This window comes from Galendromus occidentalis, unplaced genomic scaffold (assembly GCF_000255335.2).
Source record: "Galendromus occidentalis unplaced genomic scaffold, Mocc_1.1 scf7180000077464, whole genome shotgun sequence".
Taxonomy (NCBI): Eukaryota; Metazoa; Arthropoda; class Arachnida; order Mesostigmata; family Phytoseiidae; genus Galendromus; species Galendromus occidentalis.
Genome location: NW_003805452.1, coordinates 546 through 69,277, shown reverse-complemented (window position 1 = coordinate 69,277; position 68,732 = coordinate 546). Strand labels below are relative to the sequence as shown.

Here is a 68,732-nt window from a genome sequence, read left to right as displayed (position 1 = left end):
GTCTCAGTCTCGTGGTGAAGAGTCTCCAAGCAGGCAGGAAGTCTGACAGTGAGAAGAAAAATCCCCCAGCCACGAGACACTCTGAACGAGACAGTCTCGAAACAACGACGGCTGATATTCGGAGAAAAAGTTAGAATCTCCCGAAACCTTTTCGGCGACGGCGATGGACTTCGGAACGAGGCCAAACAGGCCGCAATATTTCCGGGGAATTTTCGCCGTTAGATTTCTTGAGTCGGAAGAAGGCGGGCGAATTCCCGATCTTCAAGGAAAGCACTTCGAGACCTGAGACGGAAATACATGGATCTCCGCCAAGAGGGAATTCGCTCCCCATTCCGTTCCGCGACGACATTTATACGCCTTGCCTCTTCGCTAGAGCCTCAGCGTCAGAAGGCTCGTTTCGTGGGCAATGTTTCATGTGGTATCTATGCTGACGGGTGGCCACTGAATCAACAGAGCCTTACAGGGCAAGGATGAATAGAGGCTCCCGTGGAACAAAGCAAGCTTCGCAGCGGAACATTTCGATCTTTCCCCGCTACACTGCGAAGACAGCAGCTTCCCGTGGGGCCCTTCGATCTCCTCCTTCTCCTCCTCGAGCGCTCTCCGATCCCCATGACCCAGCTTCACTCAAACTTACCCTATTCCTCACCGTGTCGGGGCAAGCCATATACTCTACCCAACCCGACCCAATCCACCCCAGCCCCAGAAGAGCCACCCTAGTTTCTACTTTATTCTTGGCCTCGTCGACCTCGGGGCTTGAGCCATAGGATGTACACTGACAACGGACGCGATGTCGTTCCTGATCGCCAAGGGAGCTATTCCGCAGCTCTCCGCTATTTCACACCGAAGAATACTGACGACCGCCGTAAGCGGACTAAGTTTCGCCGAAACCTCTTGTGGAATGAATATCTGCAGAACGCATCTCCACTCACAATTTTCAGAGAAATCGCAGCGAAAAACGCCGAGCCCAGCGAGGGATTCGGGCGAAGAATAACAGAAGCGATTTCGAAAACCTCCACGGAATCAGTGCCCGGCTCGTGGGTCATTTCTCCGCATTCATGACGAGCTCGATCAACGCGGGATGAAGCTGTAGTCGAGGAAAAGCTCACCTGTCATTCAAGACCTGGACGGGAATGATGGAATGGATGGGAAGAAAGAGCGAGATCCAGCAAAACATCTCATCCATCAACGCTATTGGGGACTGGAGCAGCTCCGGAGGTGCATTATAAGGCTGACATCTCGAGTTCCCTTGTATTTAGGCATCGGAATCCGAATCTTAGGGAGGAACAATTCAACTCAACTTTCTCTACTGGGGAACGGTGTTCCTGATCGGAATCGCGCGCGAGGGTACGCTCCCGAGAAGCATTGAAATCTTTCCTCAAAATCGGGCAAGGATCCGGGTAGAAAGTTTTGCATCCCTTGTTAGAGGCTTCAAGTCGAAAAATGCGACCGACGACAAGAATAGCCCCCACGCGAGGAGGTCTACTGCGGGCGACAGCGTTTGCTGCTATCGGCGGCACAAGGAGCGAATCTCGAAATAGGGAACCGCAGTTAGGATGTTCGCACTAACAACTTCCGCCTTGGGAAATAGTAGGAAAATCGAGACTCACGGATAGAGCCATAAGGCCTACAGCTAGCTAGCGAGCCTTCAAAATCTAGGTCCTCGCACTCACGGGCATTCCACGAAATTCCGTTACATTGTTTTCATGCCGGGAGCATAGACCGCCGAGCGCTTAGCGGAGAGTTCCGATGAGATGGAATTCTTTAGCTCCGAAAGTCGCCGTCAGGACGGGGACTCGCCTCCGTCGGACCGCAGACTGCAAAGAGAGCGTTTTATTGAAATTCTTCGGTCTGTCCCGTCGGGCTGAGCTCCCATATGGCAACACCCCGATCTGTTGTAGACTCTTCGTAGAAACGAATTTTCTCCTCTGTCGACATTCGCGATGCAGCAACGACATCTTCTGTCTTCGAGAGAAATGCACGACCGCCTCCATGCGCACACTCCCGTGGAATTCGATATGCGTCATCGGAAACGAAACGTGGTCCTGAATGCCACGCGAGTCACCGAACCCGAGCACGGCGCGAAGGTTCCTCGCCGCAAGGGCGTCGCATCGAGCCCCGAAGCTTCGATCAAAAGCATCAGACTAAATGTTGGATCACAGATAAAATATCCGTCGGGGCTCCCAGGCGGAGGGCTCTGCTTGAAATCACGACACACGTGAGCATCGGCCTGATGATCCTCAGGGATGGATCGAAGCAATCGGGAATAGTTTAAATATCCCGCCGAGGAGTCGGAATGAATCCATCGAACCGACGGACATCCTCTCGCGATTGGAATGCGTTCCTCATTCTCAGGAATTAGATTCTTTCCGTTCGGATAGATTCTCCGATCTGCAGCCTTCCGCGGTCCGGGTCAGTCTCCATCGGTGCTTCACATACCCTCCCCCCCGCTTCAGCCCGACATTCCACCCGATACGGCCCACGGGGCAGTCGGATTTCTATCGATTCCTACAATGGATGGAAGTGGTGATTTTGGCAACACTGAATGAGGCCATCGCATTCGGGCCGAACCCGACTGCCCGTAATAGTTGACAATGTCCGAGAGGAAAGTCTGCGGAAGAAAGGGCGGCAAGTCAACATCAGAAATGCTCGAAAGATCGCAACGAACGTCGCAATACCCGTTTCCGTAGACCTCCTGGCCAGCGGACCGTATCACGTCAGCGGTGAGTACAGACTGCAGATGATGCTCCGATCATGACTCGACGGCCGGTGATACGCATGGATCGAGGTGTTCCTTTCTTGTTGGGCTATCGGAGGATAGATGCACTGAAGGGCTCGTCGTTGGCGGTGGCGTGTTTAGTATGAGTTCCGGCGAGAGGCGTCTGGGAGAGATCAGGTGCGTATACCTAAAATGAGCCCTAATTCCTCGTTTCCTCGACCCACCCCACCCCACACGGTGCCGAACAGCCGATGCGATCCTTGGGAAGCCAGAAGCGCCGTCCGTTCAGCTGGTCGAAAGCTGGCCTCCCCCGGCTTCGGAGAAAACATTTCCTTTTTCCCGATGCTGTCAGAGAGCAGGTTGAGACCGCATTCTTAGCTGGTCGAGCCCCGGCTGCCTAATGCTCCGCCGTCAGACTTCGGAAAGGTACACTCATTGACTCATTCGAGCATGGGAGCTGCCTCCGTAGACTGCACGAGGCGAACTGGCGATAAATACGTTCATCGTATCGCGCAAGTGCTGGACTAAAGACTCCAGCTCCGAGCTAAGCGATCTGATCGAGTGGAGCCGTAAGAAAAGCAGGCATTCCTCCGGGGAGAGAATGATGACGCCCCGAAAGGGCTTTATGAGAATCACGGAAGGGTTGAGAACGACTGCGCGGAGGATCGGGAGAAAATAGCGCCATTCCGACAAGCCGGAAACACTCGTGTGGGGTGAGTGATTGTGTGAGTGACAGAAAGAGGTATAAGAGTAGAAAATCATCCTGTTGCTCTAAGCGCTGGTTGGAGGGGTAGTCCCGCGGATAGCTGCTGGGCTGAGCCCCGAGGTCTTCGGACTCTAATCCTTCTCTCGACGAGAAGGCTTCAACTGAATTCCCTCCAGGATCTGAGTCCGAAATGGATTTTCTCCCGAGTCAGCTCGAGAAAAATGACGCTTCCGCGGGGATGAAATTAACTCTACGCGTAGAATGTCGGCGACCGCAGGGAAGAATCGCTACACCGGGATTATTCCGAATAGAATGGGCACACGGAAAGGCTTGGGAAGAATCCGTAGCATCGGCAGGAATTTTCCACTGGGAGAGACGATGAATAGCAGTATCGGTGCCCAGCATCCAAAACGGCGAGTGAGACTGCTGCTGGTGCGATGCTTCCAGTCTAGCGCTCGCTTGCGAGTAATAATAGTCGATGGAGGCGCCGACAGCTCAACTAGTTAGTTCGTTCCTACGTGCAAGGAGAGGAAGTCAATTTGCATCGGATAATTGGGTACAAGAGTGTGTCTTACTCTAGGGCGAATTAGTGGACGACCTGAAATAGCAGAGTTCAATCCTCGAGCGGATCCGACCCGGCTCCACCACCAATCGATTTTATATGTTATTTTCATATATTTGACATCGACATGAGATTCATCCGTATATCGGGACTCATCGACCTATTTGTTCACGGTCGCTCACGACGCTATCTTCCGCTTCGCGATAAGCGAAGAAGAAACCTCGGAGAAGAATGAAAGTCATGGAGACAAGGGAATGGACGTCGAGACGTATCGAGCGTGATCAGCATCATGATTCATTCAAACCCGGGAAAAGTATCCCGAAGGAATCTCAATGATCCGTTCAGTCAATGTTTTGGGGGAGTACGTTGATCGAACTCCTCCGCCCACTTTGTCTGTGACCTCCATGGACTCAGGTCATTAGGGAACTATTCTGTTCTCCGCCTTCATGGGTAATGAGCTGTGGACCCCAGGACCCTATTTCTCGGGTGTCCCATTCATGCTGGTCATTCAGCTCGGATAGACAAGACAAGAGCGAGCAAAGGATTGCCGTGACTACCTTGAATGCTGAGAGCTGGCGAAATACTTTACAGAGCAAGCGGCTATTGCTCGTGTTTGATTTCGAGTTACAGGCTCGCGGGCTCGGACCGTGGATCGAGCAAGTAATGGTCGGTCGAGATTTCTCCAATTCAAGACTTGGGGGATCCGCAGGTAAATTCAATACCGCCACTCTCGTCATCGAGTCCGATCATGCGGTGCTACCCTGCGGATCTTTCTCGCCGAAAGCGATCAATCCAATCGTCTCCGTACCTTCCGGTCAGTGAAGTATGGCGGGGTCGGAACTGATTGCCCTCACATTTATAACAAGTCGCAACAGGCTCCAAGATCGTGATCCGCAGGGCGGCCCGCCGGCAGACCGGGCCGTCGGCCAGTTGAGCAGTCAACGAAGCGGCCAACCACACCCTATTTTCCCCGGACTCGAATCTGAAGACGATGGATCAACAGCTACGCCGATTCCTGGGCGAACTTGCCCGCAAACACGGGTCAAAACATCTCGTCATCGATATTAGCGGATCCCATTCGTTATCCTGGAGAACCTCGTACACCTCGACGAGAAGCGAAATTCCGCGGGGCGAAAGACGGTGTAGCCTCGTTACAACGGAAGCGCCGGCACCAGCAGAAACGATTCGTTGAATCGAATGTTCGCTGCAGCAAACTTGTAAAGTTATTAGGTCTACGGGAAACAGACCAAAACACATATTAGACGAGGATCGTACGTTTTAGCGGGAATTCCTTCCAACGCGGTTCGCTGTGGAGGAGCCGTATATACTGTATAGATCGGAATGGAGATTGCGGGGGGTTTTAGCGTCCCGATACAGATATTTCCTCTTGCTCCTGAAGAAAGATGCGGCGTTGCATTCCTAGGCCCCTCGGGTGGAACGAATGTCGAGACCAGGAGTCCACTCGGAGAAACCGGCGACGGGAGGGAAACAATTTTGAGCCTCGGCTGCTAAACGGGAAAAACGGCGACGTTATTGACACACTGTCGCACGCTGCTAGTTCCGTTTTAGTCGTGATGTATGACCGGACGACGTGCCGAGCCTCCGGTGAAACGTGTCGAACCGAGTCACACCGATGCTGGCAGGCCTGGCTGCGAGGAGCCGTCAGCTGCTCTCGACCGAATTTTCGGCTTTCTGTGTCGAGAGGAGTAACCTCGCGGAGAGGTTCGCAGCGAAAATGAACTCTGAGCAAAGACGTTTCGCCGACCATGGATCCGAAGCGGACTGTCTTCGTTTGACGGGCTGGATCAGTTAAGACATCAACTGTGAATGACGGGGAGTTCGATTTCGATTTTTCTCCCCTCGTATCCTCCTCATCTTTTCAGACGCACCCCGAGCTCCTTCACCCCGCCAAAACGGAGCGCGAACGTCTCCGAATCGGTAGACAACTTCTTTCATACACGTCTACCCATTGAACACTGAAAGCACGGCTAATCGATGAACATGGCCATTGTTGGAAGCAGGAAGATGTGAGCCACCCGTTGAGGGGGCACTCAAAACCTTTTTCTCGGCCTGCTGTGGCGGTCCTGACGGAAACCTCAATAGATATAGGGGCTTGACGAGACGTAAAAAAACGTTCTCCTCGTCCATTGAGGAGGAACTCTCACTCCCGAGAGCGATAGTCTGGCTTGTTGTCAAGTTTCCGTAAATGAAGAAGAACCGGGGCACATAAAACGGAATCATGAAAACTCTATAAAAAGTTTTGGTCTTCCAATCGGGCTCTACGTACGACAGAATAAGGACAGCATGGGGAAGCGGAGAGAAACAGGGTTAGATGCTCGATCGCCGACCGGTCGGCCGATCGAAGGAGATCGAGATTTGGTGGCCTCCTATTCATTCTCCCTCTTCTTTGTGCCCCGTAGCACTGGGTGGCCACAGCAGACGCAGAGTCCCGGAGGCAGATAAGAACGCAGGTGGGGTGGTCTTGCCATCGTTGGTAGCGACGACGGCGCGGCGGTCTCCGGCGGAGGGAACTTAGCAAAGCCCTTGTAAAACTTTTGCAACATTGAACATCCTCCCGGACGGAGTCTGTTCGATCGTAAAATGAGCTGGAGCTGGAGTAGTAGGGAAAGATGCGCACCCTTCTGAAGTATTTACCCGTAAGAAATCGCCAAACATCATTCATTCACATTCCGAAAACTTTTCGACTCAAGGATACGCGAACGCTGGAAGGAGACTTCGCACGATGGGGAGGTGCCGCGGGGAAAGGGTGGGATGGGAGGCCGGTTCGATGCATGGGAAAATCTGCCTGCGTCTGCTGTTCGGCGGGGGGTGGGGGCTATGAAGGAGAAACTGAACGCCATCCCCATGTAAGAGTGCAAATCCCTACCATATTTCACGGGCTGCCCTCTCCTCGTCGTGGCTTCGCTCGGGGAGCTGCGTATGCTTGTAGCAGGAGATCTCATAGTGACCACTGGAAAACGGCGAGTAAAAACATACGGTCAGTCGCGGACACTCTTTATTCCCTGCAGCAGAATTGAGATGACCAGATCTCTCTCTCTCCCATGTCCGTGCTCGCCGTTCGCCTCCGAGTCGTCACCGATGCGGTATCTCACATCACCACCATCTCTCAGAGCTCCACAGATCCGAACGCAGCGAACGCGCCAGCCAGCCAGCCAGCCAAGACTGATGCGGTGCTCGCGTCGAGTAGAGAAAAAGCGTGCAGAATTCTCTTCGTCATCCTCTGGAATTTTATTCTCATGTACGACCTATTATTGGTTCCGTGGCAGAACTCAGAGATGGAAAGTGCAATTGCAATTTTCAATAATCTCCGTTTTGTAGCAATAGCTCGCCCGCATCCTCCTACACCACCATCGTCGCCATAATCATCCGTCTTATTGTAACCATCATTGATGTCGTCATCATTAATATCATCAGTTTTATTGTGATCATTATCAAACCAAAGCCTATGGAAGGTTTCGTCATCAACACAGAACATCAACCATACAATCAGGTTCTCGCGATTCGTAAATACATTTTCAATAGTAGCAGTAATAACCATAATGACAATGTTGATAGTGGTATCATCATTGAATTTTTCATGATAACATCGTCGGTAGCCCATTTTGCTCCAGATCGAGGACTGAGGATGGACACTGGGCTGTGAGGAGATCAATGGCTCCACAGCTGTGCGAAGGGCCGATCAACGGAAATCCCGTCCACAGCTCTAAGAGTGAAGGTTGAGCTTCACGCCGACTCCAGCCCTTCGAATATTTCATCGATCGGAACGACAACGCGTCGAACCGGAACAACATCTACCGATTGCCGAATCCACACACTTCTCATCGATTTTCATAGCCAACAATTGTTTCTGAGTATTATAATCATCAACGAGCTCATAAGATCGTGTTCCCTCCGATCATCTATTCAAGGTCGCCGTGTTTCGAGCTGTCTGACGTAACTGTTGGCTCCCGTACGTTGTCGTCAAAATAACATCGGCTCTCCTTACATTTGGTATCGGTAGCAACAGCATACGTAGTAAGTAATAGTTATAGTAATAGTGTTATCAGTTATAGTAATAGTAGTAGTGGTAGTAAGAGTATTAGCGATAGTAATAGAAGTGGTAGAAGTAATAGTAGTAATAGTAGTAGCGGTATCGGTAGGTAGTATCGTTTCCGGTAACAGCAGTATCGTTATCAGCTCTAGGAGTATCATTGATAGATCTACCGGTAGAAGAAGCACCGGTGGTGAGTATACCGCGAATCGAACTCCGAATGAAAACTTGAATGCCTCGTTTTCTCTGGTTTTCTGCATACGGCCGCAGTATTGAGAGCTCAGATGCATGAAGACATATTTTCAAAATCAATCTGAGATTATTCGATCGGGGGAGAAACTTACGATCGACCCACTCGGAGGCCTAACAGGTTTTTGTTCGACTCTTCCGTCCTTCCAAAATACACAATGATTCAGCCATTTGCTCATTTCGAAGGGGTTTCGTTGCAAAAACGCAAGCGTCCGCGAGACGCTTCCCTTTACAGACCGACATTCGAGAAGGATAATACTATAGCTGATAGATACTTCAACAGTAGGGTATGTACGAAGAAAAGACTTCGAGTAGCTCTAGGGCGGAGTGGTTTTCAGGATTGTTTCTGGTTTTTCTCCTTTTTTTAAACTTGTAACTTTGACTTTGAACAAGAGGCCATTCGCAACGAATCGAAAAGCTTCGAAAGGCAGGCGACGTCGGAACGTTTCCAACTTGAGGACTCATCGTTAGTTATATGAAATAGGTGAAGATCCGTGAGAGCTTGGAGCGTCCTCGATCTCAACATCGTTGAATTTCGTGGAGGATGATCCGATGGATAATACAATTGGACAATTCAGACATTCAGGGTAGTGATCCACGTCTCTTTAAACTCACGGAATTTCCCGTTTGTCTCCCCTCTAGTCTCCCCCGTGGTAAATTTTCCGCTACAAATTGGGTTTAGTTCCTGTCTTGAGATCATTCGACCTATCAATTTTCATAGAAGAACTCGGAAAGATCCGATAGGGACCCCCTCATAAAGATGAACATGTGTCCGTCACTTCATATCTTTCGCTGAACTCAACCGTTTCTCACGTTCGGGGTATGTTGTTCTGTGTTTGATGTTGAGTGTTCTATATTTATATCCTATGGTCCTTACAGGACTACGATGAATGTAGAGGAACCCGAGTCCTCTTCGATCGGGGAGAACACAAACACTTTCTCTGATTCCGCGTAATCCCATCGGTCTGAGTTCCGATAGAGGTCATGATGCAAATGCAACGATCTCGAGAAGCACATTCGAGCGAACTCTAAGGATGCTTGTTCTCTCCGCAGAATTACGATTTTCCGGAGGTGTGACAACGCGAGAAATTCTTCGACTTGCAGCTGACTTCGATCAAAGGAAACTTCCCAACTCCCTCCGAATAGCTCCAAAGAGATGTTTGACCATCAGACAACTCACGGAATGATGCCTCGAGAGCGAGTTGACTCCCACTTTACGAGAACAGAAAAAAACTGTGAAAGACAAGTTCGTAGGGAAGCATCGAAGTCAGGGTGGCTCATGTCACGTCATCGGCCCGCACTCTCCCGAAAAAATCCATGAGGGCGATGCAATCATTCAGGGAATCGATTCTTTCCGCGGCAACGTTTCCCGGGAAGTTTCGCATTCGCTGAGGGTCTCGAGCGAGTCGAATTCATCCATCTCCGAATAGGAGGAATCCCTCCCGGGGAAGTATCTTCAGAGGCTTACGCAGAGTATGCACTTGATTTGGGTTCTGGTGATGCAAGTTACACAAATGAGTGGATAATGACTGTGTTCGAGATACAACGCATTCGCGAATGAATGATTTCACTCGTAGATCTGAATGTCGGTATCCGCGCTATTCGACGTCGCGGAATGATGTGTATCATTATTCAGTAGAGAGCCTAAGTTGATCGTTCTGTATCGACGTAATACCGTTACTTAGTTACAAGTAGAGCTACCTATCATGGGAAATGATAACGCTCAATGGTATACAGGCTAATATCAAGTAATTTCCAAACAGACACATGGATGACGTGAAGATAGTTGATGAGCGTCTCTCCTCCGACGACAGCTCAGCGGCCTCATTGGGGCTGCACCATCAGGTGCTTTCCCGAGCCTCCATTCTCTTCCACTTCTACATGTATTTAGGTCTTATAGGAGTTTCCCAACAACGACTTCTCAAAAGTTCTCTCAAGATCTTGCTCGCTCGCGCTCCATTCCTTCCATTCAACTCGTATTCGATCAAAGATTTGTTTCCATTTTTCGCTCCCACTACCATCCGTCGGGGTTCCGGCATGTAAGTATTTAGGTATGTGTGTAAGAGCTAAGTAGAAGGCTCGGTCTCTCGTATTCTTTGTCTACATATATCCAGAGCTATGATCTTTTCCGACATCTTCTCGTAGGCTATCACAGACTGGCAGCTCTCCGGGCTGCTTGAAATATCGGTTGGTGGTCGGTCGCTTTACATTCAAGAGTCGAGACATTCATCTCATCGTTCCTTCCCATTCTTCCTTGGATGATATCTCACCATCCACCTAGCTGGGTGGAGACCGCCAACATCCGGTCTCGATTCCCAGAGAGTCTGCACTCATGCATTCCGTGGTTCTTTCCGATTGGTTTCCCAGACATAACTCGATTCGTTCTCTTAGTTTCCTCTTCAATCAGTTATCACGAATCTCACTCATTCATCCGGCCTCGGTCGATCCGAGTGCTCCCTTCGTGCAGATAGGGAACGATATCCGTGACCGACCAGCCGACCGACCGCCGACCCCTCTTATCTTACACTTGGTTCGCGATGGACGACCTTGATACGAGACTTTGTCGAATGTAGTTAACGTCTATCGTCCGCTGGTAGTCACTGACTGCTTACTGAGTGACTTACGAACAGAATCAACCACCAACCCATCCACCTACCCCCATTCAACCACCCGTATATCGACTTTCCTTCCGGCGCGTCGCTCAGGTCAGAGCTCGACTGGCTCCGTCGTCATGGTTCCGCGCGCGGCGGTTGAAGATTCCCTAAATTTCTTTATTGAGTCGCGGAGATCAGCAGAGAATCCACGGATAACCTTCTCAAGCCCAGACACGGAGCGTGCTGTCCCAACTTGCCGTACACAGAGCTGTGCCGTCGGGAGAGACTTGGAGACAGGTCACTCGGTTTTCGTGGCCGTACAGAATGCCCAGACGAGTGCCCTTCAAGGTATCCCAGATGTTGACCGTGTAGTCATTATAACCAGCGAAGAGCAAGCGGCCTGCGATCAGAGAAGACGTTGAGCAATATGCCTCGAACCGAAATTTCAGCGGGGGCTGAATACTTTTCTCATATATTTCGTGCTCGAATATTTCCCCCAGCTCGAGGGCCTCACTCACCACTAACGCTGAAATCGACCGAGTTTACCCCGAAGATTATGCTTCTCTTCGTGTAGACGGAGACTTCTCTGTCAGCTCGGAGGTCGAACAGCCGACACTGCGACGGGATAGATACTTTGAATTATTTATGACATGGCTACAACAAGGGGGACTACGGCTACATAATGTCCGCAGCCCGTTGACACTGATCGAATTTCTATGTGATCAACGGTCACTATCGACCGGCTAGCCTCGATTGCAGCATTGTCGCTGAGAGTTTTAGATAAAGATAATGCTCACAGTCGCGTCGTCTGATCCAGTCGCGATCGCGTCTCCGCTCGGGTAGAATTTCACCGTGTTGATATCGGCTTCGTGTCCTTCGAACGTTTGGACGCATTGACCGCTCCTCATGTCCCATATGAGAGCTTGTCGGTCGCAGCCCTGGAGTCAGAAGTTTAGAGCCTCACACCATTTGAATCGTATAGACAAGGGATCGGACATCCGGATTCTGGGATAATCAGCGAGCTGTTCAGCATTTTCGTGTCTCTTTTCGAAAAACTCACAGCCGAGACGAATGTGTTTCCCATCTCGGTCGGGGAGAGGTCAATCGACATGACGTCGCCTGAATGGCCGTGGAAGCTTTGCATGAGCTGAGAGCATTCCACGTCCCATAATGCGCACGTGCTGTCCCCGCTCCCGGTCAAGATCTGAAACATGAAGGACATTCCTCACTATCACCTCCGGAAGCTCGGAGCCGCTCTGGCGCCAGTCTACATGTCGAAACGGTATCCTGGGCTCTCAACTCTGAAGGTTCGACAGGGAACGAAAGCGAGAAATGTTGCCTCATTTAGCGCCCCAGCTTTGAGAGGCGAAAACTCATGCGACGAGGGATGACGCTTTGTTCGAGAGACGAGGTGACTCCGAACAATCAGATTGATGGGATCGAGATCTCACCTGTTGGTCCGAGTTCGGGAATAGACAACACGACATGTAGCTCGTGTGTGTGCCGACTGCCTTTTTGCGTTGAGAAACGTCATCTTCAAAACTCAACGGGTATACTGTCACCTTGTTATCCAGGCCACTGTGAATCGAGGATTTGTACGTTCTGAGCTAAAGTATATCTAACATTTCCAGAAAGGCTCGAGATATATCTGCTGGACAGAATGGATCGTTCGAACGGATACAAACCCGCAAGCAACCATGTTGCCCGACGGTGCGTACGCACAAGCCATGACCCACGTCGTAGGCATCGTGACGGCGTGTTCCTACAACGAGTTGATTCCTTCCTATTATTCCACTCTGATCACGACCTGTTGCCCCCGATAATTCTCTTGCTCCCTAAGACACAATCTGGGACGGACTATGGAACGTGCTTCACAAGCGACTGGAGCGAAGATTTCCTCTCGGCAATCAGCTGAGAAGGCATTTCACTCCACAATCACTCGAAGGAGCAATATCTCGTACTATCGGAGGGGGCTCTGACCGAGAAAGTCTCTCATGCCCTGAAGCTTGGATCCTTCGGTTCGTGTTTCGACCGATGTCGGAATCAAGACCTCCAGAGGGGATCACTGCGGTCTGAGGTGTTTCCACTATGGAGAGGAATCAGCGCACGCTCATCGGAGCTGCGATCACGGATTCCAAGATGAATTTCATGGCAGAAGAACGAGGGGCGCTCACCTTGTTGGTCGTAAATGCATCCCAGATGATCATTTTTCCATCTTGTGAGGAGCTAACAATGTGGCGCTTGTCCAAAGACCAGTTGGCGCAAAGCACCTTACCCTGGTGGCCCTTCAGGACTCTCCGTGGCTTGATGTTAACTGGACCCACTGATTCCAGGCGTTGAGCAATCGTCGAAACTGCAACCATAAGCCAGCGTTTCAGAGACGGCGCTCCCCCGTGAGCTCAGGGTTCGGGATTACGATTCACTTCACATCTTCCGAAACTTCGCTGAGTTTCATTCAACCAAATAGCTCTCCAGAATCGATTAGACTCTAGCAACAAGTCCTGAGGTCCTTGTCTCCCACGGACACTATCGGACGAGCGAGGGGTCGTGGGGCGAGCACTGTGACAGTCCGCCAGGATCGAGAGGACTCGCGCAAGCGAGCCTAACTTACGGGCGACATCATTCAGCTTCCTGCGTTCTTCGTCGAGTTTGATCTTGAGGGCCTCGATCTCCTTGACGAGACTTTCGACTGTGTCCTGCTGACTCGTCTGAACCGTAGCAGGAGGGTGGAGAACTGCTGTGCTGGGCTCTGCAGCAGTCGCCATTGCCCGCGTCGGTCCTTTCTTCAACCAGAGCGCGTGGACAGACGACCGAGCTCAGAACCTGAACCTAGACTAAGAGGGCCTTGCGCTCCCCGCTCACGCATGCGCGAAACAGGCTTAGCCCTTTAAGCATTTTGGCGCGAAATTTGATTCCTACCCCCCAAAGTAGAGCTGGGGGGCTCATGCGTTGGAGAATTTGATATACGCGGAACACGGAGAATGTACCGGAGAAACGGGCAAGAGGAACAAAATCGAGCACTACTTGGGAACGTCGACGCTCCTTCACTTCACGCTCGAGCAAAAATCCCAAGGATTTCCGCCTTGCCTCGATGAATGCGCCTCTCCTAAGGATTCATGAACCTCATGACCTTAATTGGTCGATTCATCGGGCTTCCGAGATGGATATGCAGAACTGATTTCTGTCTGGTACACAGGCTCCCAGCGAATATACCTTCCGAAGCATACCCAGAACAGGTCCGGGAACGTAGATGGGGGTCGACCTACTTTGGCCCGCAAATTTTTCGAAAACCCTCAAACTCGCGGAAAACCCGGCTGCTTCCGTAACGAATATCGAGACGCTTGCAATTATTCTACGCTTCTCTCATTTTTCAGTTCGGATGGACGAGCGATTGCACTAGGCGCGCCACCCCCGAGCCGGAGCATGACGAATGATGACTCATGAGCTGTGCTGAGGCGCCACCTGGATAAGAGAGAAGTCCTCATCAATGAGTTCGGATCCGGCCCGCTGCATCGTGCTCCCGCAGGACTCGGTCATTGTGAGCGTTGTAGTCACTCCATCCTGGCGATGTGTGTGGAGAGAGGGTCGGATGTCCCCATCGCCAAAGCGAATCTTGAGGAATCATGCAGTCCCCGATTGGCGAACTAGCGGGCTTCCGGGTCAGAGAAAATGCTCGCGGAGGAGGTCTGAACCTGAATTTATTGTGGAGCGCCCAGAGCCGCCAGTCCAGATCCGTCAGCCGTGACGGCAGCCGACCGTGGACGGCGCGGGCTGGAATACCTCCCCGGCTGTTCCGTCTAATTCCAGCTCAAGCTTCAGAGACTTTTTCTGAGAGACTGTTCCGCTAAGCGAAGGGGCGAGAATTCTCGGTCGAGTCGGGAACCTCCTTCAATCATGTGCTAGCGCTTGGGTCTCCGGGACAGATTCCCAGACTTGAATTTCCAACAGCAGAGTATGGGAAGGAGACGCAAGAATGGAGCTCCGTCGCATCGTGAATATGACCCAGCAGGGAGAATCCTGGTCCTTGGGCCACTCCCATCCGCCAAGTCGGATTCTCTTCGTGCGAAAAAGATTTTTCTCTGTGGAAGCCACTCTCGTCTCATTGGTTTCCCAAATCTACTACATGGGATGCTGCGTACCACTTTACTACCACCTCATTCCAAGAGGGAAAGGCGGGTTTCCCGAATCTCAGGTCGTCCAGCCGCAGGCTTGGTCTCATAATTACCACCTTCAACGCATGCCGCGTCGACGCCGGTTGTCGCCGATGGTTTCTGCGGCGGCTGATGCGCGCAGCGGCTCAAGGCAAGGCGCACGTCGTTGCCCGGAGCCGATCTCAGAAACCCTCCCCCATGACCGATGCCGTGACATTAGAGTCTGGCCAGCAAGAGCTCTCATTCATCAGAAACCGGAAAGTCGAGTGATACACTCCGAAAAGCAGGACTTGAAACATGTCATGAGAATTGAGAATCAGGACATAGATATCCGATACCTGGGGATATCTATGTCCTGATATATATCGGGTTGTGTCGAGATGGACTCTCACTAACAATCAGACTTTGAATATGTTAAGGTATCTATGCAGGAATGAATCTTGGAGACCGACGATCCGAGATAGCCGTATCGGCGCCGGGTCCAAGGCAGGAGTTCGATCTGGAGCCGGGGAGAACATCTTTCATCGATCGACCCTGCCTCGTCATCTGCCTGTCTCTCACGGGCTCCGCACCTCAAAGCGGATTGTCATTCGCTGCATTCTGGGCCTTGCAGAGCATTGCAAGACTTTCTCTGGGACAGGTATGACATAGAAGAAACGAGCGATTGACATCCTGAGCACGGTTGCGGCCGCTGTAGTTTTTCATTTGCGGGAGCATGGAGAAGACTCTCTAATTCCGGGGCATCTCACGGCGTTCGACTCGTCCGCGCGAATTCTAAGTAATGTTCCGCCGTCCTGGAACGTTCGCTCCCAGTGCATCAGTGAGCTCCCGCGGGTAGCTGTCTCTCGAGCGTTTTTTGACCCATCCGGCAGAAACCCCTAATCAGAATTACAATGCCGTAGCTCAATCGCCTCGAAGTCCCCTCCCGGCGGGGTGCAATCGCATGACGCGAGGCTCTAACAACGCGAGAAATACCAGGGATTCGAATTCAGCGCGCTGCTGCAAGGAATACCTCTTTCCATGAGAGAGGGTCTGAAAATGAGCCTGCGCAGATCACATTCGCCCCTTGCATTTCGGGGGCTCGAATTCTCCATGCTCCAGATGGGAATTTCGGTGCAAACTTGCGGTTCTCCACTTGGCCCCTCTTCCGCGGTACCACGAGCGCGCTCAAAAGCCTGTGCTGCAGGGCTTACAATAATAATAATTAGTGCCGGACCCCGGTCTGCCTTGGCTAGAGGGATCTATTCAAGCATTCGCCCAAAGAGAATGAGGGCTCTCAGGGAACTTCGAAGAATCAAATGGCAATTCCATAATTCCATCGAGAGGGTCACCACCAACACCTTCGAAGAAAACGTCAGAATAGATCTGCGCATGGCGCGGAGACCGCTCTGACACCTCTCGGCTTCCCATCGGGCATTCCAACGGCATATTATACGCTTGAAGGCTTCTACTGTCGATAGTTACCGCTTCTCTGGGGGAGCAATGCTCCGAGCGCGGAATGGGCACGTCTCGATAAACAATAAAGTCCAAGTTTGGATTCGTGATGACGGTCGAGATGGGGAAATCCTCCGCCGAGTCTTGAGATTGGAGCATCGATAGTGGGAAACCAGAAACCGATCCTTTCAGGTTCGCGAGGAGTCACTGTTATGAGTGTCACTGTAGCGGGGAGCGACAATGCACTGATACAATTCCGTACTTTCAGGGGATGAGCAGGCATGGGGTTTCAGGGGCGGCAAAAAACCGCGGAGAAATGCCAAAAAGACCGATAAGAGGGAAGTTCCGAATTATTGTGCCCAGCGTCATCGAAAATTGCTCGGGATAAAAATTTAAAACGAAAGGAATGGAAAATATATCGAATTCTAATCCAACGGGGCATCACAGAGAGACGGTTCGCCACTGCCCCGATATTCGAAGTCTCTTTTCGCGCATCCGCGATCACTGACCACATCTGCGCTATAGCCCGCAGCGCTTCGATGGAGGTCGGGCTCGTCAGTCTCAATCATGTTGCGATGTCGACGCGAGAAGCGTCAAAATTCCACGCAGCAAGAAGCTAGAAGTCGCTGTATTTGTTTTTTGATTTTACCTCCGAGAACAAATCGCGAAAGGGGTTCAGAAGTATGTAGGTATATCAAGCGAGCTCATATCATGAACGTATGAAGATCATACCTCCGATAGCGTGAGCTTTCGTGGGCCGATAATGGAGGTGTCGGTTGAAGTTGCGCCTTAACCCCTGCGAAAAACAAGGAATCTGATCTTGCAAGGAGTCGTTCTCAGAATGAATCCGGGACTTTCGCTCTGAGGCCCCTGGCGATTTTCGGGCTGTAGAGTAGCGATTCTCCGAACTATTCGAGGATTCTGTCGGTTCGATATCCACTGCCTTATTGCTTCCAGGAGAAAGCGTCGATGGACCACCGCAGAGTCTATGATTTTGATAAGAAAAGCGGCTAGGTATGTGATATGCGGTTTGGATCGCCGAGACCGCGCTTTTGTAGAGGATATCTTATTTCTCCGCTCATGGATGCGCAGCATATACTCGGGGGCATTAATGATTCATCGGGCGAAGGCATCGAGTCGGTATCAAATAGATGCGGTAAGCAATCCGAGTCCACTCCTCCACCTCTCCTCACGAGTCATCACCTGCCCCGCCTTTGCGGTCGAGAAAATCTGAGATAAGCAATCAGATAGTTGGGTTCACGATGAGCAATGTGCTCGTTGCCGACCGCAGAGTGGCATGTCCTTGCTCACAAGTGAAGCTGGCCATGGCGGCCGAATTCGACCATAACCCTCGCCTCCGGAGCACATCGGCTCGAGATTCTGCGAGGTTGCAGCTCTCCAGTTACCGATTTGTACTTCGGTTTCTTTCCGAGGCTGATAGAGATCGCCCTCTCTCATTTCATCGGTTAGAGGAGGCTTATTAAGCCGCTCAGTGTCCCGAGTTGACTACGCTATCGATTCGATTGACTTACTACTGCGATTCTAGCTGTCGCTCTCCTATGCAGTCGCTTCTCACCTGAGCAGTCCGAGGCAGCAGTTTGTCGCTTTCCAGCTTCGCCACGGTCTTGAGATCGCGGAGTCCGACCGGATCGATCTTGCCGCTACCATCGTCTTGCTTCGAGCCGGCGGAGGGATTTCAGGTTCAGCTGTAGACGATACTGGGAGCTTGTTCAGCCTCGCCATAAGATTCTGATCTGTGGTTGCTTCAGCTCGTCAGAGAACAATAATGACGAACTGGTCGGATCCAAATGTCGCTAAAATTTGTGTGGCGGCGGGCCTCGCTTTTGGCACTATGCTTTTTGCATCGATTCCGGCTCTGCTCTCCAAGCGGTCGGAGAACCAGCGCAGTGGCGTCCGACACGTACTGTCGGGACTCTCATGCCTGGGTGGCGGAGTTTTCTTAGCGACGTGTTTCCTACATCTGATACCAGAAGCCATCGAGAACATGGACGACGCCATTGCGAGCAGCAGTATCAAGACGAACGGGTTCCCGCTGGCCTACGCCCTCATCATTGTGGGTTTCTTGTTGGTCTTGATCAGTGAGCAGGTGAGTTCTATCGTGAAATGTCTACGACTCATTCCAACCCTATCTTTTGCGGTTTCGCGAGGTATGGTCGCTCTTCGGATTAAGAAGTTTCATCTCTCTCCAGATCATCCAGAAGTTCAACAAAGGCGGCCTCTCGTTGGGCCACTCGCATGGACCGTCACGGGATAACAAGAGTGGAGCACCGGTCCCCGACTACGGAGCGATCCGGAGGAACGCCGCTTTGGGCTTGGGGTTCCCGGACGAGGTTCGTGATTTTGAGTCGTCTAGCCTTCTTGCCCGATAAATTCTTGGGTCTACAATCATCTGAGGACCCATTCCGTCATGAAGTCGCGGACGGATCATCGAACGTTAGAGATAACCGTTCTGTTTTTCCATGAGAAGAATGGTGATGCGGAGCGCTCGGCGGGAACTTCGCTCGAAGACTCCGACGACGAGGACCGGATGACGACAGTTTCGATGCACGGTGACCCTGGCAGCCACAAACCTTTCCGAGCCATTGTTCTGGTATTCGCTCTCTCATTGCACAGTTTCTTCGAGGGGCTCGCCATCGGTTTGCAACCGAGCACCGCGGACATCTTACAACTCTTGGGTGAGAACTCTGCAGCAATTAGACTAGAAAAAATCATTATTAGACAATCAGGCATAGTCAGACAACCGCCCGCTCCCCTAGGACTCCCTCCTAATCTCGGAATCTTTGACTCGGTTACAGGTGCCATCGTCGTTCACAAGAGCGTCATTTCTGTGACCCTGGGAACCAATTTGGTGTCAACAACCACCCTGAAATCATGTGGGCTCTTCTCCGCCATTGCGGTCTTCTCTGGAATGGCTCCTGCTGGAATCCTGGCGACGCTTCTACTCAATGGTGCCCCTCCGCTCGTCAGTGGAGTACTGCAGTGCATAGCTGGCGGCACTTTCGTGTACATTACGTTCTTTGAGATTTTGCCCCATGAGCTGAACTCCGAGAGCACTGAGGGCTCGCGGCTGTTCAAGACAATGATGCTCCTGACCGGTATTGGCCTCATTGTCGCGCTCATGATCGCTTTCCCTGAAGACCCTGACCAAGTCCCCAGTCCGAACAATGTCTCGATGACGGTGCCCTACGTATTCTCCGCTGCTCAAGGTTGAGAGCCAACATCCTGGAGACCTCTTCCATTCGATGCGTCATTCTTGTTCTGACTTCTTTCCACTCAGGCGCCGAATTTCTCACTCTGCGCTCCTCCCGATGAAGTTTGGATTCTCACCTGTCGTTCAAATGATGAAGAAGATTGAGTCCGTTAGACTGGACGGAGTCGAAAGCCGCCCTTGCTGATCGCTACGATATATATAAGGGGGAAGATTACGTTTTAAGAAGCTGCTGTACTCAGTGAAGCTTCGAGCGCGAGAGGTCGATCGCGAGAGGTCGATCGCCTAACAGCTTGATGCGGGAAATCTGTGTTACCGTAGCATACTTAGCTTGGCTACTTAGCATCCGAGCTTGGCTGTACATAAAGGTAGAATAAAATTATTGACTACTCTACGCAGAGTTATTTCATTTATCGCGTCCGCCGTGCTCGTGTATCTGGCGATTGTGTGAACCGAACTTCACGAAAACCGCTCAATAAGAGCGGGCTCGCTCGATTCATGGAGCTAGTTTGTTCCTTACTGCCAGGATCAGACCTCCGTGGGGTTGATCCTGTTCGATGTTCCGACCGGCTTGGTCAAGCCGAGAATGTCTCATCTCCATAGCTGGCCTCAAACGGATGATGAAGCCGAGAATCTGTGCGCAGGAAGGCGATCCCAATGAGATATTCGAGATCTCGAGTCGGTCGCACCGGATTCGGAAAAGTGCTGCTCTGACGCTAGGAGTCCGCAGCTCCGAATCTGGGTTTGAGCGATGATCGATCAAGTATCTGAATTGCGAATCAAAGACTGATTGAGAGAATCATGAGTCTTTTTCAGATCTCTCCATTCTGAAAAGCTGTGTTTACCTCATCGATATTGACACTGCGCCCTGACACCATGGAGACTGCTTTGACACGACCCCCCTTGCAAAGGTCAAGTCCTCAAAATTCCTAATCTCAGGTGTCTTGCTGCCTTTCACCTTCAATTCACAATTCGCAGCTTCGCATCAATCCTCAGCTTTAGGGTCTGCAGACAGTCATGGGGTTCACACGTCGATCGTGGCGGAGACCTTCCCCTGTCTGTCTGCGATCTGTCTCTGGATTCCACGACCACATGGATTTTTGTGTCATGTAGCCGTAACCAGCATCTTTGATAAATGCTGATCTGCGTTGCATCAGCAAAAGAAATACGAGGAATGCACCGAGACCGCTACCGCTCATGATTTCGGTTGAAACCTGATCGCCTGGCGATGTGGCTTCAACTATCGGCAACAACACCGAATGTCATAAGCGTGGTCGAATCGTTCTCAGAACCCACACATACCTGTGCTTTGGAAAGATACCGTTTTCTGATGTCCTAGGATATCGTTCGACTCCGAGAGCTGCGGAATGACACTGATTTCTAGGCTCTGAGTTCGACTCTGTCGAGGCTGCTGAGTAATACGATCATTGCTCTTCGAATCGATCGGAGGCGAATTTTCTACTGACAAGTTTCCGAGACTTTTTGTGGGAATCCCACGAGCCTTTGCAATTCGGATCGTTCTCCGAAGTGTGGATGAAGGAAACAGCGACTTCAAGGTCCGGAATTCCACCCCCTCGACGGAAGCAGAGGGCACAACTCATTCGAATCCTCGCTCGCGACATTTTTGATCCATCCGTCGCTTCTTCCATCCTCTTAATAGTGCTAGGGACGTTTTCTGCGGTGTTCATAGGATGCCGAATCGGAGAAACCCGGAGTCTCTTGCGAACACGGACAAGTGGGCCAAAACCAACTGGGCCAACACCAACTGGGCCAAAAACCTACTGGGCCAATGGACCAACTGGGCCAAAACCAACTGGGCCAAAAACCGGATGGCTGAGAGAATCTCAAACTCAGTAAGATAAGATGCTGCTTGAAGAGACTACATCCCACCTGAAATTTCGCGTTTAAGCAGAGCCTCGTACTGTAAGCGATGCTTTACGGGAATCGTATTGAGGGAGACGCTCCTCCTGAGATTTTGGAGTCGTTAATACGCAGGAATCGAGTACAAACAACTTCAGTTATCTTTGGATTCTATCTATGTAGATTGAAGAGCCGCAGCTGTTTGATTGATTTGGGCGTTAAGTAACTTGATTCTTCCGTGCCTCTTCGCGGTTCCCCGTGCAACCATGTCGGGTCGGTGACGTGTTTAAGAAGCAACCCCTCAAGTAAGCCGTGCCTGAGTGGAGTATCGTTGGAGAAGAGCAGACACGACATTCTTCCGATCGAGGTCCTAATGTTGCCTCAAAATTCTCCTATTTTACCCATGTTGGGGCACTCGGGAATCATCCCTGGGCAAACCGATTTTTTGCCCAGTTGGTTTTGGCCCAGTTTGTTCGTTGGCCCACTTAGTTTTGGCCCATTTGGATTTTGGCCCAGCTGGTTTTGGCCCAGTTGTCCTGCACCGGAGTCTCTTGCCTCTTCTTCTGAGCAGGGGAGGATCTCCTCGGGGAAGCAATAGCTCATGAGCTTGATGGGGGCGCCACGTAGAGGAATCTGTGCCTGCCTAGAGGGGTGGATACGATCCGACTGAGCTCCTCGACTCATACCGGAGGCCTGATTCGAAGATCAAACAACTCCTGGGTAGTTACCTTTCGAATCATCATGAAGGCACTACCGTCCTTCTCCAACGTACCTTTCTCTGAATTCGCAATGGAGGATACCGTTTTTTTTACGGAGGAAGAGTCCGTGGAGCGGATCCATGCATGGAGAGCTGAGATTCCGTACGGGTAGCCCACTGTGACATCAAGAGATCGCTGCGCGCTCCTTTGCATTTGTTCAATCGTAGCTTGACGGAAGCGCAACGCTAGCGATGTGAAAGGGGCCGAAGCTGATACCGCTCACCGTATGGGGGGAGCATCCCAATCTTTGAATCGTCAAGCCGAGTGAGTTCCTTTGAGCATCATTTGATAAGACTCCTTCGTGGGTATGAACTCAATCAGGAGTCAAACGGATCATGGATCTCCTGTCTGATCAATCACGGTTCGACATCCGGCTGCGACTCCAGGATGCGAAATCATTGAGGAATACGCTCGCACCGGGAAGCGGAGTGAGCGCGACTCACAGAAGGCCAGCCTTCTCGATGAAGAGCGACCCTCCCGAGCACGACTCCCCGAGCGGCTCCTGGTCAGCTGTGCGCAGGCGCCACATGGATACCTTGTCATGAGGAACCGGGCCTCTCCGTCGGCTTCATACATCGGCATTCGGCATTTCGGGATCTCTGACTTCCTGGAAACATCCAGTCAGCTATTCTACAGCGGCATGATAGTATGTACGGGGGAGCACACGTTAGAGGAGCGAAACTCGTCACTGCTCGGGTCGGGGAAATGGGCGAAGGCGACCATAACCATCCAGGAGCTCCGCGCTTCAGTGCATCCAATCGGGGGCCAGCGTTCATTCGGAGGGATTGAGAGCTGGGAAATGTAATGTCGGAAGCATCGATCTATGGAGAGCGTCGATCAACGGAGAGCGTCGGCCTCCGATTTCAGAGAGTCGAACATTTCGTAGGTGCATCGCCGTGATCTCTTGCCCTATATCTTGTCTGTGCGGTAAGACACGTCCTATGGTCTTGATAATCCGTACGACCCGCCTTTTGAAGCTTCCCGGTGTGCTGAATCAGCGGATAACCATCACGGGTTGAGGTCATGACTCTTCCGCTTGAGATAATCCGATATTTATCGAAGCCCTTGATATAGAATCTCGGGGAGTCAAGGAGTTCTTCGTCAGACGTCCAGGGTGCACTGTTCCTCTACTTCTCTCTCCTTGGAAGGAACGTGTAAACACAACCTACAGCACGACCCCGTACCGTAATGATGACTGCTATGAGACAACGTGTGAGAGTTGAGAGAAAAGATGGGGCAGCTAGCAGAAAAGTATCCACCCACTATCGGCACAGCAAGATGTGCATGTGCCCCCTACTAGAGAGTGCCTGACCGTGCCGGTCGGTTAGACGTCCGAAACACGGCTCTGTGGCGTGATCTAACATCGACTACGGCCACTATCTGTCTAGATGGTTTTTATCGTCATGCGGCTCGTTTCATTAGCGGAGTACTCCGCGCATGTTTCGCCTCGCAAGACCTCAGCGGACGGCGAGGCTGAAAGAACTCTCCGCCGCCCTCCTCAGTATTCTAACCTAATCCTTAGTGCGGAGAAACTCACATAATTCGAGAATACATCCCAAAGTCGGGCCGCGTGATAACTCGAAGCATGGGGCCCCTCATGGTGATTCTGTATCTGAAGATGAGGCTCTATCCTGAGTGATGCGGAACGTGCGAATTCAATGACTCTCATTTTCTGTCATCGACGAGTCACTGTGGTCGGTATAAGATTTAGAAAGCACCGAGAACCCTCACCGCCCATGCGAAGGAAGAGACATCGAGCTAATTTGCATGATTGCATTACCCTCTTTATTTCATACCTCTCACAATTCCTTGACAACAGTAAATATCATGATCGATTTCTTACCATCGTCGTCTCCAACATAAAACCCGTTCCGAGGGTCGACCTCATAGTGACTCTCGGATCGGATCAGTACCATCTACAATACTCCGAGGTACCAGCCGAGAGTTCTCTCGTGAAACTCTCGTTTTGCAAAGTTGTTCTGCGTCTCTTCATGGTATCATTCCACTCAGATCGAGCTTTCTCCCCAGAAACGATCTGTGACACTATGTCCATGGGAATCTACTTTTCCTTCATCCTCAGAATCGATCTCTCTCTTTCAGCTACGATTTCCGATCCGGAAGCCTGGGAGGCTCATGGAGATGATGGAATCGACCGAGTTCCTCTCCGTCGTCCGTGGAAGCTCTCACTCACGATATTCAAAAATGCTGACATTGGAATGGCTTACAAGGAATGCGCAACGAGTTCGGACGCGGACGTCTCGTTCGATCATCCTCTGACCGACGGTGTGTATCTCCCCGCCCCGCTCCCAACATGAGAGAGACGCTCCTGATACGACTTTATCGAAGTGTGAATGCCTCCGTGCAGCGTAATTTGAATGATAACTTCAGCTACAGCTCATCTCTCGTCTCTAGTCGAGAGGATCCTAGGACCTTGCGGTCTCCTCCACTCTTCGTTTCAGTCAGTATTCAGAGAATACTCGAAGACCGCTCACCAGGGCTTCCCGGATAGATCGGTAAGTTAGACTCTGTTCATTATCTAGAATTGGGACAGGAGGAAATAGAAATAGAGCTCAAATGCCAAGTGAACGAACAACCACAAGGTAATCTTGAGATAACAATGGAATCGATATGGACGAGACACCATCGATTGTACGAGCGACTGCTCATTTCGCGACCGTTAGAATTCGCGATCGAGAGGATTGAGCGTTTTCGCTGCTCTCTCCCGCTTCGCTTCCGCTTCGGATTACCCCCAGTACAACGGCGGATCCATGGAACGAGACGTTTGGCCGATCCCTCCTCCACAGGTAGTCCCTAGCCCGTAGTCCCATGCCGAAGGAGTATTCGGGATTCGATCCGCCCCTTCCCTATTGATGAGCCGACTGTGCTCGTTCTCTCCGGGAAATTCCCGGCTCCGCCGCTGCCCCGGATTCGGAATCTAGATACTCGATGAGAAAGGGACAGAAACTTCGAGCTCCAGGAGACTGATTCTGGTCACCGTCCATGTGGATTCTACAAGATGTTTGCCTCGTTTTTTGTCGGTCGTGGTTCGCGCTCGGGCCAGAAGACGCTTCGGTGAGCTGAGGTGCTTACGGGCAATGACGGAACAGCAGCGATGGTATGATTCCCCGTATTGGAGAACCGCTAGTCCAGCTGCATAGCAAAGAACTACCTGACGGATCTCCACGAAGCGCTCCGACGAGGAAGATCGTGGAACAGTCTTCAGCTTTAGCATCGCGATCGCCTCCGCGGCGTCTCAGCGAATGCAGGAGCCTACTCCCCCGATCCCTCGACCCCGGTGCGATCCGTCAAAGTGAAGACCGAGACCCCGTCGACGGGGTGGATTCCTGCTCATGAAGAGTTCTGATGCTGAAGATTGGACGTCAAAGGTGTGCGTTTCCTCAGAAAAACGAAACACTGATAACGGTCAGAAGGACTGCGGAACGATGACGGGGAGAATCGAGAGAGAACTTTCCGTGTGAAGCCACGTCGAGTCTGTCTACAAGCACTCTTGATGAGGAGGAGCATATTCATTATGTACGAGCGACTCCGATGAATTGGTTGTTCCGACGGCTCGCCTGCTGTCGCTCTGAGGGTTGCGAGCAACCTTCGCTCGTGGTGGTCAGCGAGCGAGATCGTGCTCTCGAGCAGTAATGGCCTGGGTGTTCCCGCATGCTGGATCTTTGTTCCTCTCATTCGATTCGCTCCAGCCATGTAGGCCGCCAGAAAGACGAACGAACTTCTTCCGTTTGACACTAACCGGTCCCTTATCCTTCCCGAGAAATTGAAACTCTTTTGGTGAAATTGTCGCCAATTGTTCCGAGCAAAAGTCGCAGACATGCGATCACAGCCACAGATGGATTGCTTTCAGATTGCACATTGCAGAATTGCAGATGGATTGGAAGAACGCCTCAATTCGAAGCTGGGGATACAGCGCTCGAACAGACTACAGTCCGAAGGAGGAGAACGGAAACATAGCCGACGCCATCGCGTTTTTCCTCTGCAGCGCGGACAAACAGACGACAGGCCCACAACGAGGCAAACGCACCGCCCACTTGCTTCACAAAAAGTCAATCGACCTTAGATGGCTCATTCGGCTCGTCTGACCCGCGGGAGGGTTCCGCACACTCGCACTATCACCGAGGGCTAGCCGGCGGTGTGGACATCTCGAGCAGATTTGCACCGACAACATCGAGATTTCCTCGTTCGAGGGGACTCCTGGCTCGGATCCGGCGGCCGAACTTCCTGCGGGATCGCTATCGATACCAGGGCGGATGTTTCCGTCGGGGAACCTTTAGTTTGCCGGTCTCTCCGCACAAATTCCGGAGTGGTTCCCTCGAGCCATGAACGACCGGAGTCCAGTCCCCGAGGGTCTGGCCGCAGGCCCAAATGGTCTCTCGTGGCGGGAACGCGAGAGGCGAGGAGCAAAACTCTCCTCAATAATTATTGTGGGCAGGGGAACTGTCGCACAGGTCCCTCTGAAAAGCCCCGGGATGAGACGAGGTGCGGAACCAGTCAATCTCGGGAACAGGGTTCCTGAGCTGATGCCTTCGGTATGACCGCTTCATGCGTTTCCAGGCGAGGAAAATTCGGATGAGTCTGGGGTCGCTGAGAAGTCAGCCGGGACACGAACAGATAAATAGAAATCGTTCGTCTGACAAGAGTATTTCGACAACAGCTCTCCCGTCTCGATCGATCTCTCGCTATCTCCTTCGTCGAACCGAAAATGCTCGCGGCACCACTTATGTCAGTCCGTTCGCCCGGCGGCAACGTGGAAAGGGAGTTGATGGGAATGAAGCGCAACAGAGGTGAGGGCTCCCAAGACCCGCGGTACCATGCATAGGTTGACGGCACTTCCGGCAGGAGAGCGAACCACTCAAAAACGGCGCCGTCGATACGGTGCGTGATGCCATAAATGCTCGAAGTGTACCATTGAGGAGCGGATCTCCGCGTTTTCGAATGAACTGAGAAGCTCCTGGAACCTCAGAAACCCTGCAGGAACTCGGTGCGCCACGTTACAGTACTCGATGCTGGGCTATTCCGTCATTTGCGAATCGAATGCCCGGCGCGTACCACGTCGACCCGTATTGTGACGGCGACTTGATCGATGGCCGACGCGGTGAAAAATACATTCTACTCTGTAAGCATGGTTTTCGTTCCTTCTGTTTTGTTTGGATTTCTATTATTTTCTCCATACTTTGATTCACCAGAGCGTGTCCGTCTCTCTAGTAGTTCTCATATAATCGACTTTAAAACTTTCTCTCGCTTAGATCTCCCCTACCTGATCATCATCGGCGTTCTCAACACGCTGTCGCTGCCTCCGTCCTCCGCGCGGGGAGACGTCGCCCTTGCGTTGCACGCCGCACGTGATGCCTCTCTCAAATATCATCTGTTTACACTTTCTTCTACACGACTCAATACCATATTTTCCGAAAATGATTTCTCTCCCCAGTCAGTCAGTCAGTCAGTTGGTCGGCCGATCGGTCTGTCGGTCGGTCGGTCTGATCCCATTGAATCACGGCTTCTATCCGACGGATACGCTTGAAACTTTTCACCCTTAGTTCTCTCTCACTTGTGATGAAGATAATCCTGCCGACAATCTAATAGAACACGTGTTCATGTACAAGTTGAATTATATTCAGGAATTAGAGAGTGGGCCTCTAGACGAGCTATATGGTGGGCGGGCGATGAATCCAGATTCCCCGTAGAAGCTTCGACATCAGTTCGTTCGGAGACTGGCGTGACGTATGGTCCTTGGGGGTGGGGTATGCTGATCGTCCGATCAGAACTCTCTCGGGAAACTATCATACATAAACGCTCCGAACAACGTGTCCAGTGTCCGGGTTCCACACCCAATGTTCCCAGAACTCGAAACACGATTCACGAATCGAAATTAAATATCGTGATCTGAACACCGGATCTACAATCCAAGGGATGCTAAGCGAGAGATTGAACCAGAGGTCTCAGTGAGGCATATGAGGTAAGAGCAGATGAATAGCCATATCCGCCTCGCGGGGGCTCCGTGTGAGTATCTACGCATTACCTGAGATAACGCTATGCGTGACCGATGTTCGCGGTGCGGCTCGACTTGGCGAGTCACCTCTCGCAAACTACGGGGGTCTCGATTTCCTCCTTCGCCCGCCAATCATGCGCTCATTGTCCCGCCTGCTCTCGCCCGTTCGAATTTCTTCCTTATACTATGGTCTTGACCCCTGACGAATTCATGCTTCGATAATGCTCGATTCGAGCGTGCTCGGCGAGGATAATATGATTCTAAATCACGCTTCTCTGTTTGTTTTTTGTCGGCAGTCTCTTGCGTAATCAATCCATTCACTGGTCGATGCAGATTTGGGTATGGTGAGAGGTCATTCCGTACCGACAGCCTTTCTGAGTCATGAGGACCACCGCTGACATCTACCTAAATGCAGTTCCCTCCACTTGAATATATTTCCCTTAGGTAACTTGTCGGTTTCCTCCTTGGATTCCTTTCTCTGCGTCGTCCTGGAACACCACCAGTTCCTCTGTCTGCTGATCGGGCACCGAAGAGGAAATAACGAGTAAGATTGGTGGACCAGCGAGACGACGCCCATCTACTCGAGGATATCACAATAGGTGTCATTGCTTTCGACGACAGCTTCGATCATGGGTTCCATCCCGCGACATTCCAACATAACGCGGGATCAAAAGTCGGCCGGCTGGCCGGCCGACCGGCTAGTTACAGTGTCCACCCTCGACGCTTACGGGTGATCGATTGCTTGTCATGTTGGTTGCTTGCTTGCTTGCCTGCTCGCTTGATTGATTGACTACCATCTTTTCTAAGTAAGTAAATTCGTGTGTCCGATCCGCTTGCTCGGTCGCTCCTCAACCTCGCTCGTCGGCCTGCTCTGGACGAAGATCACTGAACTGCTCGACGCGTGCCACGGGCGGCTGTTGCTGCAGCTGCTGCTGGTGGTGGTGGTGATGATGATGATGATGTTGATCTTGTTGTTGTTGTTGTTGTTGTTGTTGTTGTGCCCTTTGTCGGTGCGGCTGAACCTGCTGACTTTGCTGATCGTCGCCGTCGTCCTCGCTCGCGACCTCTTCGGGAGGTTTCTCCGAGTTCGTAGCAAGCGTAGAGTTGTCGGTTAGTTGCGTCCGCTTCGGATCCTGTCTCTTGCGCTTGTGGTCCGGCACGACGATCTCGGTGGGAATCATTTCCTCGCCGTAGGGCGGGGGCGGTTCCTCTTGATCGAACGTTGTGGCTAGCACGGTGTGGTACGGCGGAGGCAGATCGTCCTGAACTCCCCGACTACAACAATTATTCGGCGTAACGATGTGATCGAGGTGCACGAAGGTGCCGTTCGAACGCACCACGTACAGCAGTGCTTCCTCTGAATCCGGCAGACAGACTCGAGGCACAACGTCGGGTATAAGGCCTCCTTCGGGCGATGTCGTCGGTGATAGGCGATGCGTGTCGAAAAGTCGACGTGGTTGCGGAGGGTACTGAGAGTAGTCCTCGAATATCGTCAGCATGTCCCCTGAATTGTCGGGACAGAAGGCTGGTTGCGTGGGCGATGGCTGACATGGAAAACAGCCTGAGGGCCGCTGCGACATTAAGGCACTGTTCCGGAAGGTGATGATGCCGAGCATGTCCGCCCACTGTGATCGAGCTAGTAACCGTTTGAAGGCGAAGCCGAGTCGGGTGAGGATGAGCGACACTAACGTCGATGTGAAGATCATAAATCCAATGATGGCCATGATGTCGATCACGGCGTACCGGAAGTAGAACCTTTGAAGTACGACGGCCGTAACCCCCACCGACAGGCTTAGCAGCATGCCTGCCGCCGCAACCCAGTACCAATTCATTTCTATCTAGCCGACTTCGCTTGTCCGAAACCGTCCGTCCGTCTGCGTGATCGGTCGGTCGGTCGGTCTATCGCTTGATCGCGCGATCGTAAAGCCTCCGATCTCAGTTTTCGAGAGATGGGCGCTCCTTTTCCCTCAGCGTGAATGCTTCTTTCCGGCAACAACTGTCTCCGGCATCCTGGAAAAACAACATTTGATCCGGTTAGCTGAAGATTTTCTGGAGCCAGATCTATCTGGAAGGCGGCCAAGCGAAGAGAAAGTCGATGAGGTGCTTGTCGAAAAAAAAAGAGAAGCCTCCGTCTGGCTGAGGTCATTAGACCCGGACAGAATGATGGAATCACCGAATGGAGGGGAGGGAACCTGGGCGGGCTGTCACAAAAATTTACGGATACTTCAACCTCCGTGGAGGATGTCGATTCTGAAAGAGCTCGTCCAAGTCCATAATCGGTATTTCTAGATCTTTGGAAAGAAGCAAGGGACAAAAGTCACCGCGTATATTCCTCTCACCACCATCATATTCATCTTTCTTCTAATTAATAAACCGAGAGCCTTGGAGCAAAAACAGGCGTCTCGTTCGAACGAGAGCTCTGATGGATCTGGTCTGTTGAGAAAAAGAACGGTCGGCCCTCTTCGTCTTATCCTTTCGCTACTATCGCTGTATGAGGCCACGCCGGGCGGGTTAAATTAATGGAGAATTTTCAGATTCCCTCATCGTACCCGCGGCCAGCACACGTTCGCCGTCGCCTACCCATCGGTCTCAGACCTTGACAGAGAGTCGGTCGATGACAGTAATGGAGCGAATCACAAATCAGGTCCGTCCTGATCCTCAGGGTGATCTTCGGCTGTTCGCGCTGTGGAGCAGACGTCCACCGAGTCTGCGTAGAGCAGGAGGTTGTGCAAGCGGAAGAGTTCGGTCGGCTCCGCAGCGGATAACGACATCGTTGCAACATACGTTCGGGTTTCTGAATCTAAGGAGCGGCACGCGTTAAAAGACGACTTCACTTCAGCGTCGCAATCGGCCGATGCACCCGACTCTGCTTCTCGTTTGACTTCGCGATCGCTCTCCTTCCCCCCGTGAGCCTCACGTTAGTGTTCCGCCCACCCTGCGAATCGGTCGAATGAACTTTGTCGTCGACGGTTCACTCGATTGATGGATGCAAGCCGCGTCGGAATCGCAGACTAGTCCGATCATTCGATTTGACTATTCGGTGGATCCTCCGATCGAGCCTGAATACCGGGAAGTTCTGATCTGGCAGGCCGTGAATCCCTTGTTCCTCACTCTCTGCTCCGCTTCATGCTCGCCAGGGGAACTGCCTCCTCAAGAAAATCCTCTCAGAACATGCCAATGTCGAGAAACTCTCGCTTCCGCGCGGGACGATGAATTTCCCCACGGAACCTCATTGTTCCGTCATCGGAAGTTCCCGCCCCCTCCCCTCAGATACATAAATGATCATCATAACGGATAGACACTCAATCTCTCCCGCCAGATCTGAGAGAAAATTACCTGAGACGCATTAGCGCAGCACCTGGACTGAAACTGAACTATGTAATGCCCAAGTAGAATGTATCAAGCCTCGAGAACAGTGGCGACGACGACGGGTGAAGAGAGGCGGGGAATGGCGGAACTTTGTTAGCGACAATGATGTGGACACTGCACACTCTCTCCTCTCGGATGCTCTCGATTCCCTCTTATTCTGCCGTAATCTGTCGCTCTTGAATGCTTGACCGGCTCCACAGCGGGCGGCCGCCTCTGCGCCTTTTCTGTGCCTCGTTTACGTTGGCGTTTGTGTATATTCACTTCCTACCGAGTCGGACCGGCAATTCGCTCAACTTTCCCCTCCGCTCAATCACGAGGGAGCGCGGAGCGTACTCTTGAGGGTCAGTCCGTCCGAGATTCCAAAATCAGCAGTGACCCGAACATAATGCGATTTCCCTCGTCACGGTGATTCGGCGTTCACTTAATCGGCGGGCTTGTTGCACCAGGAGCCCTTCGACTCTGGCGACAGGTCTCGAGCTCTGTCACCGGGAGCTAGGTACGGGCCAGCGAGATGGACGAACTGAGTAGATCTGTTCACTGGGATCTGTCCGTAGTGCAATCCGAGATATGGGTTGAGCTAAAAAAGTCGTTTTCGAACGCTGTGGCGGCCAATTTTCGATTCCTGTTGAATTTTGGTCGGAATGACTCAGCCGACGGGGTGAACGATTCCGCGGGAAAAATATCCGCGTGCCTCCGATCAGACGACGGGTCAACCGCCTGGTGGAAGGCCGAGCTCAAGAGTCCAGGGAATCTCTCAGGTGTCGAGGAACAAATTATGGGGCGGCTACATATTTCTCTGCGACGCATGCGAATCCGCAGTTCTGACGCTCAGAGTCGCTGTTTCCGCATCGGCGCTCACAGCGTTGCACCCCCCGGGCTGATCTAGATACAGGCGTCCGCATCTCTGAAATTCTGTGGACGAAAGAGGCGAGTGGGTGCCTGATAATCCTCAGCTTATACATGTATTGTGACATGAAAGGAGGGGCCATCACAAAGACAAAGACCCTCCCAGTCCTCCTCTCGATATTGGAAGCCGTTCGCGGCGCCGATGAGAACGCCCCCGTTTTGACAACATCCACGGGCTCAAAGACGGAAAACGGCCCGATACTTCAGCGTTCAAGAGCGGATCCGAGGACTTTATCAGCTCTCCCCGATCACCACAGCCCCGGCGGGAGCAAACGGCATCTCGGATTGTGATGCTCGCCTTGGTCGATCGCATTATGAGCAACTTTGAGACGCTCGCCGAAATCATGACAGGAGGCATGTCGGCCGAAACATCAAAAGGAGTGCCTTGATCTCCTTACGAAAACCAATTACGGAAACAAGCGCGGCACGGTGTCGCCGGCCTCTGCCGCGCGCCGCACCGGACCTTCCACGGAAGGACTGGCGTAGCGGACCCAACGGAGAAGAGGAACACAGTCCGCTCACAAGAGCCAGTATCACAGAGATCCCCATGAAACATTCTCATAATCAGCGTCATCCCCGAGCGGTCGACAAACGAGAGGTAGCTGAAGTTTGGAGCGCCTCAGAAGGGCCACGAGCGCTCTATTTAGCGCTCTATTCTTCACTATGTTTTAAGAAGAAGCGGCTCGTCGAGACGATCGTCACGGAGCTTTTCCTTGCGCTACGCCAAAACTGAGTGTCGAGATCGCTTGTGTTTCGCTAGCTCTTCGTCCGACTGGCTTGAGTCCAAGTTCAAGTCGCTCAGGAGACGGCGGGCTCAACCCCCTCCACCCGCTGTCTCCAGGTCATTGTTGAACATCACCTATAATGGAGCTCTCTAACGTAATACATATCCGCTCCTGTACTGTTCGCCGACACTTTCGTCTTCTTCCCAGTCCCCGAATAGCCCCAACTTCGACGGGGTGAGCAAGAGTCGGTTGGCAGACGCGTCTGCCGCTGGACGGTCTGGCGTAAGCGCAACGAGAGCACAGACGGCGAGACAGGCTGGCCATGCATCTTCGATGGAACATTAAATGCTCACGCTCAACCGAATTCCCGCCCTCGTGTCTGACGGGTCTCTTCCGCTCAGGAAGTCTTTCCTGTGAACAGTGACGACTTTGCGTCAATGTCCTTTTTTCGAAGCTCCGATTCCCTGCGCCCCGCCGCTACCGTCGATGCTGCATACAGAATGTATATGTGCGTGGGCGGATATCATTATATTCGCTTTCTCCCCTCATCCGGTCAAAACGTTTCCAGTAAGTACGTAGCTTTTACTCAAGCCCAATGTACATCATGAGTTTATGCAGCGCTTTGCTCGTCATCGCCATCAGCGCTTCTGTGATCAAACAGGATCAGAGTGAAATGATTCGATCTTCATTTGACTCCTCCTTCCGAGCTTTGCTCACGAAAAGGAGAAGCTCTTTGCTCCTCGGACCACCGTCGATGCCCCTCGCTGCCCAACTCGACAAGAGCAATTCGAAGACCTCGTGAAACTCCAGGAGTTGGAACGGACAATCTTCGCGGGGAACTCAGGGGAATCCGTGTGAGAGAGGAGTGGGCCAGACCACTCATTGATAATATAGGTAGCTTGCTTCTGAGTTTCAGGTCCGCTCCTCAGCTCCGAGCTCGATGCTGCTCCAGGAGAGGCCCCGGGCGAAGGAATTAACCTTCGTTGGTCTCAGAGTCAGCTGTATACTACGCTCTAAGAGCGACAGTGGAGGTCAAGCGACTGGAGACAAACAGCTGTACTCATGAATTCGGAGTTCTCTCAGACGTCGGGAACCGTTTAGATGCCGTCCAAGCTCGAATGCGTTCCCTCCATGCGGAATCTGCTCACAAGGACAGGTGGCTCGAGCCGCATGCGTCTCGCCATCGAGCCTTGGGTTCACCCTGATACTTTTGGTGTTCGGCTGCATCGATGCTCCCGAGCTCAAGAAGGGCGGACTTTCTCTCGGCGCTTCCGAGAGAGCCACGAGAAGAATCTCCAGATGCCTCTGGATGCGAGCTCGGAAACTTCCGAGGCATCATCTCGCAGAGGTACAATGCCAGCAAAGCGGAACTCTATTCAGAACAGCACTAGGTCGCAAGCGAGCGGTCAGATACCGAAGAAAAAAAAAATACAGAAAGAAAGCGAGCTATTCCTTCCGCTCAAAGGGGAAACAGCTTTTTAATCCAAATGCTCGCCCTGATCCATCGATTGCCAGCAACTGGTCCGGGAGACTTCAGCCTTCAGCTCAAACGAGCCGTTTGTTTATGAGGGTTGTAATTTGCGATGAAGCCACCCCAGGTCCGCGGGAGAGTGCGGAGGTCGGATTCTCGAGGTCCATTCCGAAAGAGGGAAGACGTGGATCCGGAACTTCGGCGATCGTAATTCGTATCTCCAACTTTACGATTCGAATCAAATGGCAGCGGCACGTCGTGTCAGTCGAATCAGGTGTGAGTGTCGACAGACCGTTACAAGGCGGCCCCGACCAAGCTCAATAGGCATAGGCTCGGGCTAGCCACTGCGGGAAGTCGGCGTTGCATCACGCCATCCGGGGAAGCGGGGGAGGAGGGGGCGGTAGGATGGGAAGACTTCTAATGTGTTCATCGTCCCATCGTTTCTTTCGTACGTCGCGCGCAAGGAATGGCGAACGAGCACTCGAGAGTCGCTCTCCAAACCTCGATATCGTCGATTCTTGAATCTGCACCGTCGATACCTCTGGAATGTACGTCGGAAGTTCACTTCTTCTTCTACGGGCGCACATCGAGAGCGGATTTTCTGGCCCTTTCGGAGAGAGTTGTGAATGAGTCCGAGGAACAGCATAGATTCCAGCCCGCCATTGACTGAGGTGGGTATTCGACCGCGAACTGGCTCTGGCTGCCGCCGTTCTGCTTCGCCGAGACTTCAATGGAATCAACAAACGGCAGACCATTGTGCGAAAGTTCTCTCTACGACCGCACGAATGGCTACGAGAAATCTCGCAGAAGAGTTTTGTGATCCGGATATTCCCTCTGTATGATCGTCAGAGCACCTGTTGAGTGAGCGGCTCCCCACCCACAAGACTTTCGGACAAGGAGTCGAGTGGTAGTATGCACGTTCTGCACAAATCAAAGTCGCGCCACGAGCGAAATTCCGGACCTCCGGATCCAGGGTCGAGCTACTCCGGCCTGAGGTCTTTGTCGATGAGAGGACCAGGGAGCAAGCGATCCCCGCGATGATTCCATGTCTTCAGGAGAGCATCTCGAGGTGAACTTCCGTGACTCTGAATTCATCGAGTGATGCGTGGAGCTTCCATATCTCAGATATGAATGAGACGTATAATCATGTCCCAGATTATCTGGGGCGGGAGGAGTCAGGGATTGGATGATAATTCGCCACGACATGGAGGACTCGTCGACAATAATGGTACTGTGTCCTACACTAAGTGTAGTATAGCATCTGCGCTAAAGGTGAATCCTTTGGGTAGAATCGCAGCGGCGAGTAAACTCTCGCCTGCGTGAGAGGAAGGCCCCCGTGAGAGGGAGACCCGCGTGGAACGCAGATATCGCCCGCTGCGCCGGCAGAATTGAAGGCACGGGACAAGCGTCGTGGTTTCCGAGACTTTTCAGGGCGCTACATACGCCTACGGAGACTCGCAAGCTCGCTGAAGCGCTTCGGAGTTTGGAACCGCTGCTCGGGCGAAATTCCTGACGGCTCCCCAAGGAAAATATGAGACTCGACGGAAAGAACAGGAATAATAATTCCCAATATGGCAGCGAGAACCAATCGAGCAAATTATTGTTAGAGAGCCAGCTGGTCAACAAAAGTCGGCATTCTCCGACATCTAGAAGTTGAGTCTTTGCGTCGGCTTGCTCGCGCGCCTGCCGATGCAGTTGCAGGCTCTGGCACCGAACGGCATGGTCTCACGGTCGAGCTGACCCACTCAGATACGGAGGGAGCCCGTGACGAATGTCTTCGGCGTTCTCCGAGAGAATGGAAGGAGATTCGGGAGGATATTGATAGAGTCCGATGCTCAAACTCCGTCCCGTTCCATTCTTGTCTCTCCTGACCATCCGAGCGATTCTACAACGGCTCGTGCGTCCATGTAGATTTTTTGACGAGGCCAGCAGCGGTCGAGTCTACAAGAAGGAAACTTCGGCCTGCGATCGTCCGAACATTCACGGAAGCGTCCCACGTCTCCACCCTGCTGTCCACCGCCGGTCGATTTACCATAAGTAGCTCAAGTTCCGTGCAGGCTCTCTATATTCGTGATCCCCGCTGAGCGGTTTCACTCGGCGGTCACGGTGGGTGCGTCCGTGCGTCGGGAGGAAGATTGTCCTAGAGCGGGTGCATTTGTCGACCCAGAGCCGTTCTCGGAAAATTGCCCCCGTCCGATCAAATCCACTTGCCCGAATCGCGTTGCATCGCTCCTTCGAGCTGGCCTCAGAAATTTGTTCAGAGCTGGCAAGGCCCACCAGAGCTGGTCCCTTCGTAATAATTCTCCCCCGGCGCTCTGAAGAGCGCAATCTGGGGAACCCTTCTATTCGCCCTTTCCGCGTTGTCGTTATGGTGCTAATGATGTGTGAATATCTATCGGTGCCTCTTCCCAGCCGTGATACGGTCCTCAGCGAAAACGTCGGCCTCTCCGCGTCTAGGCACGCCTGTGCGCACGCGAGTCGGAGTTCCCCATCGAAGGTGGCCCTGGGTCTCTCTTGTCCAGGGAAATCCATGAAGTTTACTTCACGATCTCCAGGGTTGATTCGTGAAGCTCCCGTTCGTTTTGTATGAAAAGTGCCGACGTCATGTGACCATCCTGGTTGGGGCTGAATCTAGATAACGCCCAGCGAGTCGATAACTCAGCTTCCCCAGCGAGGTTTTTGGTCGAAAAACCCTCAGCTTGACAACTTGGTCTGAACGCCTGGGAACGACCCGTGGATATCTATTCACGTTCATTGTTCCCTATTCGTCAAGCAGCTCCGTTGAATCCGCCTTTCTAAATGGGCAAGCGGATATCATGAAGAACTCGCGGTGATCAGGTTGGCCGCTGATTGGTTCGTCCGATTCGAGTCGATGAAATTCGTTTGCTCTCATCTGTGACCTGACCCTCACGATGATTGCGTCACGGGACGTCGTCGTGGTTTCATTTCAATGTACCACTACTCGGTCTGAGTTGTTGAGTTCACTGTCATCAAGTGCCCGGAATGAAGGTCACGCGACGTAGGAATTATTTACGAGTATCAAGGATTGATTACTCAATGTTCGCAAACGATGAGATTCGTCGACCGCGAGTGGCGCGTGGTAGATCTCTCTACACCCCCGGCGGCTCCGTGATTCGGCCCGGAGTCTGAGCGAGGAGCTGTGTATCGAAGGAATTCCAGACGTTTCGTCGTGAATCTTCGCTCTGGAATACCGTTTTGCCGAGCCGACGGGTATGAGTTATCTATGTACATCGGTACAGCGGCCTCGGAGTCGTCGCGATGTACTCAATCCAACCCGATGTCGCGTTCGCTGTTTTCAGAATTCGTTTTTCCGAATTTCTGAATTGTGTTCCCTGATCCCTGACGTCCGACGCCCGACCGTCATTCGCCGAATTATAGCAATTATAATTATAGGGACTAATCAAAGGAAGCGCGCTGTTCGCAGTCGGAGGTAATCTCCACAGTATTGAGCTCGAGATGCACGACTCGCGTTATCGATACGAGGAGCCTAGCTCCTCAGCTGCTGCGTCTGGAGGAGGCGAGCACACGACGAGCAGGGGGAGGGTTCGTCGGACATCTGAAAAAGAGCGGCATGCGAGGGAAAAACGGGCGAGGGGGCAGCCCCCCCCCCTTGATGGGTTCGAGCAGAAGTTCCATTCGTCTATTCGGATTGCGACAATCGGGATTCGGTCTACAAGTCAGTTCCTGAGTGAATCGGCTCGTCGAGTCCGTGGCGGTCCATCACCCGCTCGCTCAGGCAGTCGATTCACAGCCAGCCGGCCGGCCAATCAGTCTTCGTGATAGAAGAGTAGGTCAAGAAATCGCGGGAAATTCGGTGTATTAGCATCGTATTGGTCTTCTCGGTGGAGCACCGGGCTAGAAAGAATTTGTGACAAAATATCGGCTCGTCCGATCCTAGTCGAACATTGTAGCACCCGGCTGGTCGGGGGAACAACAAAGGCGAACAAGTTCGAGCCCGCGGAATGATCTCTCTCCGACGAACAGCCGCGAGGAGCATCCCCGCCGATATTCGATGCTCGATTCCGGCAATATCACTCGCAAATATGGAGACCGCGCCCGACGTCCGTGGTTTTCGGGACTCGCGATAAGCGAAGATTGTCGAGCAACTCGTATCGCTGAAACGGACGCATTCGGGATTGACGCCGTCGCCGTTTAATCACCGGAATATCCCGAGGTGAAAAAAGAAGCCGCGCTGTTCGCTTCAACTGCACTTCGAATATAGATGCAGTTAATCCAAAAGCTTAGTATTAAGTCTCGGCGAAGTCAGATCGACAATCTGATAATCCGCTCGATCAGACCAATCGTTGGCCTTGACATGTTTAGACGACGTGACCCTCTGGAGCCACACATGGGAGCCTACGAAGAGATTTCTACGCCGCACTCTGGGAAGGAATAAGCGTTGGGACAAAGCGCCGTAATTCTTCCGGGGAAGTCTTGCCCGGTACCGTATCGAGAGCTCCCGTCTCTCCATTATCTAGTCGTGACGAATGAGGCTCACACGTCGGATTCCGATTGTCTCAGTTCTAGAAGGAACGTCGAGTATTCTGTCGTTCACTGGAATTCCGTATGAATATGATCGTCTGATATATGTACATAGGTTGGAGGCGCCTATTCCTGGAGCTGAGCGAAGCAGTACGGGAGTTCCAGGTGTCACGTCGTGTGGCTCAGAGTCGCGGATTGAGTCTATCCGTTCTCCCATGACCTCTCTCCCATCAATTCTCAGCTCATAAAAGGATCGATCTGACTCCACCGACGCTGACTCAGCACACGCTCCTGCAAGTCATGATGTGCGAGGAAGTTAGGAGCAGCAATGATTTCGGACCGGAGTAGAACCTCAACCGAGAAAATTCGGTTGGCGAAAGGATGTCTCTCTCCGTGGGAGTCATACGGAAGGTTGACGCTTATGTATCTTCCACCATTCCCGCGCATTGAACTCTGATGTATGAATGGACAAACTCCAAGATTTGATCACTGAAGCTACCCGAAGATCGATTTAATTTCCATGAGACTGCTCTCATACTGGCAACCATCCGTAGAGGGTCTTCTAACCCTTGCGAGATCCGATGGCTGCGGCTTGATTCGACGACTGCGAAGAATCGTCTCCGTCAACACTGGACCGCATCACGACCCAAGCTATAGCTTTGGGAGCGAAAACGTTCGGGGAATCGTAGTCTCCTGTTGCCTTCCCCCCTTCTTTCTGGATATTCGCTCGCGGACCCAGGCTCGAACCCCGGTATCTCTGGCAAGTTTCATGTATTCTCTGTCTGTCTGCGACATAGGTGAAAATGGAAATAATTATTATATTTCGGAACTGATTCTTGCGGGACAATGTAAAATGGCTGGTATAGAGGACTGCGGATTCAATGACGCGCGGTCATATCTTCAGGCGAGCGGCAGTCACCCGATTCTCTTCGCGAGAAAGAGACCTCTCGTCCCTGCAGATTCCCGTGCCCCGAGTCTCCCTCGACAGCGTTGTCGCTCGTTTGCTCCATCGTAAGCTCACGGTGGAAAGAGCTTGATCGCGAAACAATTGCAAGATCGCAAGTCGAGTGAAGTTTCGGAGTTCGAGTTTCGTTTCCGTCGTTGGCATCCCGTTCGTTGTCAACGACGACGCGCGATGCCGCCGACATCGATCATACGCATTCTATTCGGGATACTAGGGACGAAAGGAGCTGACTCTCTAGAGCACTTTCCCTCGTCTCGATTCTTTCCGATCAGTCGCATGCTTCCTTTGCACATCGTAAAGACCCTGAGAAGGCTTCCTGCGTCCCGGAATTACCGACTCACTATAGCGAACAGCAGAAAGGTCTGTCAGTGAGTGGATGTCGGTGGCCGTCGAGACGTCTGCGTAGCTTGTAGAGTTTACTTTTCGTATTTTCGAGTTCCGTTGTCCCGTCTGTCGGAAAATGTAGACAATGTAAATTTGATGTTGAAACAACAAACGGGGCAAAGTTCCAGAGGAGAACAAGCCGACTCGGTACCTTGTCGTACATTCCTCTCCCGAGAGTAGCGGATGAGATTTCTCAATGAACGAATCGTGGGAGCGAGAAGTCTCTGTTCTCGGGGATCGGCGAGAGCCGCCACCCTCTCCTCCTCTGCTTGCCAAACTCACTTCTGACAGTAAATTGCGCAATGCTCCATCCGACGCGAATTTGAGCAGAAGTCTTTGTGAGCGGAAGAACAAGAAGCGCAGAAAAAACACTCCAGATAATTTGTGTGGGTGCTCGACAAGCACTCGGGGCGAGCCGACGCATGGACGAACGGACCAGCGAGCGAGCGAGCGAACGAATGAACGATCCGGAAGAGAAACGACTATCAGATACTGCAAGTCTCATGAGACATGATTTTTTTTGCAGCATCGGACCTCCCTCTAATTGGCGAAGGCGTACACGCCGCTCACGGAGCGCCAGTCGAGCGGACGTCTCGTCTCACGCCCTCAGCGGTCGAGGATCTCTCTCGGAAATCCCCTGCCCGACGCGAGAGCCCCGTGCGATCTTGGTGTTTATTTCCTCACATTTCGTCGACACTCCGGGCCCTGTCACATTCCGCGTATTACTCGTATTCGCATCAATCACAGGGAGGGGGCGGGCTTGCGGCAAGCGCGGGTTTCCTCCGGATCGTGAAAATGTCTCCCCGTAATCCGCGTTCTCGTGGAGTAGGGATAGCGGCAGTTTCACGCCTGTTGGGACAGAGGAAAAACCTCCGAAGATGCCCAGGTTTATAGATACGTTGGTGAGGCTTTCGGAGCCGAACAGGAAGCGCTCGTGCGATATCGCGAGTATGGGGACCCAGGGTGAGAGCGAAGAATTCCCTTGACAATCTCACTCAGGTTGCTCGCCGATATTCCGTGCCGGAGCGATTCATTTTGAGCCCCGGTCGCTCGCCCGTTCATTTCGTCGCGCCCCCCCCCTCACCGAGGCGTTACGCTTTCGTGTCGTATGTAACAACGAGCTGAATTACCTTGTTCTACTCCGAAGCTCTGGACAGTTCCTCCGAACAAGTGGTTCGCTCTTCCTGAACGTTGGTGTCTTGGCGTGACGAAAATTCCGGATGGATGGGAGCCTTTCCCCGTTCCTTTCTTCATCGTTGATCGCGAGACTCGGTCGTGTGAGCCTCCGTATCAGTGTGGAATAACAAGGGAGAAGGAATGGCGTGGGGAGAGACGGAAAACTCTCCACATTCAACGTATGCATCCGGTCAGCGACGTTCCCCAAGCGGAGTTCGCGGAACATCAGTTCGGTCGTGTTCTGTATGTCCGTCTGTCTGTCGTTCGGACGTCGTCGGTCGATCGCTTGGTCGGCCGCTCGCGAACGTTGTGGACAGATAGGTGTGGAAATGACGGAGGAAGGGAAAAGAGACGTCCGTGACGCGCCGCGGTAGTTCTGTCTCCTCCAGCTGTCTCCTTATCTTCTCTTGACTCCATTCGAGAGGCGGAAATCGTCACCCGGAAAAAGGGGGGAGGATGCTCGAACCCGAATGCGCCCGCCTGTTTTATTCCTCTATTGAAAAACCGTCCCTCCCCAACGGGACAAGGCTCCGCATGAGTCACCCTGGGTGTTATGAATCAGCGCGAATACGGAAAGCACATTTCCCAAACCGACGGAAGAGCTTGACGCTGTGATGAGATCTCAAGGAATTACTCGAACGGCAGCAAATAGATTTCACGTCGAAGTTGGGGACCCGGATCTCACTCGTTCCGGGTTCCGACGCTCTGGGCATCGGGTTGACGACAACAATCGACCCCGACTTCGAAGACCGGGACAGCGATCCCGAGCCTCGCCTTGAATCATTCATTGATCCTGCGGAGAAGAACGCTTTCCTTCGGAAGAGTTCCATTTGCGAAAGAGCTTTCAGTGGTTTCGATGTCGCACCGATTGATCTCGAAGCACTAGAAGCACCTTTGTGTGCGTTTGGGTGTGTGTGAGCGAGTGTATGTTCGCGAGTTCGGTGTGAACAGGCGACCCACGACCCTATTCGATACAGGTGACGCACAACTGAGCAGGACCTGTCGGTCCGTGGAACCTCTGAGACAAGTCAGGATCGATGATAGTCCTTATTCCTCAAGTGGCAAGTTGACTTCTTGAATACAGCGGTCGTTGATGGTGATTGTCAGACGAACTTAAACTTACCGTGTCCGCATTGTTCGCTCCGGTCGTCAGCAATGTCGTATTGAGTTTATGGCCTGATTAGTGGCCAGTGTCCTCATGGCTTCACGCACTCCATTCACTTAAGCGGCATAGGACATCGACACAGCGATCTGGCTGCAGCCATTTTTTCATAGTGAGTAACTGTTGTGAGTCGGCCTCCCGAGGGGAAAGGCTCTCGCTCCTAGGAAAGGGAAAAATCTGACCTTGGGTACTTTCTCGCGGACTCGCGAGGGCGCGCCTCCATCGACCCACGTTCATGGCACCGATCGACAAACAGAGCTACGCACGACCCGCCCCCCTCGAGCGTCAGATCGCGCCGCCGGGCAGCGTCTTCGAAATTCTACGAATTCCCTCGATACGATTTGCCTTGCTCAGCGCATCGTTACGATGGATTCACGCGAAGCGCAATTCCCGTCGCTCTTCGTCGGAGCCGCCCTCTCGATCCTTTTCTGCGACTACTCCTGCTTCCGGGAATCTACGACGAGTTCATTCAAGAATCGAGACTCGATAGCGCGGAGCGAGACCTGAACACGCTGCCGCCAATGAATCGCATCGAAGCGAACTTGCAATATATAGTCCTGCGAGGCTGTCCCGATCGGGCAATATTTGATCCGCAGAATGAGCCAAGCCTGCAGGATGCCAAAGCAGGATATGAACGTGTCCTTGTCCTGTTGTTTCCGGTAATACTGACCGAGCGCTCCCGAGACTGCGGGACTCTACGTGAATGAAGCTCCCGACGAAGAGCTTGTCCAGGCTCGACATCTGTTCCCCGGGCGGAAATCGGTGAATTTACTCAGAGAATAGCTTCCAGTACTTGTAGGCGGTACTTTCGAAAGTGGCGGTGATGCCGTTACCCCGGAGCCGGACGGGAAAAAAATCCCGCAGCAGACGATGGGTGAGGGCAAGTATGGAGGACAACGACGATGACGACGACGAGGAGGGCTCACCAGGGAAGCACGCAGCCAGCCAGCGAGTCCGCCAATGAAGTAAACAGACGGTCCAGACTGTGCGGTGCGTCGAAAAACATCAGCTCCGATTCGAGAGACAGTTTCTGCCGCTTCACGGGCAGTTGATACAACGTCGATTATTTGCAACGAAAAGTCCATCCCCGGGTCCGAAACGTCCCATTGAACTTCAGAGCGTCCGAACGCAGGCGAGAACGGAGGAGAGCTTTCTCAACGGATACTTCTGGAGTACCGAGTAAGTAATTAGCCAAGGTCTGTCAGTGAAGGTCTGCATCGAATGTTGCATCTGACTCTGCAAACGTACCGTCGACACGAGAGCGATCTGAGGTGGGTCGAAGTTACCCGTACACCCATGCACTCCGTTCGTCACCTCGGACACCTGCCTGACCGTCCGGATACCTGCATATGATCCGATGGTTCTCGATGCGTAGTTCCCAGCTCAAGCCGGGTGGAAAACTACGATGTCTCAAGTTTTATATGCCTGCGTGTTTCGTCGAGGACCGATATCCAGGAACGGACCATTAACTAAATGCTGTCGGGTCGATAGAGCGCCACGTACAGGACGCATGTACCTGTGTCTTGTTCTGGATATTCGACAAGCCATGAGCCCTATTGCTCGAAACTCGGTTTCGGAAAAATCGGAGTTTTTCGAAAGACTTTTGGGTCGACTCAACGAATGCCCGGCGCAGGACCGGTCCATGATTCCAGATCAATCACCTAGGCTGCTCCCCCGCTATAGTCGGAGTTGCGCCGGGATTCTGTAGGAAGATCTCATTGACGTGAGGAGCAGTTTCGAGAACAGATCGGAATGTCCGAGAGCACTGCACCCACGCCTTCTACAGTTGACTCAATGCAAGCTAAAGGTTGAGAGCGAGGAACAATGTTTCCCTCCACCGCTCGATTGCTTATCGCCAGCCCCGATACTCCGCACCATGCGACCGGCTCTGGGCTCCCTTGTTTGTGCCATTTGTCAACTCAGAGCTAGAAAATGCTCATTGAGCTCCGATGGCTGCAAAGAGAAAGCCGCCGCAGACGTAGCTCAGCTACTCGATATGCCGCTAAATGAATCGAGTCCGCTCGATAACTCCTCCGGGAACGAGCAAGTTCTGAGTCTCTCCAGAACGCCTGCCTCTCTCGCTGTTGCGAGCAGCGGTTCTGAGTTTTTCGGCGGGAGAAAGGCTGCCGATTCCGGCAGCCGTCTTCTCTCTGGAGGTCCTTCCGCGAAATCTCGAAACCTACAAAAGCTTGGAGCTTCATTCAGAGGAAATCGTCCCGCTCGGGAGGGAACCTTGCTCACATCAGTGCGGCGAGGGCACTTGGAAGCCACGCTCTGGGGAGAAGTTGATTAAATTTTCTCCCGGGAAGATCGGACGACTCACAGGCCGAGGGACCGGCGAAGGCACAGACGGAATTCCCTTTTTCCTGCGAATGGAGAAGACACTTTCCCCGTATCAACAAACACACGAAATGCTCTCATAAGAGCTCAAATCTAAGGCGTCTCTGTGAGTTTCCAGTCGGGTGGAGCGAGCTCCTGGAACCTATTTAGGAGGAAATCGGGGAGAAATCAGCGAAGACGCTCTCCGGGAAAAAAATCCATATTTTGCTCGAAATCCAAAAGGAAAACTGTTCGGGACTCAGTTCGCATTCAGGAGTGGTTTCTACCGAAATTCCTCTCCACGGCTGGCACACACAGCCTGCAGCGGTAGCAGCCAAAGCAGAAAGCGCTCCGGCATCAAACAGTGTACGTGTGGCCTCGAGCGAGGTTCAGGGGCGAGGTCGACGCTTCCGAATGAGTTGGCTCCAGGGATCTGAACACGCTGATGACGTGCAGATCGAGGAAATCTGCGGCATCCCTACGAACGTCATAGCAGCGTTTCGTGTCCCCGCGCGCCCCGCTCCCCTGGAGAGCGAGAACAGATTGCAAAAAGGTGTGGTTCCAGTTGTTTCCACCGTTTCCATCATGTCTGTTTTTTGCCACCGTGACTCGGGCTTCTCGGTGATACTGCGGCCGGCGGCTTTAGCGGAGCCTCCGTCAACGTTGACCTTCACGTTTCGAGATCAACTTTTGTTAGCAGGGTGGAGACGAAGTGCGGGACCGCAATCTCTCATCGCGAAGAGATCATCAAAGCGCTCGCGACCCCGCTAAACTTCGTCGATCGCTCGGACGCACACACACGTATAATTAAAACGCATTAGCTCACACGCGAAAGGGCGCAGAGACCTTGCTATCAGGCCCCCCCGCGTCTATGCAAAGCGAATGCAGATCTATTTTGACCGGGCAAGTCCGAGTCACCCACGACATTGGGAGTGGGCAGTCGCTTATTTTCTACCCGATGCTCTACTGTTCCTGTCGTTGACTGAGAGAGCGCTCCGGGTAATGTCCGCATTTCGCCGTGGTTCTGCGATTTGCCGTCGATTCGGCGGCCGAAAAACGTGCCCTTCCGATCTTCTCCGGGGCTCGAGCTCATCACAGCCGTCCTTCACAAGACGTACATACATAGATGGTGAATGCCCTCCATGAACTTTGTCCCTATTGTTTGCCGTGAGATTCATTGTGTGATCCGGCGGCGGGACGGCATCGATTCTCCGGGACCGAGAGACGAGTAGCCGACGGTAGAGGTTGGCCATCTACCTTCGGCACGGGGTACGGGGTAGGGCGATGCCCTGAATAGAAGATACACACGCTCAGTTAGGAAATAACATGTACACATCATCTGGAGTAATAATTCTCTCCCGGTCTCTTCGCAGGGATAATGAAACTCAGTAAAAAAAGAAGTCGGACGTTGTAACCCAGGAGGTGCCCGCGCTCGGCGGCACGCTGGCCGACGCGCGCGAAAAACGCACGCTTATCACAGATTGCACTGCGATCTCTATACCTTCTGGCACCGCACTCGAGCCTTTGGCGAAATCGGCGCCGTCGACGCCGACACAGTATCGCCGACCGCGTCGTGAACTGCATCTCCGCACCAATCCGCTGGTCGGTTCGCCGAGAAGCCCTCGAAGAATCCCCCGCGCACCTCATCCCCGTACGAGTCCGTCGCATAGAGGTCGAGTATCTCCTTCTGGACGAGTGCAACTACTCCTCACCATGGACGGATCTCGTCCGGTATATAATTACTATCACCCTTCACAAACGAGACGACCATCAACAGCAGCTCGACGTTCTACGCTACGGTCGCAGGCGTCGGGACGCTCTCGTCGACGTGCTTCGTCAGCGCGCTCCAGTCGCAACTCGGACCTCATGGACCGGCAGTGTGCCTTAATTCTCATGTATGGAATATATTTTTTCTACGTGATGGCCTGTTTCGGGGCGATATCGACATTCGCAGGCCTCATGCTCCGGGTGTCGAATAAGCAGCCGGGCTCCTACGACAAGGGAAAAATCATCTCAGGCATCGGTGAGTGGCGCTTCCGTACATGATGACTGTGTATAATAGTTCTGTGTAGGTACTTTCACGAGGAGCCTATTCGACCGCTCTGTAGATATTCGTGGTGGACGCGTAGTGAAACAGCGAAGTTGCTGTCGTCGAATTTCAAACAGGACGTCGAGGAACCTCGGTCTGGAGAGTCCCGTGTAGAGAATGAATGATTCGTTGTCCTCGCCTCTCCCGTACACGTTTCCGAACTCGATCCATGGAGCAGAGCGTCTTCGTTCGACGAGTGGATTTCCCCGACGAGGCAGCACCAGTGCGAGTAGTCAAGTCTGTTCTCTCGTACGGAGTTTCGCGCGTGTTCCATGCGATACTATGCCTCGAACTCTTATCACAACATCAGCGTCACGTCTGAGGGCTACTTGGCATTCAAGCTTGCATACTTGGCCGATATGCGTATCAAGCGTGGAAGTGCTCTGTCTCACCTTAGGTACGCCACTCGGCACGCTGCCCGCCCATTCTGTGAATTATTTCGTTCCTCGATACTTTCGAAGCCGCGTAGTCGCTGTATTGCGTTTTACGCGCACCAAGCGTGTTTCCCTTCGGAAACTCCGAACATCGCTTGAGCGCGAACTTCGGAAAGGGCTCATCTTGGCTTTGTGGAGCGTCTGCTCCCGATCGGAGAGATTCTATAAGGGAGAATCCCTCCACAATTTTAATTTCGACCCCTTAGAAACGACCGGCCGCACAATCTTCATGCGTATGCGAATCCTCCCAGCGGCTGCGTACGCCGTAGATGCCTCTGAGCGAACAGAGTTTGGATTGGACTCGTAGAAAAACAGTTTTCTTTCCTCTGAAGTGTTGGTATTCGGTAAGCCACCGATGTCACCTCGATCGCATCGCTCGCTCGGCTCTTCTAGGATCGTTCCACGGAGGTACTCGCTTGGGCGACATTGAGTCGAAGGCGAGTTCGCTACCCTGCCGGAAGCGATGTGCGGATCCATCAACCCACTCATATTTGCCCATACCGATAAAGGAAGACGAATTCTGGGAAACCAATAAGAGAATATCACCTCGACAAGACTCAGTATCCTGCCATGTCAACGTCGATCACATTGCTAGCATCTTATTCGAGAGCTCTCGCTTAACCGCCTAGCGTCTCTAGATGAGTATTTCGATATCCGCTCATTTAGAGATGTTCCTAATTCGATTTTCCAAAGCCTTATGCCCATTTTCTATAAGGGCATGTGATCATTTTGTGGCGCTTAGCGTCAGAGGCTCCTGAGCGGTTCCGCGGACCCTACGTTAGCCTATTCCTCGCCACCGCAGCGATATGTGCAGCCATGTGGAGAGCTGTGTGGAGGGATACTCGGAGACCTTGACTCGTGTCTCCTTCGAGCCCGGGTTGTCGTTATGGTGTCGTTCCTTAACAACCTCTGAACAGGTCTTTGATACTTGTGCCCTTGCTCATTGTCACGAGCGCTAGTTCCCTCAGCTCGATACCATGACAGCAATATGTAGTATCTTATGACTTTGTCCATCCAGCGTCCTCTTCCCCAAGATTTCGCCTCCGCCCTCGGAAAATCGGCGATATTCTCGACATATTGCGAACCGAAGCTCAAGCCGCCGGACTCATCTTCTGAGTTCTGCATCGTTCACACCGCTGCACAGGAAGCAGTAGTCTGTTTCGATAGTAGCGAGCGCGATTCACCATTTTTCGTGAGCGACCGCGGGGGAGGAAAGGCTCTCGATTCACAGGTGGAATAATTCACCGATCGAATCATAAACTGATTCGACTTCAATTGGTGCGTAGGCCAATGAGAAGAGCCAATATGCTTCATCGTTTTGGGATGAGCTCATCACCGACGGGGCGAAGACCACCCTCGCTGACAAAATTCATTCGAGCCCAATTTTTACGAAACAGAAAGAAGAGGAATAGCTATTATGACATCGGTTAGAATTACGGCAAGGCGAATGCAAGAATAGGCTCGACGAGTCTCCTCCGCAGCCCGTGTACTATTGAACGCCGACAAAGCTCGTAATTTCCGAGAGAATTTCCCCGAGACCTTGAGCGGCACCCACTCAATCGTGGAGGAGGACCTCTCGCCTCCGGAAGCTCCGCTGCCGCGGGCTTTGTTTCGGATGAATAGCATAATGTATTTCAGGAGCCGGACAATTATCCGCGAATTCAAGGCGAAGCGCTCATGCGGGGTAGTTGCGGGTTGTGGGTAGCGATCAGCGCGAGTCCAGCCTCTTCCTCGTCCGCATTCCAAAGTTCGCGTTCTTTCGTTCAAGAAAGTAGACCGAGCACGCTGTAGGCTTCCAATCGAAGCTGTCACCAGGTCTGGAATCGCTGTGACTGGCTGACTCTTGCTGCTGTCCTTGCCTCTTCTCCCCTGAGAGGCCGTTGACACCTCCCGTGTCTTTCGTCCAGAATCGCCTCGCCGTTCTCTTTAGACCTCGAATCGCGAAAAGACAGCTCGACGCAAATCATTACATGAGCTCTTCACGCTCGGGGGCGACGCTAAAAAAGAACGTCAGACACTGGGTATCAATAGAAACCAATGAAAAACCTCTGGAGGGCGTTCGCTGCTGGAAGCCAGACGTAAGAGCTTCCGGCCCTCCCGCCGCGCGATTGAGATGTAGGGACGGAGCAGCAGGAAGCGGAACGATAAAGAGCTTGTATCACAAGTCGTTCATCGTGCATTCACTCGGTTTCGGCTCAACAACGTGCTTGAAGAGGCCGATGCCAAGAGCCGTCGCCGCTGCACAGCATCATGTTGACAAGGATCCCCTGTTCGCTGCTAGCGGCAAATTGTCGGCAACGAATCGAGCAATCGGTGTCGTCCGGGGACAAAGCGACGACTACCGAAGAGCGACAGGGTCCGGAATCCACTTTGCCTCCGTGCTTTTATTCTGGAGTACAAAAGAGAGACATCTACCGTCGACACTGCCTCCACCACTTCTGTTGCGCGAAGCAATGTACCGTTTTCCAGATAGAGCCCGACAGGGCAGAAAAGTTGTGACGTGAGAAATGTAGACAGGCCCGCGAGTTTTCCGACGAATGGAGAGGTGGAAAGTTATATTTTTTCATCATTCATAATTTTTTTATGCATCGCTCCCCAACTCCGTCTTAATTTCGATTCGAAAAACTAAAAACTGCTCAGAGAATGTGATGCAATCAGCCCACAAAGAACTCCCCCGGCGACCTTTCGTTTCACCGAAAAGACTCGTATACACCGAATGTATAGGGACTGAAGTACGTCAAAGTCCCGTCTCTCCTCATCGAAGGGATGCTGGAGACTCGGGAGTCCCAATCAAATCCAGGGAGCTGCCGATTATGCCGAACGATGCTCTCACGCTCAGTTCGTTATGCGATAACTTCTTCGAATTTGGAGATCGACGGCGGCATGGGATCGCCGCCAGCTATTCCCGAGCCGCTGTCGATCCTTCACCGAGAATGGAAACGAAATCCATTGCAACTTGTGCTCCACCATCCTTCGGTCAAGATATCCCCCCCGCCCCCTCAGCTCATCTTTCATCGTCGATCAAATCGAAGGAACGCGGTGGAGCATTCTGGCCAAGGATTTTCTCTGTCGTGAGACTGCCCTGACTCCTAAAGCGGCCTCTCTCAGGAGGTTTACTGTGGCGCCACCGCCGCGCCGTCCAAACAAAATACAGCCCTCGGTATCGATTCCGATCCCCGAAGCTCGGTCGATTCGGCCACCAATGCGTCGACCGAAAACAGCGCTGCGATAAAAAGCCTCTCGACCAGCGGTTACGTCTAGAGGTCTAGCGGTCATCGTCATTATGCACAGATCATGGGAAATCCCTTGCAAACTTGCCGGGAAAGTAAGCACTGTTTGCAAGGGTGGCTATGCATTGACCTGAGTAGCTCCATTAAGTGGCTTCGAGATAGGTACTGATCGAAAGTGTCATCGACCGTGGCCGGGGCTGGAACAAGAATGAATGAGCCTTCCCGCTGTAGCACGAATAATGAAATTCGGTAGATCCACATGTTTTCATCCACTTGTGTCTGAAATATGCGTAGTGCTCACAACGCGTCTTAAATACGGTCTCGTCTTGCCTCCGATAAAATAGGAAAGCTTTTAAGGGTGAATTCCATTCGTGCTTCCGATGAATTATCTGATTCCTGCTTCCAATGAATGACTCCATTGTTTTCAGGTATCGGTACATGCTGCACATGTTTCCTGATAGCGTTCTACTGCCGTTCGGTGAAATTGGACGATAAAATATTCGAGAGTATCAAAGAAACGGCGCCGATCGTCGAAATCGATGACCTCATTCTACAGAGGGTCGGCTCTGCGTACTACTACAATCCACAGCCCTCGGTTGAGAGGCGTCCGACAATCTCGTCCACGAGTCAAAAAGTGAGTTGCGAGGGATGGGAGATTCCGAAGTTCACTTTCGGTCGATACAGCGGGGATTCATATCGGGATTGAAGCTAGAGGACCTAAGGCTTCCGTTTCGGTATTGCGAGCAATTATTATTGCTGCCGATTGGAACTCAACTCGTTTCTCCGATTCGGAAGAAGATCCCGATGAGTGTTTCGCTACGGATTGTGATCCGCTGCACTGGAGGGAAATAATTGACTCCGGCGATAAGACTATGGTCTAGCCGGGCTGTAGCGGTCGCGGACGAGAAAAAATCCGTCCATCGAGGGGTCGACCGAGCAGATGGCCCGCCCAGAGCCGGCCTCGAATCTCCGTTTCTCAGACTAATCCCCTCTCAATCGGTACACTTCGTCGAATTGTTATTATTTTCCAATCCTCCTTATCTTGTTCCCTCTTCCGCGAATCTCCTTCCGTGGAGCTTGGGAGTCTTCGCACTCGTGAAGGACAACGCAAGGGCCCGAGAAACGATAGCCCCATTTATTCTCCGTAAATATCCGATTTCGCTACTAGAGTAGATGGGGATCGAAAGACTCCTCATTGATATCGGCAGACCGACGGCGAGGGCAACACTACAGTCGACACATTGTAGACTTCGAGACATTCGAGGAGCCCTCTCGGGGAGAATTTTGACGATCTTCCGTTCATGTGCGAGGTTCTTGCTCCTTCATAACTCCCGTACTTTCCGACATACAGTGCAGCTGGTGGCAGATGCGGCACGGCGATGCAGATGAAATTTCAATTTATTCTGCCGGTGGAGGGACCCGACCAGGCTCAGCGGCGTCTTCGATAATCGGTCAGGGCTCACACGCCTACCATCCCCATATTATCATTCCAAGAGGCTTTCATCACGCGGAATACATTCCTGGTGAGTTGCACAATCCCGTATTCTCTCTGCAATCTCGTACTTGATGCCGCTGGGCCGACACGCATGTTCTCAGCACGGCAGAAGCTCGTCTGCGATACTCGTCCCACCTACAGGCTGGAACGTGTTCGATGACGACGCAAGCGATGCAGCGCCTCGAAGGAAGATTGAGGAGGAGGGGCGCAAGGTCCGAAGAGTTCCCTGAACTCTACACGTGCGCACATGCTAATCGTTGACTCGGATAAGCTCCGATTTGACTTATCAGCAGCATCGCATACTCGCTTGTATATGTAGCATCTCTTTATAAGGGGCATGTGGGCTTTCACGACACAAGATGCCTGAGTGCCAGTTGAGACGAAAGAAGCTCCCCAGAGAACCCGTCAGCACGTGGTATGGGGTGGACTTCGGTACCCGCGAGGAATGTGTTTCCAGAGCTGGACCGAGACATCCGGTGTCACCTAGGCAAAAAGCTGTTTGACGTGCATCGCGAGAGTTGCTTTGTTCCGCACATGACACATTCGCGGCTCCGAGCAGACGTAGGCCAGTACGAGTCGATCGGGAAAAAGAAGATCACATCCACGTCATGCGTTCCGCTCTCCGCTGTTCCCAGCGGAGGGCTCTAGATTTTTCCGAGAAAGTTCCGTCACTTGAATACCCTCATCGTGTTTTCCCCGAAGCTGCTGCTTGACAAGCACTCCGGGAAAACCTAGGTTGGAAGTGCGGACCCTCACACAAAATCGCAATTTTTCCATGTTACGCAGGCTCGCTCTCACTCGCTGGCGCTTGAAGAGCGCGGGTCTCACTCGGCTGTTCAGGAAGGCTGGGCATGGCTTCTTAGACTAACTATCGCTTTCTGCTCTCCCACCACCCCTCCTCGTTTCTAACAGCGCTGCGACTTCCAGCGTCGGATATGGGCTCATCGAATCATTCGAGTCCGCTCCACTGTCCATCGTCCGGACCGCAGACCCCGTTATCGTTCACTTCGATAGACATCCCAGAAGAACCCGGAGAAGTAGATTTGGAGCGGCCTTCGACCAGCAGGCTATCAGTGGGCTAGTCTGCAATAGTCTGACCCGTCGGATTCAAACCCGCTCGACCCCATGTGGAACACATAATCCGTCGGTGACGGACGCGCCTCGCTCTCTGCTTGTCAAAGGATAGAAATCAATGAGCCCAGAGACCACCCTTTGCTTCCACCGATGCTGACGAGGCGGAAGTCTCTCGATTGCCTGAACGTAGAGGAATCATTCGCCCGCACGCGTCACGAGACGTGTTCGTCACCGTATTTCCCCGTGTCGGGTCGGCCATTCACCTGCTGGTCTGCCGGACGAATCGACGCGACGGTTCGCTCATTTGTCAGCCTGCGAGCCTCTTGAGGAGTCAGAGCACGCAGCGAAGTTTCCACACGCTCCACGAGTTTGAGCCCTGCCTACCCTAGGAGTCGAGAGCGATTTACCTTCCCCGACAAAAAGGTAGAATATGAAGCGACGACCAGTACGCATGATCTCACACACCTGTCGATAGAGCGGTTTGTCGGCTTTTCGGTGCAAGCGGTTATTTGATGCTCTTTGTTCGCCGATAGCGCTCGTCGACGTGAGGAATAGTTTACTCGATAGCGAACCCGTTTTCAAAGTCTCGGTTAATTAGATTTCTATATCCATTTCCCTCGACCTTGGAGTGGACGCCAGAACTTCAAGCAGGCATACGAAGCTGTGCGCTATATTCGGTCACGTTGTCACAGTACAGAAGTCTCCATTCATCGAAGATCGAGCAATGACCGATTGTGATTTTGAGTGTTGTGATGTGTACAATAGAAAATGGAATCAAGTTCAGTCTTTTCGAACAACATTGAAGCGTGCTCATAGGGGGGAGCAGTTCCCTAGGAGGGCCGAAACAAGATGCCGGTTCTCCGCGAAAAAAAGTCTATCTAGCAAGCGATCTCGCAAAAGAGAGAACTCTGCGATGGATATTCGACCCATATTGAAGTAATAGGCCAGAGCTCAGTAGCGGAAGCGGCTAGCTCGTAGTGATTCATTGGATCGATTCGACATAGACTACACTGGCTAGCATGCGACCGGTCCCAGAGGGAGGTCCCCAGGAGACGCGGAATAATTCGACCGAAGGGAAATATGTATGCCAGCCAGTCGGCCGGCCAGCCAGCCCTAGAAGCGCAGTGGATTGTTTCTGTGCATCATGCTGTATCGAATAAGTCGAATAATTGGTTCGGCTAATCTACATACTTCCTTTGCTACAGCTTCCATTGCAAACAACAGCGAGATCAGAAAAATAGACATCCTACATCGTTCCCGGTGCCGTCGCGGTCGTTCCTGCTTTCAAGCTGCTCGCGCTATCTCACAGACCAAGATCGGCGGATTCAAAGTCTTATGAATGAACAATGGATTAGGAGGTCTCGAAACGCTTCCCGCGTTTTCTCTGAGATCAAGTCGCCGCTGCCTTCGGCGTAGCTCGGAAACAGATCTCTGGGAATCGCGCTTGATGACGGTGACGGAAACGTAGACGAGATGTATACAGGCTGTAAATAAAGTACAGGTTCAAGAGAAATGTGTGGGATTGCGAATCGTAAATTCCTCGCCGGCTCTCGTGCTTCATCTAGTCGACATTTCACGCTCCAATATTTTTATTGTGATCTCTAAGCGCCGGTAACGTTTGAGTTTAGTGAGCCCGCTCAAAGCTCTACCCACAACGAGTCTGCGCTAAACCCGAAGGACTCGTAGGTAGTCCGGGAAAAAAATACCAAGGAATGGAGAATACGAACGGGTGGGCGACCAGCAAACAGAAGATGCTTTATTTACAATAGAGGGATTCCACTCAGCCGGAAAAGTTCAAGTTTGTGTTTTTTCCTTCGCTCGCAATCTACTTCCAACATTCACTCATTCAACGCACGGTAAACTCTAAATTGCTTCGAGAATTGACATTCAAAGCCGAACCCTCTGGTCACTTGGGAGTCGTGCAGCTTTAGGCGACAACACAGAAATGCAAAATCCATCCTCGGTCCTGTGAGGTACGATTTGACTTCAGGATAAATGAGAGCGTTCACTACCGAATCGGTGTGAGTCGCCGGTCATCTACCTCGGTAACGAAGTTCCGTGTGAAATGTGTTCCAGCGTAGGCGTTTTCGGAAGCTCGGCGATCGGAGCCAGATGGAGCGCATTGTCTTTTTTCGATGCAGCTGACGGATTCGACGAGGTTGAGCTTGAAGCGACGGGAGCGGCGCTATCCCGACGTTGAGAACCCTGAAGGAAGGGGGACAGCCAATAGTGAATAGTTCGCCCCTCAATGTGAATGAATAGTCGAGAGGACACCTCACGGGACGATGGGGAGCCGTCGGGTTTTCCGCCTCAATGTCTTATTTCAGCAGTCGACTTCCATGAGCTCGAAAACGCGGCGCTTTCCGGAGGTGCTCAATCAAGAGGGCGACGCTTCGCTCAATTCAAAAAGTCAGTCGGCACGAATCCGTACTACTCGTAGGCTTTCAGTTATAGATCGTGGAAGCGGACAAACTTCGGAGCGGACGTGGAGTGACAAGACAATACGGCCACAGCTGGCCGTCGAAAGGTTTCAGAGGAACAGACCGACCTCACATGACATCGTTCAGCTTTACAACAGAAGCAGCCGAGTGTAGTTTTTTTCGTTTTGTTCGAAACTGTCATTCCTTTGCCGATCAGTCGCAGTTAGGTTCCCCGAAACGAATGGAAATTCCACGAGGGGGAACCCGCGCGATCGGATAAAGACCTATTCCGAACTCGGTCATAGCCTTAAAGCACGCTTCGTCCTTAAGGGCTTTCGGGAAAAAATTAAATGGGGAAGCTTGTTCGTACCTGAATGCTCTGACGACGCACGGTATCTATGATCATGTCCATGTTGGGGATGGAGCATCTCGGGATCGTTGCAACGGAGGACCGCCTTCGTTGATAGTGAGGAAACAGGGGCGGACCGTCCAGTGCTTCTTCGACCGCGATTTGAATGATCGTGGGCTCTTCTTCAATCTTCCCTAAACGATATAAATGGAGAGAGGAATATGAGCGCGAGTCGCGTCCGGATTTTTGGTGTGGGATCAGTGTGTGGAACACCCAGGAAGTGGAACCAATCACCCGAAGCAAGCAAGGACTCAGACGGGGTCGAGAGGAGGAAAAAACTACCTTTCTCCTCAGTTGCGTCTAGAAAAGGCAGAAACTTAGTGGGCGCCACAAAAGTGAAGGCATCTGCACAACAAAACGAGTTTTCTTCTAGGAATAGATTCCTCAGGGAGACGAAAGACACCTCGGTCCCCATGGCCCGCACAGAAACGGGTGGTGTTACATGTCAGGGTTACGGCGAGCAGAGAAAGGACCACGCTCGATCATCAGAGCAGACAGGAATCCAAGTCACCGGGACTCACCTTGGAGCGCGCACCTACGGATGACCATCAGCGTCAAGAGGCAGATGAAAATTGTCAGAGTTGCGACGACACCCATGAAAGCTGGTTGGAAATCGTACAGGACGGAGCCTCCGATGCAGATCATAATGGCGAGTACGGTCAGAGCGACCATCGACACAATCCACCAGACGTTATCGTCCGCCCATTTCCGGAGCTGGATCTTCTTGTCTTCCTCGAATTTGGTGTCAGGCATCGTCGCAGCGACTCCGCGGCCTCGCTAGTCTCGCAACAAGTAGAGCTGGTCTGTAGATCCACCATTCACATTTAAGGGAAACCTTCGAGACTCGCCTCCGGACCTAAGCTTCCACTCGCAGGCAGAGCGCGTTCAGTCTTTGATTGAAGATGAACTTACGCGCGCGAAACTCACAGCTGGCTTCCTGAGATGGGCCCGAGATGGGAAGCGTATCCAACGGGCGTCGACGTTCTGGAGACGGAAAGGCAGCACTTGGTAATCAAATTAAAGTCGAGCCGGCCGCTCAAGCAGGGAACAGTGCACACAAAGAGCCGGATCGCCCCAGGCTATCTTCGATTCTACCGCAAGCCTGTCCGACTTGCTGTTTGACAGTCTGACGACAAACAACGGGGAAGCGATTGTGCGCGGTCACTGAGTCCGTAGACCACTGGCTCCACCTTTGGAGACCTCGTCGGAATCTATGTATCCGTCCACTGTGCGCTCGTGGACGAGAGTGCAAAGCATTTGATGCCCTTGAGAGATCGACGAGTCAAGTCGAGTTGAAGCCAGACGACCAGCCTGTCATGTGACTGTCACTCGCTCAGAACCATACGGCAAAATGGACGGGATAACTGCCTGCCTGCTCACCTGCTCCGGTGAGCAATAGGAGAGCACGAGGACTTTTCTCAATTAGAACTAGTGTCATGTGCAACTTCGACCGTGGTATCAGCGGAGCCAGTGGTCACCGAGACCGATGTCTTCATGGCACGAAAACTCTTGTCCGATTAGATTCCTCGATGAGCTGATATCATTCCGTGTGTACTATGGAGCATTCGATAACTTCGTCGAAGAGAAAACAAGGGTCCGGCATCACTCATCGCTCTTCGTTTTCGACTCCCCTGATGCCAGTTCGGATGTCGAGGGCAATTCGTTCCCGAGCCGGATTTCGTCGAGTGTTGCTCGTTGCACAAGAGGGGGGAGGGAGATGAACGCACATGAAGAGAACGGATGTCGAATGTTCTCAGCGCGATCGGAGAATGAATTTCGACCCCATCGGAATTCAGGCCATCGTCTCTCCTCCATTTCGCGAATTTCGAGGATCCCTTGAAAGACTGGGTCGCCCCTCGGAACGCGCATTGTCTGGTTACCCGATCGTTGAAGCCCAATGAATTTTCGGTTAGGGGATTCCGGGCGTCTATTGGAGGCTGTTTTCTCTCAATGCCGAAATATCGATTGAGAATGGCTACCCAGACTCGGGACGAATCCGCCCCGGTCTCAATCGAGGATCGGAAAGAAGTGGAAACTCAAATCGTCAGTCCGTCACTCCCTGAATACTAGAAGCAGCACTTCTATGCTCTGCCCGTGTCGCTGAACGAACGAAAGTGCCGGAACATGTTCAAATAGTCTGTTCAAACACGCTCCGTTTATTTGATTGCAGTCTGATTGTTTCTCCTTGCGGAAACAAACTATTATTTGAGGTCGGGCTTTCTCCGAGGGGACGACAATGTTCTGAGACCATCATCGCCGTGCCTAGACTCTCCCACGTTTCAGGACCTCATGCGTGATGCTGCACCCGAGTTCAGCCCTTCTTTCCGCGCATTCGGACGAAGGCTTTTCAAATGAGCATCGGAGCTTAGTTTCCATGTTCGACGGAGAAAGATTCCCATCGGTTCCGATCAGTGGAGGGGGCCGGGTGAGATGAGAAGGCGCGCACCATGAATCAAGCTCCTGGGAATTCTGAGCGAGGACTTTGACAGCGATTCGGGACGGAATCCTCTGGATCGAATGATCTCTGAAACCTCGATTCGAGTGTAGGTAGGTATATGTAAAGCATGCTTCGGGCGGGTGATTTGACACGGTTTCTCGGAATCATTTCAAATTTTTCCGGAACGAGCCGGTTCATCGGAGAACAGGATAATGTGGCTCTGGGTATATTTCGGAGTGGGGAATTCTTCTTCCAAAACCTCTCCGAATAAACAAAGTACGAGAGGTACGATGGCCCTAGTCCTGGCAAGCCGTCAACCGAGTTCGGAGTAATCGTGACAAATCACCAGCCCAAATCGTGCTCGATGCTCTACCGTATCCAGATATCGAGGACGATGGGTGCATCCTGATTGAGCGGCGGAAGCTAGATACCATCGATGGCAAGGGGGCTAAGCAATGAGGGCGCAAGATTCAGCTGATCAATCTAGGAATATTCGTCAGTCTCTTCCCTCATCTTGCCGAAGATCGATGATCGTACGTAAGGCAAACGTATGCACCATCGCCAGAGTCTGATATGTATCGGAAAGACGTCTAATTCCGGCGCGGCCAACGGAATCGACAAGATTCAGTCCGTGAGCGCTTGCAAAGAAGGTAGTATTCCGTCGCAACGTACCTCTGTCTATGATGATCCTGCCAGAGGTTGATAGGGAATTCGATCGCGGCATCGAAAATAATAATAATTCGTAAGGCTCGCTTCGCAACGACATCTCTCTCTAAGATCATTTATTAGATCATCGAAGCTGCCACGGGAAAAGGAGCGGAATCTTATGGCATCAAGTCCAAGCTTCTCTAGATGCGACATCGTCTAGATTCTAGGGTCTGAAGGATGCCTCGGCCGTGTCGCTGGCATCGATCGGTCCTCGAGTTCGCAGAGCCTAGCCGATGTGGAGGTCGGCCGCCAAAATGCTCGAAACTCGGATCCAACGGAATGCACAGACGCATCTTAGGCATTTACAGAATCCGTAAGTACCTCATTTCAGGATGGGTTTCGAGACCCATGTGCCGAGGAGGGTGGATTTCGGATAAGCCGGGGAACGAAGCCGCGGAGCAGTACGAAGTCGCCTCGCGAAGCTCGGGACGAGATCTCAGCTGTCGACCTCATAGTTGCCGGTTTCCGAGAGAGGATCTATGAACTATTTTCTAGGTCTCCGTGATTCTGAGAATGAGGAGACATTTGGATTCTCCTGAGACTCCAGTGTTCCGCCGCTCTGAAATCTCGAGTAGAGACTCCCCGAGCAGAGCCTATTATCATACCATAAGGGGAAAACAAGCACCGCGAATCTCGGAAATCGTCGAATAGGCCGCGACCAGGGAGTCACTCCTCGACTTCCAACTATGAACGTTCATAGATCCATTCGACTTCCAACATATCAGAATATGCCGAAGACTTCCAAGCTGGACTTCCGAAAAGAATTGGTCTATTTCACGCCTATGCAGGAGTCTAGAGCCCCATGATACTCCCGAAGCGACTCAGGGAGCGAAAAGTCAACATCAGCTCTCAGACACGTGACCAACATTCTTCCTCCGCGACTAGTCGAGCATCGAACACACACTTGCGATATCTCCTACTACCGGCATGATTCTCCTACTCCGAACATGACGACAATAATACGGCTATAGAAACCCTCTTTTCGTGGTATCCTGTTCAAATAATATAATACATTCGGACTAAATATCAACAGAAGACCGTCCGAGCAAACTAGGAAAGTGTCGGCGATCAGCTGAATTTCGTCGAAGCATCGGACGCATGTCGCTGCGAGTGGTGTGCTCACCTACGATGTCGACCGATGTTCTGTCCTGATGAAGTCCGCAATTAAAGGTTCACTCTGAGTCCTGACGAGCCCCCACCACACTCTAAAGTCAGCGAAACACGGCACAACTACACTGCGGAGCAGCGGACTGGCCGACGGTTTTCCGACCTATGGAACTCTGAGCAGGCGAGACATCTGTGCAATCTCAGTCGTTGGCGCCTCAGCGAATTGTCGCTGTCCACAAATCGGGACGATGCGACATTGGAATGCAATGTGCTGAGTTATTTCAAAGGTTGCCAGTCTGTCGCTGCTCCGGTGCGCGGCGCGGTCCTCGTCAAGATACAGAGCTTGGCCAATTTCAGGCAGAGTTTGCTTGTGTTTGGGCGGACAAGGCTTCAGAGAATGTCCGTCTGCATCTTCAAGCGAACTTACCCTCAGAGTCCTTCGAATCGGTTCTCGCGATCTGATTTTCTACTTAGCAGCGGAGGAACGTCACGAGAAGACTCGCCGATCACTGAGTACCGAGCGGCATCGCCAACCGGGACTGTTGTGTGTCACCCACGTTTACTGCGCTCAAAGCAGATAAGCTGAAAGGTCAGCCGGATGATCTCTTCAATTGTAAACATGTTGAGCAGCAGAGAGCTAAGCCGAAAACTCTAAGTAGGTAGCACCTCTCTGTAGCTTACAGGGAGCGAGGGACGTTTCGAAAGTTTAGAGAGATCCTGACGGAGACAAGGGTCCATAAAATTTACAATCGCATTCCGATTGGGAAGTCCTTCTCTCCAGAACGTATTAACGGAGCTTGTCTGAATGGAGCGATCCCAGACGTCTATGGGGAGCGAGGTTAGCAGTGCGCTGAATCCTGAAGCCGGATCGGCGGATTTGTATGGATGTCGAGGTCCAGAATCGCTGGCGGATACCGTCGATCCGACCATTGTGATGGTTCTGCAAGAGACACCCACCCATACACCGAATGGACAGGGGATATCGCGCACGGGAATGGGTCTTCGCGACGGAGCGCAGCTGGCCGATTGCGCGTTATCGGTAAAGACATAACAATGGCTGCGTATGAGCGTGTCTGTGGGAAGCAGAAAACTTAACCGCATTTCTTGCCACGATGTATTTCGGATATTCGAGCGACGACGTTCCGGCACTAATCACGTCGGAGCTCTAACCGCCTCGCACACTGTCCGTACAGATCGATGAACAGATTCAAGACACCCTTTAATCTCTCACCAGAACCGGAGAATTAGTGAGCCCCAGGCTCACTACCTTCGCTGGAACTCCATTTTATTCATACGCGTCGCCGATGAGTGACATTGCAAACGTGTGATACCTTCTGGTGTTCTATTTCGATAGGGTCGGCAATATTCGTGGATCATTATTCATTCGAGCTTGAACTTCATCGCGGTATCGAAACCAGCGGCGTGAGATCCGTTCCGAGCATGGAATCCGCGTCGATCAGCCGTGAGTCGAACTCGGCCCCGCGTCAGATCCAGATACTTGAGAGAAGAATCCATCGGGCTCGCCCCTGTGACCGGGCATCTCATGCTGACTGCAGCGATGCGGTAGGGGTATGTCATGAGCTAGTCCGGTTCCTATTCGAGTTGGGGACTGGGAAGATCATTCCTGAGCGCGAGAAAACTGGACTCACCGCGAAGATCATCTCCGAACTTGAGGCCGACGTCTTCCGACGGCGATGTTGTGAGGCAAATCCGCGTATCTCCGAGCGTACCATGAACATTGACGGTTCCATCCGTACTCTGCTTGATTCGGATTTGATCGACAATCCAAACGACTGTTCCAACATTGGTTGTATAGTTACGACAGGACGATATCAATGCTTCGCATTCTAGGAAATCTGCAATCATAACCTGTAAGTTCTCCTGGACCTCGTGAGCATTAATAGACTTAAGGACTTCGACGGTCGCGAGCGAGTGTGGTGACACGAACCAGTTTCAGTGGGTTTACTAGAACCGTTGTAAAAATATCTCTTCGGAAGATCGTCACTGAGAATCACGAACGACTCCGTGGTGGATTTCACGCCAGAATTGTCCACCAAATAGACCAAACCATGGTTGATCATCGTGAACAAACACCTGAAGAAGGACCACGGACTCGCTAATCGAGGTATCGAGCGGGAACTTGAATGAATTCGTCCCAAGGCTCATTCCCGGGAGCGTGGCGGTTCCGTGCGATTGCGACGGCGCCTAGTCTCTCACCCTCTTTTGGTTATCTTAGCAAAAACATCGGTTGGGAGAATCTTCTCCAAAGCCAAGGAAACGACCCCAGTGCAATATTCCATCTTTGCAACGCAGGGATGCTCAATGTACAAGGTTCCTCCGAAGGCAGGACTCGACATTCCCACCACGGCTCGGTTGCGTCGATTGATCAGCCGTATCGAGCCAGTCGGATGGATCTGAACCAGGATGTCGTGTTGCAGAAACAGTGCGACCGCTCCATCAGATCCGATCACAGGTGAGAAAAAACAAGGGTGTTCCAATGATGCTTCCACTGAGTACCTCGAGTGACATCTGTCAGAATAATCGTTATCTGTATTCGGTTCGGCGCAGCCGGGAGGCTCTCGCGGGATCTGATCAGAAAGACGCGACGCTCATTTTCGTCAGTTCGTCTTTCTCCTCGCGGATTCTAATCAGGGGGAGCTCGACTTCCCCGGCAAGCAGACACAAACCTGTGGAGATGGTCGTCCCCTCCAGCATGGAGATGATTGCAGTGATCGGCTCGCCGAGGAGCTTGCCAGCCCTCGCGCTCTGTATCCCTTTGACAGTTTCCGCAATGCGCCATTCAGTTCTCTCTTCTTTCGCGGTAGCCGTGCTTCCCCGCAGGGCAAACAACAATATGGCGATAGGATTGATGCAGCAGAGTTACCCGTCCGTAATTGAACTCAACTTCGTTTCTATCGATGCGTGATATTTGATTATCATAACCCGAAATTCGTGACTATCCGGCAATTGACGGAGATCTTCATGATTCGCTCGAAGTTCTCCAGGAACTCCTTCCCAACATCCAGCGCATGGCATCGAATTTCGAATCGAAAGAAGTTTCCTGCGAAGCGGGCTAGCCTGCCCTTGCTGACGACGCGGTCTGTGCCCAATGGTCAGTAGGATCGATTCAGTCTCCGCACGTTCAATGAGTCCAGGTGGACTTGGCGCAAAAGTGACATGTGATGTTTGAGTATTGATCGAGATAATCCCCCCCGTCTTCCGGATGTGGTGGGTTCCGAGCCAGAGCTGTTCTTGGGAGCATGTATGAGACGAGCCTCGAGACCGTGAAGGTCGGTGGATCGGCCTCCTGCGCTCTTCTACGACATGGTTTCCAAACCTTTCTTGTTTTGCAGGACTACGGGGACTGGTATCGCTCCGAGTTGTCTAAATGCATAACAATACAGCAATTCGATTACAAACGCCCTAGACGAAACTTTCTGAGCCCAGATAACCTACCCTTTCCATTCATCGAGAGTCAGCCGCGAGTGTTACATGGGTGCTCTGCCGAGAGAGAGAGAGTGAGAGAGAGAGGGCAATCTCACCTGCCTCAAACCAGGGCAGCGGAAACCCCCATTCCCTGGCGAGCCTATTGAACAAGGCGATGGGTTGCGGGCATAGAACCTCCAGGATATCGATCAGCCTCACATGAGTTCGGAAGATTTCTCAGACGGAAGGTTTCGTGTTGGCAGATGAACGCTTGCCTCGAATCTCTCGATATGCCCTCGAAGAGCGGCGCGCTCGAAGACAACCAGGAAAACGATGAGCGAGAGGACATCTGATCAGCGATCTCGAGACTACACGCACAGGGCATGTGGAGAGGTAGCCCCATCTATGCTTCCCATCGTTCACGTGCAGCTATCCATGGTCAAGTCTAGAAGGCTCCATTGAATTGTGGCGTTCTATCACAATCGAGCTCTTTACTCGGGTTCTTCTTGACTGACTCGGGTTTTCGTCTCCGATCCCTCTCCAAGTTCCATGTGCTCCGGAAAAATGAATGGCTCCGTCCGAGAAGTTCTGATGTTAGGTAGGTCTGCTCATTGAGTCAGACCGCTACAAGCAGACGGTCTATCAAGCCTGCCAAATAAACATGACAGCGAAACCAGTCGTGGTTTACCGCCGGTCGCGAACACACCTCCGATCGATTGCTTCACCCAAATTCCGAGTAGTATAACAACTGGCGACGAAGATGGGATCTCAAACCCACTCGAAGGAAAGTACATCGTGTCTCGGCAGACCTGGTAGTGACCCGCCTCGATTTTTCACGTGAAATCTAAAGTCAAGCGATGGCTTCGACCAACAACGTGCCTACATTCGACGGATTCGATGTGTCAACGGAGCAATTTTCCTCATGGGCTGAAAGACTGGAAAATCATCTCATCCTACACGACGTGTCAAACGAGGAAAAGAGAAAGAACGCAGTCATATCGTGGATGGGAGCTGATGCCTACCGGAAACTCATGGACAGAGTGCAACCCGAGAGGAAGCCAAAAAGATCTCAGTTTCGTGGAAATCGTTGAAGTTCTCCGAAAGGTCTACGAACCATTGAAAAACAAATGGTCTTCTCGCAGCGCATTCAGGAAGGTCCGTCAGTCGGCAGGTGAATCCCTAAGCACTTTCGAAAATCGGCTTCGTCACGCCGCAGCCGATTGTCATTTCTCAGCGGACCAACTCCAGGAGAGATTGATAGAACAATTCACTGAAGGTCTTGAAGACAAGCAAATCATGCAGAAAATTCTCATGAAAGAAGGAGATTTCACCAAGTTGGCAGAAGTTTCCCTGCTAGCTAACACGTTCCTGTCGATCAGGAAAGCAACGAGCGCAATCCACGACAATGGATCTGCGCAACAAGACGTGAATAAAATCTCGACTCGTGGATTCCGGAAGAAAACGTATCAAAAACCCCTGAGAAAGAACTCTGAATACCCTGCAAGCTCAAATCAACCGGGGTGCTACAGATGCGAGACAAAGGTCATTCGGCGAAAACTTGCCGATACCAAGGTGTGAAGTGCGCTGGGTGCGGACTAGTCGGTCACCTGAAAAAAGCGTGCCGACGGACCACTCTCTCGAATCAAAACTATCTCGAGGAGGTCCCATTTCGCTATGTCAACTCGAAGGACCCAATTCGAGTTGAAGTGGATATTGAGCAACACGCACTTCAAATGGAGATCGACACAGGGAGTGGGATTTCCACGATGCCCCTTAAGACATTCAGAAGAATCGCTCCCCAACATGAACTTCACGAGAATAATATTCAACTACGAAGCGCGACTGGAGAAATATTCCAACCGCATTCCTTTGCCAACGTCAGCGTCGTCTACGGAGACCAGGAAAAATCACTACGACTATATCTCATGGAGAATGACAAATTCCCTGAGTTGATAGGTCGCGACTGGCTCCGTGAACTCCCATTGCATTGGTCTAAACTGCTGACAGGCGAAAATAAGGTACATCATCTGAACGCTTCAAATCAAAATAGCAGCTACGGAGCCTCAGATACGGAGGACTTCAAAAGCAAAGCCCGGAAATTACTCGGGAAGTACGAGAATCTTACGAAACCGGGCATAGGATGTATCCCGAATAGCGAGGCGAGACTGGAACTGACATCGGAGGATCCAGCGCCATATACCTCAGGCGCTCATCAACCGGCTGAAGCCTTGATCGAAAAACCAACAAGGAGCTCGACTTCCTAGAGGAATACGGAGTAATCACCAAAGTGAACACAAGCGAATGGAGCCATCCGATGTGTGTCGTTCCCAGAGCGAAAGGCAAGAAGGTCAGGATCTGTGGGAACTTCAAAGCAGGAATAAATCGTCACATAAAGATAGACTCCCATCCTCTCAAGAACATCAGACATGCGCTCGATAACATTGGGAATGGGAAAACTTTCTCCAAGCTTGACGTATTCTCTGCGTTCCTCCACCTGCCTGTTCGTGAAAAGGATCGGAAGTACTTGATTGTGAACACTCACAGAGGCTTATACCAGTTCAACAGAATGGCGAACGGCCTGTCCAATGCCCCAGCGATCTGGCAGAGGTTCATCGAGGGTGTTCTCGCAGACATTCCAGGTTGCGAGTGCGTAATGGACGACATTCTGGTTACTGGAGCCACGAACGAGGAGCATCTACGGAGGCTTGACACAGTAGTTCTCTCGTCTCAACGAGCACGACATTCGCCTGAATTCAGAAAAATGTGTCTTCTTCGAAGAATCGGTGACATACTGCGGGTTCCTCATCAAAAATCAAGAAATACATAAATGCGACGATAAAGTCAAAGCGATCCGCGAAACGCCGTCACCCAAGAACGCATCCGACTTGCGATCATTCCTCGGCATCATTCAATTCTACTCAGGATTCGCAGCACGTTTAGCTGATTTGGCACACCCTTTGTACTCGTTGCTGAAATCAAACGCTAAATTCCTGTGGGATTCGAGTATGGAGAAATCATTCCAAGCCGTAAAGGAAGAACTTTGCTCGCCGAGGGTGTTGGTACCCTTCGATCCGAAGCGACCACTGTTACTCGCCACCGATGCTTCACCGTTCGGAATTTCAGCTGTCTTGTCCCACCGCTATCCGGATAAATCAGAGCGCCCGATCGCGTATTATTCCCGGGTTCTAACAGACACCGAGAAAAAATACAGCCAGATTGACAAAGAAGCGCTCGGAATCAAGACGGGCGTCGAAAGATTTTTCTATTACCTGTTCGGGCGACGATTCGAGTTGATAACCGACTCCAGACCACTCGTGCAGATATTCCATCCTTCAAGAAACCTGCCTCCGCTGTCAGCAACCCGTATGCAACATTATTCGATCTACCTATTGGCCTTCAACTTCGACATCGTGTACAGAAAATCAGAGAAGCATGGGAATGCAGACGCATTGTCCCGACTGCCAGCAAGAAGTGAACGACTACAGGAGATGGACGCTTCGGATTGTTTCATCGTAAACCTAATCTCCGAAACCCCGTTACGTTTCGAAGAAATAGTGCAGGAAACGAAAAGTGATCCAGAATTGAAACCACTCTTGAAGTTCTTCAGAGAGCCAAGGAGTTGCAAGGATGCCCCGAGATTCTTTGGCTTAGACGCGTGCGAGTTCAGTCTCCATCAGGACTCAGCATTACTCAGAGGCCATCGTATCGTCATACCGAAAAACTGCCGAGAGCAGGTGCTCACGGAGTTGCATGAGGGACACTACGGAGAACGCAAAATGACGGAACTCGCCCGTCGCTTCGTCTGGTGGCCAAATATATCCCATGACATAAAGGCGCTATCCCGATCGTGTCCCGCCTGCTTGGCATGTGCTCGAAATCCACCAAAAGAAGTCATACATAGCTGGAAACCGTGCAAATTTCCCTTCGAGAGAATTCATCTGGATTATGCCGGCCCGATCCAAGGGAAATACATCTTACTAATTGTGGACGCGTTCAGCAAGTGGTTAGAAGCATTCATAAGCAACGACAAAACGTCAAGTACGACTCTCAAACATCTCAAGGATACGATTGCTCGTTTTGGGATCCCATCCGTAATCGTAACGGATAATGACCCAACCTTCGTATCCGAACAGATGAAGAGATTCTGCGCCACAAACGGAATTCGGAAAATGACTTCACCGCCATTTCACCCCGCATCAAACGGCCAAGTGGAACGCTACGTGGGCACCATGAAAACAGCTCTCAAGAAATTTTCGCTCGAAAAACAGGATCTGGCCGATAGTTTAGCTAGATTTCTGTTTAGACAGCGAATGGTTTCAAGCTCCTCAGGAGAAAGCCCCGCTTCCATCATGCTCGGTCGAGAACTGCGCTCGAGACTTGACCTCTTACGCGAACCATCGTTGCCTAAACCGATCGACGAGACAGAATCGAAATTCGCCATCGGCGAACCAGTCAGCGTTAGAGACTACAGGTCTCGTCATCAGAAATGGACCTCGGGTCGATAGAAGAGGAACTGCGGCTCTAGAATCTGCGAAGTGTCGGTCCCAAGCGGTACATGGAGAAGACACTACGAGCAGATTCGAAAACGCACCGACAAAAACTCA

The 68,732-nt window shown here is 52.0% G+C and overlaps 6 protein-coding genes and 1 pseudogene across 6 annotated transcripts; 3 read left to right on the top strand and 4 right to left on the bottom strand.

Annotated features, from left to right (window-relative positions):
* Nucleotides 1-10,519: 10,519 nt before the first annotated feature.
* Gbeta5 (guanine nucleotide-binding protein subunit beta-5) lies at nucleotides 10,520-13,643 on the bottom strand. Its single transcript, XM_003744320.2, has 8 exons — nucleotides 13,490-13,643; nucleotides 13,053-13,231; nucleotides 12,564-12,640; nucleotides 12,330-12,456; nucleotides 11,939-12,082; nucleotides 11,676-11,816; nucleotides 11,397-11,493; nucleotides 10,520-11,278 (listed from the first exon to the last, which is right to left on the bottom strand). Exons 1-8 carry the CDS (start codon nucleotides 13,641-13,643, stop codon nucleotides 11,100-11,102), a joined length of 1,098 nt encoding a protein of 365 aa, XP_003744368.1. The 3' UTR covers nucleotides 10,520-11,099.
* Nucleotides 13,644-18,315: 4,672 nt separating this feature from the next.
* Nucleotides 18,316-19,695, top strand: LOC100902738 (zinc transporter ZIP1-like). The gene is made up of 4 exons (XM_003744319.1): nucleotides 18,316-18,570; nucleotides 18,674-18,814; nucleotides 18,952-19,159; nucleotides 19,280-19,695. Exons 1-4 carry the CDS (start codon nucleotides 18,316-18,318, stop codon nucleotides 19,693-19,695), a joined length of 1,020 nt encoding a protein of 339 aa, XP_003744367.1.
* Nucleotides 19,696-20,188: 493 nt separating this feature from the next.
* LOC100902597 (uncharacterized) lies at nucleotides 20,189-30,152 on the bottom strand. Its single transcript, XM_003744318.1, has 2 exons — nucleotides 29,343-30,152; nucleotides 20,189-20,326 (listed from the first exon to the last, which is right to left on the bottom strand). The coding sequence occupies exons 1-2, from the start codon at nucleotides 30,150-30,152 to the stop codon at nucleotides 20,189-20,191; spliced, it is 948 nt and encodes a 315-aa protein (XP_003744366.1).
* Nucleotides 30,153-47,165: 17,013 nt separating this feature from the next.
* On the top strand, nucleotides 47,166-53,780 carry LOC100902457 (uncharacterized). The gene is made up of 4 exons (XM_018639933.1): nucleotides 47,166-47,322; nucleotides 51,481-51,686; nucleotides 52,404-52,575; nucleotides 53,475-53,780. Exons 1-4 carry the CDS (start codon nucleotides 47,166-47,168, stop codon nucleotides 53,627-53,629), a joined length of 690 nt encoding a protein of 229 aa, XP_018495449.1. The 3' UTR covers nucleotides 53,630-53,780.
* Nucleotides 53,781-55,357: 1,577 nt separating this feature from the next.
* LOC100908735 (uncharacterized) lies at nucleotides 55,358-61,206 on the bottom strand. Its single transcript, XM_003744278.2, has 5 exons — nucleotides 61,130-61,206; nucleotides 57,378-57,434; nucleotides 56,972-57,253; nucleotides 56,412-56,584; nucleotides 55,358-55,826 (listed from the first exon to the last, which is right to left on the bottom strand). Exons 3-5 carry the CDS (start codon nucleotides 57,201-57,203, stop codon nucleotides 55,659-55,661), a joined length of 573 nt encoding a protein of 190 aa, XP_003744326.1. The 5' UTR covers nucleotides 57,204-57,253; nucleotides 57,378-57,434; nucleotides 61,130-61,206; the 3' UTR covers nucleotides 55,358-55,658.
* An 865-nt stretch (nucleotides 61,207-62,071) lies between these two features.
* fest (wurstfest) lies at nucleotides 62,072-63,502 on the bottom strand. The gene is made up of 5 exons (XM_003744277.2): nucleotides 63,390-63,502; nucleotides 62,920-63,231; nucleotides 62,651-62,796; nucleotides 62,352-62,558; nucleotides 62,072-62,252 (listed from the first exon to the last, which is right to left on the bottom strand). Exons 1-5 carry the CDS (start codon nucleotides 63,500-63,502, stop codon nucleotides 62,083-62,085), a joined length of 948 nt encoding a protein of 315 aa, XP_003744325.2. The 3' UTR covers nucleotides 62,072-62,082.
* A 1,640-nt stretch (nucleotides 63,503-65,142) lies between these two features.
* LOC100902314 (uncharacterized protein K02A2.6-like) overlaps nucleotides 65,143-68,732 on the top strand; it is a 3,770-nt pseudogene continuing 180 nt past the window's right edge.

What these genes read in the sequence shown, in the direction of transcription:
- LOC100902457 (XM_018639933.1), top strand. Translation starts at nt 47,166, where the DNA reads ATGGACCGGCAGTGTGCCTTAATTCTCATGTATGGAATATATTTTTTC. An exon ending in AAAAATCATCTCAGGCATCG is followed by an intron (nt 47,323 to 51,480) that starts GTGAGTGGCGCT and finishes CATTGTTTTCAG; the next exon opens with GTATCGGTACATGCTGCACA. An exon ending in TCACGCGGAATACATTCCTG is followed by an intron (nt 52,576 to 53,474) that starts GTGAGTTGCACA and finishes TGCGACTTCCAG; the next exon opens with CGTCGGATATGGGCTCATCG.
- LOC100902738 (XM_003744319.1), top strand. Translation starts at nt 18,316, where the DNA reads ATGCTTTTTGCATCGATTCCGGCTCTGCTCTCCAAGCGGTCGGAGAAC. An exon ending in TGGTCTTGATCAGTGAGCAG is followed by an intron (nt 18,571 to 18,673) that starts GTGAGTTCTATC and finishes ATCTCTCTCCAG; the next exon opens with ATCATCCAGAAGTTCAACAA. An exon ending in GCTTGGGGTTCCCGGACGAG is followed by an intron (nt 18,815 to 18,951) that starts GTTCGTGATTTT and finishes TTCCATGAGAAG; the next exon opens with AATGGTGATGCGGAGCGCTC.
- Gbeta5 (XM_003744320.2), bottom strand. Translation starts at nt 13,643, where the DNA reads ATGGCGACTGCTGCAGAGCCCAGCACAGCAGTTCTCCACCCTCCTGCT. An exon ending in GAAGCTGAATGATGTCGCCC is followed by an intron (nt 13,232 to 13,489) that starts GTAAGTTAGGCT and finishes TTATGGTTGCAG; the next exon opens with TTTCGACGATTGCTCAACGC. An exon ending in ATGCATTTACGACCAACAAG is followed by an intron (nt 12,641 to 13,052) that starts GTGAGCGCCCCT and finishes AACTCGTTGTAG; the next exon opens with GAACACGCCGTCACGATGCC.
- LOC100902597 (XM_003744318.1), bottom strand. Translation starts at nt 30,152, where the DNA reads ATGAATTGGTACTGGGTTGCGGCGGCAGGCATGCTGCTAAGCCTGTCG. An exon ending in ACGATCAGCAAAGTCAGCAG is followed by an intron (nt 20,327 to 29,342) that starts GTTCAGCCGCAC and finishes TCCTGCGCACAG; the next exon opens with ATTCTCGGCTTCATCATCCG.
- fest (XM_003744277.2), bottom strand. Translation starts at nt 63,502, where the DNA reads ATGGCGCATTGCGGAAACTGTCAAAGGGATACAGAGCGCGAGGGCTGG. An exon ending in GGGGACGACCATCTCCACAG is followed by an intron (nt 63,232 to 63,389) that starts GTTTGTGTCTGC and finishes TTATTCTGACAG; the next exon opens with ATGTCACTCGAGGTACTCAG. An exon ending in GTTCGGAGATGATCTTCGCG is followed by an intron (nt 62,253 to 62,351) that starts GTGAGTCCAGTT and finishes GCATCGCTGCAG; the next exon opens with TCAGCATGAGATGCCCGGTC.
- LOC100908735 (XM_003744278.2), bottom strand. Translation starts at nt 57,203, where the DNA reads ATGCCTGACACCAAATTCGAGGAAGACAAGAAGATCCAGCTCCGGAAA. An exon ending in CCGTAGGTGCGCGCTCCAAG is followed by an intron (nt 56,585 to 56,971) that starts GTGAGTCCCGGT and finishes TATATCGTTTAG; the next exon opens with GGAAGATTGAAGAAGAGCCC. An exon ending in TGCGTCGTCAGAGCATTCAG is followed by an intron (nt 55,827 to 56,411) that starts GTACGAACAAGC and finishes CCCTTCCTTCAG; the next exon opens with GGTTCTCAACGTCGGGATAG.